We start from the raw sequence: 68307 nt of genomic DNA, 5'->3' as shown, positions 1-68307 counted from the left end.
GAGGAAAAGGGAGCACGGAATATAGGTAATTTGGTTTATTATTAATGAATATGCACGTCGAACGGCGAGAGCGCCTAAAAACATGCAACACAGCACAAAATGTGGCACACAGTGTGTCACAGTGTGTCACCGTGACACGCCCCCTCACCTGACCCCGCCACCGTCACGCCCCCGGCACGCCCCCATTCGACAATTCGTTGTTGAACATTCGCCATATGCAAATCTGAACAATATGCATAAATAATCGCCACGGCAAAGCATCTTTGCCAGCCATCAACATTTTGTTGCCCATTAATGCGCTTACAATGACAAAGAAATTCAGAGGGAAAAACATCATAACAACAGAGTGTTATAACATAATACGGAAAGCAATTAAAATCAAAGTTGTGTGTTGAATTAAGGATAGTAAGCGGATGGGCAGGCAGAGTCTTTCGATCTAAGCTCCTTTAGGAAGTTTTTCAACAAGCACCGACTGCCAACCAAATTATCCGCAATTATTGCCATAAATATGAGCAATGTGCGAGATAATCTGTCAGTTGCCTCAGACGCAATAATGATACGAATTTAATTTAATAGTCAACATATTAAAGTCGTATGAAATCGATCAACAGCTTATTATCAGGCGGTGATGGACAAGTTTTATGTTTACAATATAATATATTAATCAAATCAATGCCTTTTTATATTACATTTATTTAGTATTTAGTAAAGTAATTTACGTAATTTGAAAATAAAATGTTTAACTCTTTCTTGGGCTTCAAAGGTTTAATTTAATGGTCCTTTAATATTGATTGTTTGACTAATATAAAGCATTATGGAAGTCAAATGCTATAATTATTATAATATGCTTGTATGTATTGTAGCGCATTTAAAAAAATATTTTTTTTTAATATTTCATATCAATATAATCCAGATTTTTAACATTATCTTTGTGGGAATGCTCTCTAAATTAATTATATTTTTTTATGTAAAAAAAAATGATCTTTAGTCGATAATTATCGCTTAACTATAACATAAGTACGCTCTCCCATAGGAACACGGACAAAATTTGCCTCGCGTGTTTGCATCGCACTCCGATGGGCAAGTTGACATATCTCTCCTGAACCGAGAGTCCCATCGCACTGCAGTCTGGTAATTTATTTTAATTGATTTTCACATCATTTATCAGCAATGCGAGCCGGCAAAAGCAACAACAACAAACAACAAACATGGGGCAATATAAAAACAACAGGCGTCGAGCACAGCGCACTCATCCAATTTGAACATTTTTAATGCGAATCGTTCTTAATCAATTTGTACAATTTTAAATGCGCACTGATGTGCATAAATGCAACATTTAATTTATGCAAACAACAACAGCAACAACAACAGCAGCAACAACTTTTGGCGGAAATTTATGAAAAAAAAAAATAAAATTTATACAGCTGGCAGAGAAAAAGGTGAGACCGAAAAGTGACAAGAAAATGTTCATAAAATGAAATTACGGTCCCACCTGTCGTATGCGTAATATTAATGTGACGTCGGTGCGCAAAGTATATCTATATATGTACATACATACCTGAGCCTATGACCAACCAAAACCCAACGTAATTACGAGCCAGCATAACCAACATCCAAAACCAACACAAAGCCAAACCCAATTCAAATTCCCAAAACAATATATTTGAAATATTTTAAAAGCAATAGTAATTTAAACCCAATTCAAACCCAAATCCGATCCAACCGAAACTTAACAAATTTGACTCTTATTAGATGCAAGCGGACGGCAAATGTTGCTCTTGTGGGCAAAGAGAAATGAAAATTTCAAATTCGAAATGCAAAAATCGAAAATGTGTTAAGTTCACCTCGAAGGGTGTTTAATTATGGTCATTTGATATTCCTAGTGGACGTTTTGGACTGACTATTTGCACTGGGGACTAAGCGAGTGATGGAGTGGTGGTCATTGATTGTGCCGGGAATTCGTATGATTTTCGATGATGTCAGCGTATTTCTCCGATAATTGATGGCACCGATAAGCATTATCGATAAACAATATCGATAGAACAGTACAATATTAATGAGAGAAATTGATTGAATTACCCTTTTCATAAATTGTTAAGTTGCTTAAAAATGGTCAACTAATTTGCCTGAAAATTTGTTTTCTTTTTTGTTATTTTTTTCTTTTCTTGTAGAACGTTATAAATTAAGTAATTAAGGTTTTCGCCTGTTAGCTAGTATTTATGTCATTAATTAAATGCCTATTTGGTTAATGAAAATATTTTTTTGAAACATTTACAGTAAAAATAGTTTACATAAGTTTTTAGATGACTTATGGTACATAAAAACATAAATAACAGCTACAAATCAGTTAAACTTGTTCCCATTCCCGAAACAGTTTATTAACCTCCTGCTCCCAGCCCTGATTTTCATTAGCTGCGGAAATCCTCATGACAGCGTTTCCACTAATTTGTCCTGAACGCTCCGCGCTTCTCCATTGGTGGCCACTAACCAAGTTCCGTGTTTCCAAACTGAAACCCTTGTCCTTGCTCCATTTTACCCGGCGGTTTGCCGACTTTGGTCAAAAGCCACGCGGCTACCGAAAATGTTGTTTGCAGTTTTGGCTTGCCAGCGTGGAAATGGAAAAGCATTTGACCGCGTCAGAAAACGTAAAAGGAGCTAACACGGATAACCCACGGTAGGGGGTTGGGTTCAAGCGGCTAAGGTCCTGAGGGGCTGAGGGGGTTACCCTGTGACACACGGAAAGTTAGCTGCAGTTGCCCTGCATCCAAATGAAGAGTTTTATTTATGCGGCGGGCATTCTGTTCCTCTGCTTTTTCCTATTGCCCACCACAGCAATATTTCTGTGTGTGTCGGTGGTCGGAGTCATGTCGCGTCATATAATTTAAGTAAAAATTTATGTCCTCACAGACAGGACAGCCAGCACCGCTAGAACCGGTAGAAATGGCAGGACAGGCAGGCTTTAAGGACACACACGGAGTGACTTTATCAGGGTGTCCTCGTTTTTGGATTGTATAATAGTGATGCACTCGGTGCGCCGGCAGCAAAACCCCTTTGAATCCTATTGGCAGAAGGTGCCTGCATATGTCCCAGCTTCCTTTTTGGTTTCCCTTTTGAAGTTCTCGCTTGACGACCTATTTTGCAGCTTCATGAATTGCCAGGCGGCGGCTCACACATACGCACACACACACCCCGTTCAGCTCAACTCAACTCAACTCAGCAGGAGAAGGCCTTTCCAACCCACCTGTCCTGTCCCTCCAACTGTCGCTTCCTTTAAACATTTTCGGTCGCACATTGTAGCTGCCTAATGAACACATGAATAAAATATGCGATTTGCTTAACTTTTGCACGACTCCTGCCCAAAGAGGGGTTCAGCCCAATCCCATCGGCACCCAATACCAATCCCGATCCCGATCCCTATCCCTATCCCTACACAAAACCCAATCCTGAACCCGCATAAGCAGTCGAAAATATACTGTCTTACAAAACGGTTCCCCTAAAAATAAAATTATCAATTTCAAATTTTTTTGTTTTATCTACGTACATGCATCTGGAAAAGGCCTGCTTTCCTCCTGAAATCTCGAAATATATAAATAAACTCTGAAGCGAAAACATTTTTTAATTAAAGCTATTTAACTTTAAACTTATTTTCTTATAATTCCCGATTCTTTTTCCCTTAATTGATTGAAAAGGGCTATGCTTTTTACTAAATTTCCCTATGACAATATTCTTTTATAACCACAAAATCACAAAATAAAATAAAAACCTGTAAATGAAATGATTTTTACCAATCCCCACATTTTTTTGCAGTGCATCAGCAACAGTCTCATCAAGCAAAGTTTTTCGAGATTTCCGAGCTGGCGCAGGTGAGGGCTGAACTCCTGCAGAATTGCAGAAAGGGGAATCTCACACACACACACACACACACATCGCCTCCAGGGGCGTACCGGGGGGGTAGGTTATCGGAGGAGGGGGCTTTCGAAAGGGGACAGACACAGATGGCTTGCTGGTTTATCTTGGGCGAGCAGACGGCAGCTTCCGTCACTGCGATGCATCCAAAAATCGTTGAAAGTCACTCAACAGTTTAACAGGGATAGTGTGAAGAGGGGGTTAGGGGTTAGTTGGGTAAGGGGTTAAAGTGGGGGTGTTTTAAGTGGGTGGTGGCCGGAGAAAGTGTAGCATGCAGATGCCGTTGTTGTAAAGTGGGTGTGTGACGGATAGATGGGAAAATGGATAGACAGACGGATTGTTCGCTGCATAGATATAGATGGCAATTGGAATACGGGATATGGATATGCTAGTACATATATGTGTTGACTAGTCTCCATTTTCTCCGCTCTTTCTTCTGGCTTTTTTCCCACCCAACAGAGTGTTTGACGAATGGCAATCGACTGCTTATCGAATGCCAAACAGAAACTCAATTGACTGTGACACCGAAATGTCAATCGAATGTTTACGGAATCCCCATAGCCGTTTAATCCAACATTCATGGCCAATTGAATCGAGTTAATCGAATGGTCAGGTGTACTTTTTATTTAACTATAACTAATTTAAAACTCATAACAGCATATTACCAATTTCTAGCAAATCGATAGAAAAACATATCGAAATACAATTTTAAAAGGATTAATTTTGAAATATTTTTAAAAATGAGTGTTGCGTAATTCTATTTGCTGCTTTAGTAATTGTTAGGCAACACCTAAATTAATATTTAGTAAGACAAGATTAAAAACTATAGGCTATCAAGATCAGCAAATGAAGACAACATTGTAAACCACATTTGGATCGTAAATAAACTTAATTTGATCATAAGATCTCACAAACAAGTGTACATATACAAACAATTTCGTATTCCAAGCAAACGCCGGCAATTGGAGTCATGATTGGAAATCAAGCCAATTTCGTTTCCTGCTCCCATCGTTTTTACTGCTACTCAATACTAATTCACCGCCCCCAGTGTTGTTAAATGCCCAACTGTTTCTTTGGTAATGGCGGCCAACAAGTCGCGTCCAATTGAATTCGATGCGAGTGCGGGCAATGAAGCAAGTGCCTCACAAACAGTCAAAAAAAAAAAAACAATGAAAACGGAAGGAGCATTGGAGCAATGGAGCAATCGAGGATACGGAAGAGGATGCAGCATGAGAGGAGGAGCCACAGCAGTTGCAAAAAGTCTGGCGCCAAGCATTTGACGGCTGCTAGAAAGCGATTCAATGGGCACGTTTATGCTGAAAATGGATTTCTCATAGAATTAATATCACACCAAAAGAAAAGCGCGCCAAACGAAAAAAAAAACAAAGCGTTGAACGAGCTAAAGATGGAGGCTAGGAAAAAGGGAAAATCGTGGGAAAAGGAGGGCGGAAAAGAGAAGCCCAAGAAGTCTACTTTTTCATGCAATTGAATTGCCAAGTGAAAATCCGAGAACATGCAGAAGCTCCGAAAAGTGCGGAGGAAAATGCACTGTAAAATGTTGTTACTCAAAAAATTAGAAATAACTGAAAATTATATTCGGCATATAAAGTTATTATTCAAGCATTGGTTTTCTTCAAAAGTTAACTATTGCTGTAAAGAACCCAAACCCTTTTCTTTTAATTTCCGAATTTGTAAAGTTTTGAAGATCTTGCCTTGCTAGTGCGCTATAATTCCGAACTAGTTATAGCCAAATGGCGAGTCGCTCTCGCTTGGAAGACTTGTAACACAAGTTTGTTAACACAAACTACAATTCTTTTCCTCAGTGGAGTCAAAAGTTTGGGTGAAAATCTGCGAAATCGGTGGCGTGAGTGGGGGGATTTAAGTAGAAGGAAACGTCGACAGCGCGCGGATGACAAGAGGACAAGGCCGAGACAAGCCAAAAACCAAAGCCAAACCCGAGCCATGGCCTTAGCCAAGCGAAAAAAGGTTAAGTGGAAAGCTGAGCCAAGGCTAAGTCCCTCCCCCGGAAAAACCGGGTGACTTGGTAAGGTGGCGATCACAGTCAGCCAGAGATTGACGCAGAATATATTTTGGAATTTGCCACATGGCGCAAAGGACTCCTTCAATTACAACTATTTGAAATGGGATACTAAGCGGAGAGTCCTGGCGAATAAAAAGTGGAACACCACCACCTCCCCGTTTGGGACGCCATACTTTTTAACTGCCCCCTCCAGTTCGTATGAGTGATTTATTTTATGGGCTCTTTCGCTCGTTCCAATCTTTTTTTATACCCCTAAAGTGGGTATGATAATTTTTGAGGACTCTAAAGGAAATCAATTCTTTTTCTTTGGCCAATTTACATCCTCGATTGCTATTCAAGATGGTAACGCTTACATTTAAATTCGCTCTTATGTGCAGAAGCTTCTTAACGTTGTTATTCGTTTATCATTTTTATTGATCAATCTTGTTTGTCGAATTTTTGACGCTTTTATGATGTATATCTATGTAAGTTTGTCTTTTAATTTTGTTATTAATTATAATTTTTTCGGCTGTGGGCCCTTGTTCTGTTATTTGTTTTTTGTTTCATTTTCTAATTTTCTGTTTTTAGCCCATCCGGGGTATTTGGTCCTTCGAATCCCGATACTTTTCCGCCTTTATGGCCTGCTTTTTGTTTCTGTTTATGGACAGTCATCAAATTGCAGACCGGGCGTGACAACACGCAAACTCGTTGACGAACTCTTCGAAACTCGAGTTGCAGCAGCAGCTGCTGTGGAAATGACGAAATGGGGAAATGGTCTTGTGAAAGTGACCACCTATGCACTTGCTCTAATTGTGGCAACTGCCACGCCCTACCGCCAAAAATGGGCGGCCCGTTGGGAGCTTAATGCCCGCCATTAAGTCCGTAATAAGCATTGTATGCGGGCCAAATCAGGAGCGATTGGACGATGTGCCACGCCCCCAAGTCCTTGCAATCTTTGGCTTCAAATTGCAAAGGGATATAAACAAAAGGAAGGCTTAAAATAGGCAATCGCCTTAATTAAATGCCTCTGGCGTTAATTGGCAATAAAGTTAAAAGGGTAATGCAAAAAGTTTTATTTACTTATGTTATTTCTAGAAGAGTGAAACTCTTTGAATCTGGAATGGAATTGGAGTGCACTTCATATTTATTTTTCTTTCATGATGAAAAGCCTTTTTACATTTATTTTTTTTTCTGTGAAAATTAATTAATAAACTGAAGTGGTTTTTGCGAAAAAAATAAAATATAGATGAATAAAATTAGCATAATCGTCTTTGAGCTCTGATAAACGTATTAAAAAGCCAACGTATTAATTATTTTAATTATTAAATATACAATTATTCTCTCTTATATTGTTAAAATCGTTTAATTTCCACAATAAATTATTTTTAAACATTTTAACTTTACTTTTAATGAATTTTTATAATAAGTATGCAAAATATTTAACCATGCCATATTTATTAGCGCCAAGAAACCGTCAAGAAAATGTTCATTCCTTAGTAACTGGATTTTTGACTCTTAAATGGAGGTTGCCAAAATATATATACATTTTGCTGCACTTTTGTGATTTGATTTATGTTTTATTGTAATTTATTTTTAAATTATCATGAAATTATTACCACAGCAACCTCGAGTTTCCCCTTTTGATTACGTTTCAGGATGTTTTAATTGGGATCAGGACATTTCCGGTCTGATGACCCGATTCGGTCAGAGTTGACAACTTTCACTGCGTTTCGGAAAATGGAAAACTTTCGTTGTGTCATATCTCGAGAGGAAAGTGAAAAAACCTAGAGAACGATGCGGGGAAAAAAGCATTGAAAATTGTTTGCAAATAAAATGCAAGTGAAATCTAGCGCATTCATTTGCGACAAAGGCAAGGCAAACAAATGCTAAACTATCGCACTCCACTGCCATTTTCACTTGAGATGAGAAAAAAAAAAAAAAAAAAAAGAAAAACACCAGTGGATGAAGTGGAGGGGTGAAAGGAGCTTTCCTTGTCGCTGTCCTTTATGGAGCAGTAAGGATATCCTTGCAGCAGTGTCAGAGTGTCGGAAGGGGGACAAGCATCAAAATGGCTAGTGCAAGAAAAAAAAAAATAAAATAAATTGTTCAATTTAACAAACAAGCGAGCACACAGCAAATGGCAGGTGAGTGGCTAAGGTGGGCGGTGGGTTTATGAGGGGAAATGGATCCAGAACCTCTTTTTTTAGTGCCAGGCAAACGAATGACTTTCGATTGCATAACTCAGGCAATCCCCCCTGCATTTCCGCCTGTGAGTCACAGTCAATAATACACAGAACAAAATGCCTGTCATGCCACAATATTTTATATCATCACATATCACATATAAAACGACACAGATGCTCCATACACCAGACTATTAAGTTTTGCAATAGTTTGCTTTATTTAAAACATCAACAAGATGTGAGCAAATCAAAACGATCTTTTGTTTTTGTCGGTGTACTCCACCCCCAATTGACCATTTCCATTCAGTTTGGGTAATTGCTACGATGGGGGAGCCTCAAAGTTATTTCAATTTAGCAAAAGTTGCACTCGATTCAAGGCTCTTGATACCTGATGAATTGTGTTATAGATTGCTATCGAAACAAACTCAATCGCAGGTTTAGTACTGCACTTCTCAGCTTCGGTCTTTACAGAAACATTTGATGTCTAACTTACTAAAACAGATAGATTAAGAATGATTTAATTAAGTCAAGCCTTAAAATGATTTTAAATGAGCGTAATTATACATCGGATAGTTTGAGTTTCATGAACTTTGAGGATGTGCGCCTATCTGAGCTCAATGGATGGGTGGTTTGGGATTTAATGAACACACTAAACGCTAATGGCGCTAAGCAGATAATGGATTGTTGGCCATCCAGGGTGGGTGCCTGGGCAGCACACCACCACCACCACCACCCAGTGGAAGGCCCACCGAAAATGAACCACCCAAAACCGCACAAAATCTCGACATTCGCCAGATGACTTGAGGTTGCCACGCGGCGACAGCCCAGTGGAAACCGAGAGGTCTGGCATTAATATATGCACCAGGAACGTGTCATAAACTGGTCGCCTCCACCTCCAATCTCCTCCTGCTTTCCTGTTTTTTCCAATCCCCCGCTCCCCCCTATTCCCCCTCCCCATTTTCCACATTTTCCTGTTCTGACATCAATTTCACTTTTATGGTTTTTGCGCCCTGGCCAAGTAACTTTGTGTGCGGTTTGCCAGGGCTGCGTGCTAATTTTGAATACTTTGTGGTGAAAGTTGTGGTAGGGTTTTTTTAACGCGGCGGAGTGAGGTTGAAAATCTGAGGGATCCGAGGGATGCGGCATGTGAGCACTGCTGTCAAAAGTTCGGGAAACACGCGTCGACTCTAAACTGGGGAAAGAGGCCCTTAATGCGGTTATTGAGGCTTTGGATATACACTATACCTGAAGGATAACTGGCGTTCAGTTCGTTTGAATAAATATTAAATATCGAAGGGAAGAAATATATAAGCTAAACAATTACTTTTAAAAGGAAAATATATAAACTAGACATTAATAGCTTCAAAAGTCACTGAAGATATGCAATGGCCAACCATTGATATTTAACAATGCTAATTGTAAGCTAAATAGATATTTAACTGAACATTTATAACAAAAAATATACTGAATGTTTAGTTTTAATAAGTGTAGATTTAATAACTGTAGTCTAAGTCCTTATTTTTCAACCGCATATAGTATGTTTTACTTTGGTACTTTTGTGGTATTTATTTATTACTAATTTATTTGAAAAATTTTTAATATCCAATGGTTTAAATTCAAGTAACAATAGTTTAGTTTTTATGAATATTTTTATTGGTTTTACCTCTTTATATATAATTGCAAAGGTAAATTTTTTAAATATTAAAAAAAAAATCGTAGGGAAAATATTTATTTATATCCGAAAGTCAGAATATGATGAAAATTGTTTATCCAAAATATTAAATATATATATATTTTCTCTCAAAAGATATTGGCTAAGTGTAACCTTATAACGAGCCTACCCTCCGTGAGGGTATCTCTAAAAGTGGGAAATAGCACAGCAGGCGGAGATATGAGAAACAATGTTGGAGGTAGTGAATGCAATAGATAACGGCTTTTAGGTTTTAATATGGGCGGGAAGAGGGTGACAACGACTCATTAGCCAAGTCCTAAGCCGCTTATCAGCTTTCACTTTTCACTTTTGTCCATGCAAATCCGGCGGGAACTTAAACGGTCACGAAGTTGCCGCTTTTCCTGCTTTTCCTGCCTTTCCTGCCTATCTATCATCTCGGTACATCCGTCTCTCAGGTTCTTAAACTCATTTCCCTCAATTGCATTACAACCGTATTTTGTTGCACACTTTTGTGCGTCCTTCTGGCTGCCACCCGCATTGTCCTTTGATTTGATGTCCCCACTTTCTCCCCTCCCTCCACCGCTCTGCTCTGCATCCACAAAGACAAAGTCCTGGCCAGCAGATGGCTTGGTATGCATCTAAGGCAAACATTTGCACGACTATATACACACAGTCCAACCAACCGAAATTCCCTTGGCCAGTCAATCCAATCTTTAACTGCAATTGCTTAAATGATTTGAGCGTGGAGCAGAAGATGGCAGTGGAGATACAATTGTCCGAGCAAATCCGACCAGCTGCTGCCCATCTTGGTGAAATTCACTTCGTTTGCTAAGAAAGCATGCTGGTTTAGAGATGGGTTTTGTAATAGTATATGTTCAGTTGGAAAAACATACAGATTTCTAAACACTTAACCCAAGCTTGATATATATTTAAAAAAAAAGAATAAAAGCAATCTTAACTAAACAACCTGTCGATTAAAATAAAGTTCATTGCATTTTAGAATCTTTAAAATATCAACGAAAATTATGGTTATCGAACAAAATCATTACAATTTTCAAATTATCGAAAGGTGATTATCTTTTAGGTGACTTTTTTTCCAAAGAATTCATACCTACAATATATGAAAACCTTTTAGGTTCTTTGTTATGTTGCATTGTAAGTAGATTTACCAAATATATTGCTATTCCCTAAAATTACGATAGGTACTTATCGTTAAAGTTTCCCCACCTTAAGGGAATTCACACTTCACATTAATAAAAACCATCAAAGTTCTTCTCTACTATGTATTTTTTATGTAAATTTCATGCACAACTGTTTATTGCCTCCCCTCGTATTACACCATTCCCTGCCCATGGAAGCCCCAACCCCCCTTTTAGCCACACCCAAGCCCCTGTGAAAATGTGTTTGCGAGTGTATGATTTTGAACAATTTGCATGGACGCTTGACCGGTTCCGTTTCAGTTTATTCCACACACATTGCCTGCATAAATATATATGGAAGGCCCCTCTTTTAAATCCCTCCCTCGAAATACCGATTCGATATTACCATTACTCGATTGGAAATTCCATGCAACAGCTGTCAGCTGAACTTCTGCAGCTAATTGCAGCAAAATATTCAGTAGAACGGAAATTATATATCAGCCCCAAATAAACACAACTCAGCCAACAGAGAAATATGCAGATCAGAGCAAAAGGTTCATATAGAACTAAAACATTATTCAAGTCCCAACACTTACGAAATAAATCGGAAAAAAAAGTGTCGAAAAAGTGATTTGAATATTCTATAAAACTGAATATTTGTACACTTTTTCTTCCGTTAAGTTCTCTTATCTTTTATTGTTTTGTTAAATGTTTACGGCGGAAAGGGCTGCAATGAGAAATGAGAGTTTATGACGACACTAAAGCACCATTCTGCACGCTCTGTTTATGACTGTTCAGGAACATATATGCGCATATAGTAAACATCTGTTAAATTGTACGCTATGGTACGGAATTTTAATTTCGTTTCATTAACTAACTAACTAGTATCTTCCCCTTATAATTAACATAATTGAAATAAAAGCAGTTATTTTACCTTTTGGTCACATAACTCGGTCTATTCAAAGCCGATTTAAAAGTGGTTAACCTCTAAAAGTTGCCATAGCTTTTTTTAGATAACCCTGAAGCACCAATTATAATTTTATAATATTGTTTTGAACATCTTTCAAATTTTTTTACTAGCCTTATATTTATGAAAAGCACTGCTCATCTGACCATTATGAACTAGCAACAGATGCTGTCTTCAATAAAACTAGGAAAATCTTTTCCGAGTCAATGGCCGTTCAAAATAGCTAAACATTTTGAAAGTGCAAACGAAGATGATGGACTTGTAGAACAGAAGCCAGGGGAAGAAAGGGAAAGAACATGGCATTACGTTCAAGTGCCAATGAAGATTTCAAAACTGCAGAGGCACCAACAATAACAATAAAGATGTGCAGACTTCATAGGCACCAAAGGAAAAACACGCATACTATACATTCTCAGTCCTTATGTACTTGGAAGTGAGTGCATATAAATAGAATTTACAATCAATGAGTTTGATTCGGGAAGGGGGTGATACATAAGCTAAACAACACAAGAGATTTAGTATCAATCAGGAAGAACTAATCGTTCCACGATTCATTTAAGTCAAAAAACAATTTATGAATGCTATTAATGCCAGCTTAATATACGTATTTATTTTATAAATAGAAAATTAATTCTTAAGTTTCCTTTGAGGCATATACTTCTTTTTCTATCTACTTTTCAAAAAGAATAACCATAATTTTACTGGTAAAGAATTCGTAGTAAATCCAAATATTTTGTACTCAGTTTAAATATTTTGAATATGAACAAATTAAAACATTTTACCATTTAATATTTTAACATCTGAAAATGTAATTAACACTTCAAAAATATATAATTTAAATAAAATGCCAAAAAAGGAACTATTTTAAATCCAGTATATTAAAGAACAATTAAAATTTTGTAATATTAAATATTTCAATGAAATGCAACATATAAAAGTTTGAATTTAATAGTCATATGTATATTTATTTTTGTTATTCCATATTTTATCAGTGGATAACCATGCAATTCCTATAGACACAATATGTCTCATTTTGCTCAGTGCATTGCATTATTAGACCGTTTTTAGTTAATTATTTACTTTTTGGACATACATATACAACCTTAACATAGGTGTTAATATTGGTAAAGACTTAGTAAACAATAATTTGAGATACAATCGTTGCTCTTAAGCACATGGCACGAGCAGTGCAGCATCATCGATTTTAGTGCTGGTTGAGTTGGTCGACAAAAGTCGATGCCCAACAATAAACAAAACGTTTAAGCAGCCCCTCCTCGAGAAACCCCCGAATGCCCAAGTCTAAACAAGCAGTCCCAGTTTTGAAAACCCCATCCGCCCCATAAGACTTTGATGGATGGGGCGACCGAAAGTTGCATTATTTACATTTGCATTGGTGATGCGAGGGGGTATTCTCAGAGGCCAGATGAAATTTACACTTACACATCGCCTCGTCATATATCGCATAGATATTCCTCACTTATAGCACAGAAGCATGTGTGTGGATTATGCATTTGCCGATGTGTGGACGATAGACCAAGTCCTACGATAACATCCCACGCATTCCCATCGGAGGCCATAAATCTCTGGGTTTGTGTGCGGGCGGTGGGGCAAACCCGACACTCCTCGACACTTCCCAAACACTCCCCCAACTCGGATATTAATAGAGTCGAGTGGTGAGTGGTGGAGTCCAAGTCCAAGTCTCTGGCTGATCCAATGTTTGCGCTAATTTATGGCGGCGGATCATAAAGCAACTTAATGGCAAAGCACAACACTTGCTCCATTCATTCCCCCAAAAACGCAATCGAACAGAACCGATCACCCTCGGGGGAGTGAGAATCTGTCTATCGTAAATTTACTAGGTGACACTTTACGATTAGGTGACCTCCTTATATTTGAGTCTCATTTTTAGCGCTCCCAATTAGCAGCTTAATTTGTGTCACATTTCATTTTCTAAAATCAAAATAATCGCTTTTTATATTAGTGTTTAGAAATTCAAATCGATGGTGGTTAAATATGAAGGGGACTTGTAAACATTAAATGAAATCCAAGAGGCAAATTAAATTGCAACCATTTGTTGTATTATTTGCCTGGGGTTTTTCATTACAGTCTTAATTACTAGACATTTCTCCATTTGGTTATCCCAGCAATTGTATTCTTTGTTGCATCCTTTTAATATTCTTTAGCAAACTTCCAAGTCAAGTGGAAGTAAATAAAAATCACATTTAGACCAGCCAATTTCACCCTCTGTGATCCCCAAGTTGATCCTGAACCTGAAATCCAATTCCTCTCGAGTTAAGGGAGATTCCCATATTCCCATTTTCCCATGAAGAGGATGCAAGAGATGCGCACAGCACAACAATTCCCGAGGAAATTGGGAGTGGGAACAACAACATGCAATTAGAGGCAATTCAAATGGGCCACGCCCACCCATCCGCCCGCGCCATTGATGCAAGGACGAAAAGGAGTAGGGTCTTGCCAAGTTCCCAAGATGGGCAAACTGAATGGCAAGCAAATGCCTGAATGAGTGACAGTCTTAATTACAGAGAGATTAGCATTGGCCAGGAACTGAAAAGTGGAAGAAACCGGGTCTAGGCAGGAGTACTGTGGAGGAGCAACCAGGATGCAGACGTATTCAATGTCACGTTCCACTGGAGGACAACGACTTAGACGATAAAAGGGCCCAGCCCGGTGAGTGCCGAGTGGCAATGGCGAATGGCAGGTGCTCCAGCCAATGCACTGCGAACTCGAAAGCCCACTATCTAAATTGCACATTAAGTTTTCAAGAGGGGATTTTAATGGGTCATTACAAATTAATTTAAAATTTCTAAAACAACAAATTCCATACAAAATGTATTACAATGTTTACAAGATCTCAGCGTACGATCAAAAAACTGTTGTAATGGGTTATTACAATTCAATTTACAAATTTAAAACAAAAAACTGCATAAAAAAATGTTTAATGTTTACAAGATCTCAGCCTACAATCAAAAAAACTGTCTGAATAAGAATGTAAAGTTACAATTCAATATAAAAATATAAAAATAAAAATATAATATAAAATATATTTCAATGTTTGCAAGTATCCAGCCTACGATCAAAAAATAGGTAGAAACCTACGTTTTGGAAAAAATATAAAAAAATATATTTAATATTCGGGTTTGAGTCCGTGCTTTCAAGGCTTAAGAATTCGCGAACATAGTTTTGTGTTTTATTTTTTAGTGCCTACACAAAATATCTTGATTATATTCATATTTTCCCCCAGTGCATTTCTGCTCCTGATCTTCCTTTTTGCTTCCTGTTCCTGGCATTTCCTCCTGCCTCAACCTCTTTTTTTGTGCAACCTTTTTTCCGCTTCTTTGTTACATTTGATTGTCGCAAACGAAGTGGAAAAGCAAATGTTGCACATACACACGCGCAAAAGGGAGGGATTTTGGTGGGGGAGGGGGCCAAGGAAATGCACACTAATTACTCCTTGGCAGAGGGAGTGGAAAACCCTTTTTACTTTTCCACTCCTCTGCCCAGGCCATTTTCCCAGTATTTTCCTTGGCTCTGTCTTGCTTTTATTTGCCTGGCTTTCTTTCTTCGTTCAGTGTTCAGCTCAAGCCCCTTTTTCTGTACCCCCCTCCCCCATGATAATTGAAATGACGAGCGCCCCTGGAGTGTGGGGCGGCAAAAAAAGGGGGCGCCAAGTCAAACACAATAACACCGTTCCCCATGATGAACAAAAAAATAAAAATAATTAATAATAATAAAACAACAATATTAATAGCTTGCCACGCTGCGCAACCATAACACAAAGTGGCAATTGAAATTACGATTTCGATTTAATTTCGCAATTGACACTTGCATACTAAATGGACAATATGCAGACGAAGTTAAAATTTATGGATGTCAAATGTGCATAAGCTTTAAATACTTTAATAATTTAAAAGCAGGTTCAAAAACCTACATTTTCTCAGCTTTGTGGTGTTCCCTAAAAGTTGCAATAAGTTTTCAGATTTTGTACTCTCTAAGTTCAATGTCAGTTGGGCCAAAGACAAATCCCGGTGAAAATGAATAACTTTCACTTTGGATCATCGCTTGCCAACTTTATCCCCTTTGTTTTTTTTCTGTATCAATTTCTGGATTGTGGACATCGATCAATTCCAAAGTCTGACACGGACATTTAAGCCAACTGCACTCTCAAAGCGATTGTTCAATTCATTTCCCGCTCACGAAAATCAGCTCCTGTTTGCTCCTTTCAGTAAATGAAAAAAGTGAAAAGGGAGGTTCGTGGCACCTTTATCAGCTGTGTTAACGAAATGAGCTCGACTACAAAGAAGACGTCAACGCAAAAGACATTCTAGCAATTTTCGTGCCCTCTCCAAGGATAATATGACTTTGGCATTATATAGTTTTAGTTTAGATATATACATATGTATTTTAAACAAATGAATTGTTAAACGGAACATTTACAATTATCATCTATCATATAACCTTTTTTTGGGTATATTTTAAGAAATAAAATTGATTTTTTCTAAAAACAAAATAATACATGTTTTTTTCATATTAATAAGACTCTTTGGTAAATTCATATGAATCAGCAAGGGTATTTCTAGTTTCGTGTTTTCAAAGGAACCTTGAAGGGTTTTTTTTTTTGCCCCACCTGTTGCTAAATGAGTTTGCATTATTTGCTGGAAACTAACCTGCACAATTAATTACTAAAAGTCCATGGCTGTCCAAGCTGTTAAACCAATTAACAAAATACAAATAAATTGGACAAGCCAAGAGTAATTTAAATAAGATGCTAATTAAAACTAATTACTATGACTAGGATATTCTCACCAAATACAAAAAAGTGCATTATTTTTGGGAATAAAAATATGAGTAGCAAAAGTTTGAAAATTAAATATGTTTTGCTAATTTAAGGTACGAATGCATTTTACAATTTTTTATTTTTCGCGCTTCGAAACGGTTTTCTATGGCGAAACGGTTAACTATTTTATACATTGCATGTATAAATATATTTTACATGCAATTTTACACTCTACTTGAGGGAGACACATGCAAACGATTAATTCAAAACTCACTACCGATTGGTACAAAACAAAGGAAAACTGAAAAAGATACGGAAAATGTCATTCACTCCTCAAAAAATAATAATTCTATCAAAATACGTTGGCTTACAATCAAAGGCTATAATATATTAAATGCAACTATTATGTGATTTTAAAAAAGAAAAATGAGGAAGTATTCCACTTTTAATTTCCCTTCACTCTCATTTCAGAGCTTTGTATATTTTAACTTAATTCGTACTTACATACATTGTACATATGAACATACATACATACATATGTACATATATGTCTGGAAATAAGTGCAAAGTTTCTGCTGAAAGTTCCAGATATCCAAATTTCGCTTGAGCTGCTGTCCAATTTATGTTTATGAGATCATCCTTGGCAATGGTGTTTTTGTGGACCATTTTGTCTACACTATTTAAATTATTAATGTGATTATTATAAATTAAAAACTTTTTTGCAGGTGATTTAAATGTGACTACTGGAGAGCACGTCTTTCATCCAAATTATGAAATCGCGAGAGAGGCGACACAAAGCAAGATGCAAACAATTTAAGTTCCGTTATATACGCGGTCTATTGGAATAAACCGAACTTTTAAAGCTCAATACAAAATCCAGACACAAAATCAAATATATGTATATGTACTTTAAGGTTAGAAAAAAGCCGGGGATTGATAAACTATTTATATATTTTTATTAATTAAATCAAGTTTTGGGTTCTCTTAAATGACCTCGCATTGAGTTTCGTTCAAGCGAACATCCCAATTCAAGGAAATGAACAAGAAGTTGCGATTCGGGGAACCAGAGAAGCGCATTTTTCAGTAAACAGAAAACGGGGAAGCCCAGAGAATCGGCTGTTTGGGTAGTTCATATTTATTAAGGTGAAATCAAAGTGTTCTTATGCATATAGGCTACATTGAATTTAGCATTTTCGCATATATGTATATATTATATGAAATATATCAACGTGACATAAGAGTAAACCCGCGAATCACATCAAGCACGAAGGTCGCTTGCAGCAGATCAGATATAAGACTTCAAAATTAGGGTTTACCAAGGATATATAAACAAAAAAAAATATGTTAAATGAGTTGAGAGAGTAGCAACTAAATAAAGCTCCCACGCGGCACGACGGCTGCTTCTCCATTTGCAGCCGCCAGCTTATGTTTTACTTTAAATTCTGGTCCAGACGGCTGCGACTCCTCTACTTCTCCTCGCACCACTCGTTCTCCTTTCGCACCTGCTCCTCCTCGGCGGGCGTGAAGTCCTTCTTGATGTTGAAGGTCTTGCGGATCTCCTCCGGAGTCTTGCCCTTGATCATGTTGGCCACCGTCTTGCAGGTAAGCTCCAGCAGGCCCTTGATGTCCAGATAGTTGGCAGCCAGTATGAGCTCGAACAGAGTGCCCTGGTCGACCTTCAGGAAATCGGCATCCCACGAGATAATGTCATCCGTGCGCTTCTCCTTGCTCTCATCGTCCTCCGTGGGCTGCGGATCGTCCTTGTGGTAATGGGCCCAGGTCAAGACCTTGCGAAGGATGGTGGAATTTACATTGGGCAGCGGCACAATGGCATTCTCATCGTCCTCCATGCCGCAATCCTCCAACATGGTCTTGATGGTGCCGGAGCATTTGGCGATCTGGATGTCCGTATCGAAAATCTCCTCATCAGACGACTGCAACTTGATGCTGGGCATTTTATGGCTTGTTCGCTCGTGTTTCCTGCACAAGAAAAATGGAGGCAAGTATTTAAAAGTATTCTATTAAAAACCAGAGAGAAAGAATTCGTCTGACTTGAAAATGCAAGGATAGGTTTGAACAAGCTTTGTACACTGTGTTGCGTATTTATGTTAATTTAATACATTTTTAATAAAATAACAAACTTTTAATACCAGTAGAGATAAAAAGTGCTTGGATATTTATACCCCTTTTCGGCATTATTTCATAAATTATAGAAATATTTTGAAGCATAGAAAAAAAAACACCGCAACAGAAATATAGCAACGTAAAAAGAAAATATTAAAAAAAAAAAAAAAAAAAAGAAACACTTTCCAGAAATGCGCACACACACAGATTGAAGCACTGGCTCACACGCACACAGACGCAACCGATTGTCCGCTCTTGCATGTGTGTGTGAGTTTTTCCTCGTTTTTCCAAGTGCGCTTTTCTCAGCCTTTCGTTGTTTTTGTCCTGTTTAACTGCCACTCACCTTAAAGTATTCACTGCAACAATAATAGAACTTGAATTTGGGGACAAAATCAAACACCAATTTCGTCAATTTCGACAGATCGTTCGCAGTTAAAAAAAAACTGTGTTCCCTAGAGGTGGAGAAACATCGATGCCAACATCGATGTCATCGATGTTTTTAAAATATCGGTCTTATCGATGTTTAGCAGAGATATCGAGGTTTATTCGTAAATCTCTCTCTTTCTGTTAGTTCGACGTTTCGCTAACATTTCGCTGTTAGTTCGACGCTCCGCAAATATTTCACTACAAAACAGAAACCCATCACAAATTCACCGCTAGAGGTGGAGAAACATCAATGCCCACATCGATGTCATCGATGTTTTCAAAATATCGGTCTTTTCGATGTTTAGCAGAGATTTTCATGTTTATCCGTCTCTACGATTTTGCCGAGAGAACTCAGAAGATCTCTCTCTCTATCTTTCTGTTCCTATCATTTCTCTGTTAGGTAGAGGTAGAGGTCGAGAAACATCGATGCCAACATCGCTGTCATCTATGTTATCAAAATATTGGTCTAAACGATGTTTGGCAGGGCTTTACTTTACATTGAAAAATGGTCACACCGAAAAATATATCTCCTATTCTTTCTCACTTTTAATGTTTGCTTATTAAATGCCGTAATATAAAAATTGAAAATTAAATACATTTTACAAAAATGTTTATATTAGTTAAATGCCTGCAGAAAAGTAAAATATACCGTCTCAGTGTGACAAAAAAATTATTGTTGTACCATTTCCAAAAATACCAAAAGGCTATCCCAGTTTCCAACCGAAAATGTTTAATTTGTGCCAGCGGTGGAAGTCCCCGCTACCGGCGGAGCATGTCCCTGCTAAATACCGTAGTTACCAAACGCTCGGTCACACTGATGATATTTGTCAACGGCCTAGCCGCGGTCACACTGGCGGCAAAAAAAAAACGGAATCATATCGCGGAAAAAAAACGCGACCAGGCCGCATTTTGTAAATTAAGTCCGATTTAGCACCGATTTTACGCCGTTCAGAAAATTAGACAAGTTTGTGCAAAGGAGAACGTGAGAAAGGAATCGATAAGAACAGCAAAGAAAAAGGCATACATACATACGCACGTACACACGTCTCGCTGCTAAGGAATATATGTATCCGTCTGGGAGTGTGTGTGTTTGTGTGCGCTGCAGCAGCTTCTAGGCGAGAAGGAGAGAGCGATAGATTCCCGACTCGCGACTTTTGGAGCGTCCCGAGAGCAAGCGAGAGAGCGAGAGCCATGGACGGCGTTTGGATGTTTTTGGGGAACAAAGGCGTCAAGAGCTAAAATGATTTGCCACAGCCAACGTGATATATTTCGGATACGCAGCCAAAGCCAAGCCATCCAAAACCAATTCCAATTTAAGTCCAGTGTGTCGCCGTGTGTATGTGTATGTCTCGACAAAAAGCCGTGGAAAAAGACGCACGCACACAAGCACACAGCAGCAGACAAAGCATCGTTTTGGGAGTGCGAGCGAGAGGCAAGAGCGCCTTAGTGAATAATTCATTTAAGGTAAATGTTTACAACAATCGAAATAAGTGCAAAAAAAAAGCAATCAAGAAGTGTATAAACACATCAGAGTGTGTGTGAATGTGTTGCCGTGTGTGTGTGTGTAACAGGCGCCGCCATTTTTCGTTCCCATGTAACAAGCGCGTAGGGTTGACAAAGCGTTGGCAACTGAAAATAAAAATAAAAGGAAAATATAACCCTTAAATTCTGAAATCTTTAAAATATCCCGCAAATGCCAAGTAAGCCCTAAAGCTTTTTTGAAATCGCCCCCTACCCACTAATTAATTTAATTTGCAAACCTTTTTTCACTCGGCAACCCTTTTTCTGCCATTCTCACTGCGCATATGCTGCTCTCTCGCTCTGGCCTGCGTGCGTGTGTGTGTGCGTTTGTAAACAGCTGAGAGAGCAATTTGCAATCGAAATTTTATTTCCATTCAGAACAATTCGGCCAGCAACAAATATTAATTTCCAGTCATGTTTCCCAGCACCACCCACCGCCCATTTGTGTTTATGTTAGTTTTATGATTTGAATATTTTCGCCGACTGTTGTTAGTAAAAAAAAAAAAGAGTTATTATGGCCGCGCTGCCATAAAAAATATGCAAAATTGCAAATTAATGTTTGCTGCTCATGAAAATCGATAATCAATTATTGTTGTGTTTGTTTTTTGTTCACCAACATACGCGCACAAAACTATGTTTAATACCGTTCGCTACAAGTGTGAGTGCAAATACCTATACCTTTTCCAGGATTACCGTATTGTCTTTGTTTTTTTGTCGTCGATCGATACGGCTTTTTTTTTGTTTTTTACATGTGCTTGTCAAGTTAATTGATTTTTTTTTTCGCACGTGTGTGTGTGTGTGCTTGAAGGGCCTGGAACGAGTGTGAGCGAGAGGGCTGTCTGTCGACGACCTCACTAACACTACCCCTCTCTATCTCTCTCCCTTGCGAAGCCGTATGAGTAAAAATAAAATTACGGCCATAAATTTTAGCACAACAAGATAAGTTGAATAAATACAGCAAAAATTAGTGATAAAACAGCTGTTTCTGCAGATTAACAATATCTGTATAACTATCCTTTGTCGCGAAAGAGGGACAGAGAGGGAGTGTTTGTGTGTGCAAATACTATTGCACTTGTCCTAGTCCTGGAACACATATTGCCATCTTGCTCTGAACCATGTAACCCAAGAACGGAAGCGTTGCCAGATAGAATCTTAGTTTGCGGTTCTCTACGATTTAAATTCAAAAACAGCTGCTAATTCACCGGGATTTCGATTTTTGTTTAGTTATTTTGATTCTAAGGCAGTAAGAATTGAAAAATTGTGTATTTTAATACAAGATATTAAAAAAAAAAACATTGATGATATATGATTTTTCGTTAGCACTTTTCACTTATTTTCGTGCATTAATGGTCTTTCATCCTTGCAGACTGTCCTGCAGAATGGTCGTCGGCTCGAATCACACGCGGCGCGGTGAAACTGGCAGCAGATTTACAAATAGCAGCAGCTCCAGTGGCTCAAACGGTGGCTCCACCGCTTCGGCCAGCAGCACCACCAGCGCAACGTCTTCACTAGCCACCAATTCCACGACGACGACGACGACGGCGGCGGCGGCAGCTCTGTTGTCGTCCATGTCCCACAAGCACCATGGCCAGCCGCCATCCGCACCGCCGTCTGCGCACCACCAGGCGAATCAGCAGCAGCACCACCACCCACATGCCCACTTTCAGCAGGCGAGTCAGCAGAACATCCAGCACCACCATTCGCATCACTCCTCGAATGGCAGTGGCAATGGAGGAGGCGGAGGAGGAGGAACTGCAGGATCTGCAGGAACTGGATCGGTGGTCAGTGGACTCAATGGCTGCAACGGCAGTGCCGTTAGCCGCCTGTCCCAATCCACGGGCATGTCGCCGCGTGAACTCTCCGAGAACGATGACCTGGCCACATCGCTGATCCTTGATCCTCATCTAGGTTTCCAGACCCACAAGATGAACATACGCTTCCGCCCGCTGAAGGTGGACACGCAGCAGCTGAAGGCCATCGTGGATGACTTTATCCACACGCAGAACTATGATGTGGCCATTCAGCGCATCTATGATGGTCCCTGGATACCGCGTCATCTCAAGAACAAGAACAAGATCGCCACCAAGCGGCTTCACGATCATGTAAGTGATATCGTTGGTGCATAAATCCATGATTTTCTCATCATTTCGTATGTTAGGTTCCATATTTGGTTAGTGTGTTACCAGCATTACGTGTATACTAATATGAGCTTCTTTTCTCCCTTAACCTCTTGCAGATCGTGCGTTATCTGCGCGTTTTCGACAAGGACAGTGGCTTTGCGATCGAGGCCTGCTACAGATATTCACTGGAGGAGCAGCGCGGGGCCAAGATAAGTTCGACGAAACGGTGGTCAAAGAACGACAAGATCGAATGCCTGGTGGGCTGCATTGCTGAGCTGACAGAGGCCGAGGAGGCGGCCCTGTTACACTCGGGCAAAAATGACTTTTCGGTGATGTATAGCTGCCGCAAGAATTGCGCCCAATTGTGGCTGGGTCCGGCTGCCTACATAAATCACGATTGTCGGGCCAATTGCAAGTTTTTGGCCACCGGCAGGGACACCGCGTGTGTGAAGGTCCTGCGCGACATCGAAGTGGGTGAGGAGATAACCTGTTTCTATGGCGAGGACTTCTTTGGGGATTCCAATCGCTATTGCGAGTGCGAGACGTGCGAGCGACGCGGCACCGGCGCCTTTGCCGGCAAGGATGATGGCCTGATGCTGGGTCTCAGCATGGGACTCGGTTTGGCCACCAGCGGACCCGGCAACAATGGTGGCTATCGCCTGCGCGAGACGGACAATCGGATTAATCGCATCAAGAGCCGAGCCAACTCCACGAACAGCACGTCGAACAGTAATAGCAATACAAATGATTCCACTGGCACCAGCGAGAGCAGCAGCACGAATGGCGGATTAATGGTTTCCGGCGGAGCAGCAGCAATTGGAGGAGGAGGAGGAGGTGCAGCAGCAGCAGCAGGAGCAGCTGGAGCCACTGGAGTAGCAGTGCCTGTGGCAATGCAGCCATCAACTGGCGGCAAGGAGGCAACTGCAACTGCCGCTGTCTCCCTGCTCGAAAAGAAACTGCCCAACGTTGTGGTTTCCCCGCTGACCATGAAGGAGCTGCGCCAAAAGGGCATGACCAAGTACGATGCCGAGATGATAATGGCCAATGCCGCCTACCAGCAGCAGCACCATCATCAGCATCATTTCCATCACCATCATCATCATCATCACCATCACCACAATCATGGCCAGCACGCAAGCACTGGAGCCGAGGCCACGGCGGCTGTGCAGCAAATGGCAGCCATGCAGAAGCCAGGTGGCGGAGTCGGAGTCGCAGGCGTTGAAGGAGGAACAGGAACAGGACCTGGAGGAGGAGGAGGTGGTGGTGCTGGAGGCGCAACAGTGGGCGGCGGCGGCGGCGTGGCCGGCGGAGCGGGCTCCGAGGTCAATGGCGGTCGTTCCAGCAGTCTGCGCAAATCGATGCGTGTAAATAGCACCAGCAGTAGCATATCCACCGCCTCCACGGACGAGGTGGTGGCCCCGTCGGTGGTCGTGGCCAGCATTCCACTGTCCACCAAGGCGCCAGTGGTCCTTGTGCCTCGATGCAAGCCCGCCCAGTTGGCCATTGCCGCACTGCACCAGCGACAGCAACGCCAGCTGCGACGTAGCGAGCGCCAGAAGGAGAAGCACACGGACAGCGAGAGCAGCGACACCAGCAGCGAGCAGCAGAAGCGGGAGCAGAAGCACCAGCTGCAGCTACAGCAGCAGCAGCAGCAGCAGCAGGATCACCACCAGTTGCCGCCGAAAATGTTCATTCTAGCGGAGGAAGAACATCCGGAAAAGACGGAGGAGAAGCAACAAGAGCAGCAGCAGCAGCAGCAGGAGAAGCGTGTGACGCGTAATAGTGCGGGAAGAGGAGGATTGGTAGCCGGATTAGCCACTGCCCAAAACAATAACATTGCAACCACAACAAATAGCAGCAGCAGCAGCAACAAAGCAACAACGATTACAAATTGTAATAATCATAATAGTAATAATAACAGTAGAATTAATCATAATTCTAATCTTAGCGGTAGACTTAGTGTTAAATCGAAGAAGCCAGCACCAAGTGAGGCCTCGTCCACACCCTCATCCACATCCACATCCACATCCTCAGAAAATCATCAGCAGCAGCAACAGCAACAGCAGCAGCAGCAGGCAAAGCGTCGCAGTCGCAGCCCGAGTCCCGCCTACAAGAAGAACCTTTTGGCCAGCTTCGATCCCGTTCCTCCCTCCAAGGAGCAGCAGCCAAGGAACGAAGAAGGAGTTACCAATCATCCGCCGGTCAAAAAACGGAGTCGAAGGGCAGCTGCTTTGGCAGCGGCACAGAGTATACATTGCGAAGCACTGGGCGGCTTCTCATCGGGCTCCACTGGTGGCCAGCAGCGGAAGAGAACCCAGCCGCTGGAAGCTGCTGCCACCTCATCAACCTCCTCATCCTCCTCCGCCGCCGCTGCCCCCAGCAACATTGGCAATGTGGAACCCCTGCTAAAGACGCCAGAGCGCAGGCTGAAGCTAACGTTGCGCATGAAGCGTTCACCGATCCTGGACGAAGTTATTGAGCTGGGGACGAGCCTGAGCAACGGCGGAGCTGGCCGAAGTGCAGCGGCATCTTCGCATCGCGGCGGCCGAGGAGACGGATCGGATAGAGCTGCGCTAAATCTAACTGGCAGCAGCAGTTCCAATGGCATTGAGTATGAGATCCTGCGCATGGAGGGCATTTCCGAGCATGGCAACGATGACGACGACGACGACGGCGACGATGAGGAGGAGGAGCACGAGCAGCAGCAGCAGCAGCAAGTGAACGCAAAGGATGAAGACGAGGAGCCAGCGGCCGAGGAAGAGGACGAGCCGCCGCCAAAGGAGGAGCAGCAACTGCCCACCAAGAAGCAGAGGAAGAAACAGCGCAGTCGCAGCAGGAGCAGCCAACGCAGATCGCCAGCGCCGAGCAGTAGCAGTGTGTACGGCACTCCGCAGAAGAAGCGACTGCGTCTGATCTTTGGCAACGAATCGCACACCATAGACATTCCACCAGCAGCAGGAGAGGGAGGAGCGGGCAGCGGCACGGATGAGCTAAACAGCAGTGGCGGCGGCAACGGCGGCGGCGATGACTCCTTCAATGCCTCGTACGCCAGCAGCACTAGTTTGACGGTCAACACCTCATCCAGCAGCACCAGTTCATCGGGCGGAGTGGGCGAGGGAGAGGGAGGAGCCACCTCATCCTCGGCCGAGGCCGTGGACTCCTCCACCGTGGGCTGCCCACCCATTGCTGCCCAATCGCCGTCATCCACCACCAACAACAGCAGCAGCTCCTTTCAATCGGCCTGCACATCGACAACCAGCAGCAATAGCTATTTTCCCAATGGCAAGCAGCGTGCTGCTGGCGAGGATTCCTATGCGATGCACTACTATCAGCTGGGCAAATTCGCTGGCACCTCGAGTCCCGGCCAGGGACAGGCCATTGTCAGCAGCAGCAGTGGATCGGGAGCGGTAGCAGTAGGAGGAGGAGGAGGAGGAACTGGGACAGGGGCTGGATTCCTGAGCATGCCAAAGCACACTTTTGGCACCTGCGCCCTCCTGGCGCCCACCAGTTTTGCCAATCTGCAAAATGCGACGCAGATTGGCCAGCAAAAGTCCAGCGGTGGCGACGGTGGCGGAATGGTGGCCACATCCACATCGGCAGGCCCATCCATTGCCTTGCATCATCATCATAACAGCCATCATGGCCAGAAATAACCAACGACTGATCTCCAAGCAAATTGACTAAGCACAGCTGCCATTGCCAAGAGAAGAAGAGGAACAGGACGATGAAGTAGAAGGAGGAGTAGAAGAAGCCAGGACAAGGATTTGGAGAAGGAGGAGAAGGAGCACCAGGACCACCAGGACCAGGTGAAGGAAATGGAGGAGGAGGAGGGCAGGAAGGGATTGCTGCGCTGCTGGCGTCATTGCCTCTGCTGTTGCTGCTGAGCCTGTGAAACCGAAACTGAAACAGAAACCTCAATCTAAACCTAAACCCTGTAGAAACCTTAGTTTTAGATCTTAGTCCAAGTAGATCAGATCCTTGATATATCCTTGGTTTTTCATTCATATATATGTATATTCAGGAAGCAAAAAACAGGCTGACAAATTTGTTAAATCGAATCCGGATATATATACCTGATTATAACTTATATACATTATAACTTGTTTTTCTTTTTTTTTTTTGCTTTCTTTTCTATTTCTCTCTTTTTTCTCTTTGTGATTACTCCCCATTTCTCTGAATCCTTTGTGTCCAATTTTTTTTTTCTGTGCGTTGCATGTTGCGTGTGCGTGTGTGTGTGTGTGTGTGTGTGTTTGGTGTGCTTTTCTTTTTGCAGATGGAATTTTAAAGCTTAAAAGTAGGAAAAGGTCGGAGGAAAATGCAAATACAACGTGTTGCGAGTCCGTCAGCAACAAGAGGAGCAACTGCAACAGGAACAACAGCAGCAACATCTTCGGCAGTAGCAACAGTAGCAGCAGTAGCAGCAGCAACAGCAGCAACATCTTCGGCAGCAGCAGCAACAGTAGTCACACCAGCAGCAATTTGATAGTTAAAAAGCTAAGAGTAGAGTTAAATCGCATACAAATCATGTACAGTTGAGAAATAACCAAACAGGACGAGCACATCGCAGCCCGGGAGCCGTTTAAACATTGAGGATGGATTAAAAACAACAACAACAAACAAAAAAAAAAAACAATATTCTAAATGCAATGCACACAGACACAACAACGCAATTAGCAGCGGTTTTAGACGCCTTACAACCTAACGTTAACTTTATATAAAAACAAAAAAAATACAAAAACAAATACCTTATATTTACAAGAACGAAACCAACCAATAAATAAATATTTAAAGGATACTTTAGAAAATCCCTCAAAAGCCAACAAACAAAACAATAGTGCAGCAGCAGCAGCAACAAAAACCAGAACAGCAATATATAAACAACTCAATTAAGTAATTAAATATATATATATATATATATATATACAACAAATTTAATTATAATAACAAACTGAAAAAGAAGAAAAGGGAAAAAGGCGAAAAAAGCGAAACTTAGCAACAAAAATAAACTTGTATATATAAAACATAAAACGGAGAATAAAATTACAAATGCCAGCGAAAGCGAAAATGATAAAACCGAACATACAAATATAAGTCTGCTAAAAACAAAATCGATAAAACTGGTGATTCAAGTGATTCCAGCGAGCTGGATTTTAAGTACACTTGGTTTTTAAATATTTTATTTAAATCATATTAGATCAGATCACACACACACACACAGGCATACCACCCATCATTTTATAAACGCTCATGCTACATTTTATCCATATTTTTTGCATTGTTTATGTTGTTGTTCTCTTTAGAGTTTAGTTTTTAAAACCAGGCAGATGAAAAACTAAAATCTAAACCATCACAACCACACACTCACACATGAAATGTTTTTGGCCCACACACACACACCGATTCGATTATGTTTTTATTACCTATAGTAATAAATATGAATATGATTTTTTAACGATACGATTATTTTTTGTTTACCTATAAGTTTAGTTGCTAGCATATGTAATTAAATCTTAATCATATTCGATATATATTATATACTTTATTCATATGTGTAACTACTGTGTATTATTTTGTAAGCCACCAACAACAATTTACAGCAGCCGCGGCCGCAAAACATTCATAATAAACTAAAAAGAACATTTAGTTTTTACAAATGCATGGTTTTTTCTTCCTATCGACTATTGTTTTTTGTTTTTATTTTTTTTTTCATTTCCACGTAATAATTGCCATATGAGCACGTTGAACAAAGGATTTCTGTTTTTGTCTCTTTCACATAAATATATTTTAAACAAAGTCCTGGTGAAAAAACAAATTTTCTTTTGTCTTCTGCCTTATTTAAACTTCCTTTGAAATCATTTCTTTTGGGGAACAATTTGATTACCATTTTTGAATATTGTTAAAGCTGATTCTTTTGGAAATTTCCTAAAAAAGCCAAAGATTTCCCTTTGTTCTAAAAATACTCTTTTTTAGAAATGAAAAAACGGATATTCTCCGCATTTCCTTATTCCTTTTTTTAATGAAATTGGTTAGAAGCCAGTTGTCATTTACTGCAAGTTATGGTCGTTGTGTTGTTCTCCATCTTCTACAGCTTTTATTTTTAGCGTTACAAAAATTGTTGTTTGTCGGGGAAAGCCAGCGGTACTGATAACTCCAATGCTTGGAGGTTGCCAATCCTCACAGACCGCCCAACACATTCGCTTAAGATCTAAGAAGGTTTTACATAGCTTTAAATGTCCGCAGGGAGCAGGGGATGATGCTATTTCTATGATTCTGTGCGATCAGAGGGATTCTTAGTGCTGCTCCAGCTGGTTTTAGTGGCCGTACTTCTGGAAGTCCCACTCGCGGTTGTCCAGCGGACAGACCTGTCGGGTTTTCAGCCACCGCGAGATGCAGTGGAAGTGGAAGGCGTGGTTGCAGACGCCCCAGGCCACGGTGCACTCCTCGCTGGTTGCGGATGCCTGATTCGCCTGGCACTCGATGCACAGGTCCATGATGTGGTTGCGGCAAATGGCGCAATTGTCCACCACGATGTCTGCGGCAATTGGATGCGAATGGGAAAATGGTAAGTCCCCTATCCATAGTTGTCTATTCTATTGTATTACTTACCCCAAGCCCACAAAGCCACGGCATTCCACTGTTGTTTTATTTTTTTTTTTGTTTTTGTTAGTGAGGGGAAAAAATAGTAAATCATTTTACAATGGCAATGAGCAAACCTTTTTTTTGCTGACCACACTTACCTTTTTCACCTCGAAACGCTTCTTTTCGCCCTTGCTGCTGCTCGAAGGCACCTCGAATTCTTCCTCGTCCACCTCCATCGCGTCTGGATTTATGTGATTTGGTCCTGGCGAAAATTAAACTATGCTATCTGCAAGTTATTGCAATTAATTCGCGTTTTTTTTTTGCTGGAAAACCTATCGACTCGGCAATGGTGTCGGTGTGGCCGTAGGCAGTCGGTGCCTCTTATTCTATCGATATATTTATCGATACTTAGTAGTACGTAGTACAACAAAATATAAAAAAACACTTTAATTCATTGTAAAAATGTTATGATTGGAATTCGAAAAAAAATATACTAAATATTATCAGAATTTGAAAGAACTTGAAAGAAATTTCAAAATGTCTTCAATGTTTTACCAAAACTCAACGAATTGATAATATCGATGATGAAATCGATATTTTCGCAGCTCTAGCATTGCTTATTGTCCACCTCTAGAAAAGATTAAAAAGGCGCTAAAATTTGCTTGCCAATTTGCCAAGAAAAACACAAAGTACGTACAATTTGTAATCTAAATAATGGTAAAATAATAAATAGTAGTAACTAAATTACAGATGACAGAGGAAACGGACCATGTGGAACGTCGTTTTTGCGGTATATCGATAAACCACAAACTGCGCAGCCCACACACAAAAATTACCAATCCGTATTTGTTCAAATTCGCCAAAAAAATCAACCCCGGGATTCTGGAAGATGCTCCATTATGCCTCAGTTGCTATAAAAATCTGGTGAACTTGTATAATACGAAGAACAATAATGCCAAAAAGCACCAAGAGCGAAGGATGGCGGAGAGTGTTACGGATGCGAGTGGCAGTCAAAGTTCCCAGGGGACCACGACCTTCTTCTCCAGGGTACTAACTACAAATAATAATAATAAAAGTTCCGCCGATGGATCACTGAATGCAATAAGAAGTGCACCACTGCCCACCGAAAACAGGAACTCCTCTGTTCGAAATGCAGCAGTTCCGCAGTCCACATCACAATACATAAACGACGACGACGATCCCAATTCCAATTTAAGTATGAACGCAATAAACGGCACACGATTGCCCCACATTCAGCCCATTCCGAGAAGACGACCCACGACGATCCTCAATAAGGAATCTATGGACATTTATCTACAAGGCACCACTGGAGGGTAGCTGGATAGTAATAGTAGTTATCATTTAAGTTTCTGACTAATTAAATACCTCATTTTTTTTATTTTTTGAATGCGATTTTGTTTAACTTTAAATTTATATATTAATATTTATTAGATTTTAACTTTAAAAGCCTTCACAAGGATGCCATTTTGACTATCTTTAAATAAATTAAATATACTTAAGGAAAAGGAAACACCGGAGAATAGCTGAATACGTATACTAGTAATATCTCTTAAATTAAAAGTTTTAATCAATTGAATATTTGACATATTTGTATGACAATATTAAAAATGTTGAATCGTTGTAATAAAGGAAAGCATTTGTTCTAACATACTTTTTAAAGCTTTTACTAGGAAAACATTTGGAAAATGTATTTATTTATTTTTGCTTTTGACCACCCCTTATGTAAAGATTCCACTTTTCCAATTATAAATCTGTTTTTGTTTAAAAAAATGCCTTTTATTTTTATGCACATACAGTTTTCAAATTTTATTAATACGTATCTAATAAATGCAAAAGTTTTTCCTTAATCTATAATATCCATAGTAATTGGCCAATTAGAATGTTCACTTTTGGATAGACGACGACAAAATTGCCTATTTAATAGGAGCAAATATGTTACATTACAAATTTTATGGATGTTTTTTTATAGAACTAAGATTCCTTATAGAATGGTCATCAAACCGAGCTGATTTGCGAGTATTAAAATCGTGGAGTGAGTGCCTTAATACGATACAAATATTAAAATGAAACATTTATTTTCTTCAGACACATTTTTATATTTTTTCCACTCAATAAATTAGATTATTCAAGTTCAGGACTCTGGTTTTGGCCTTTTTCTTCTGGTTGCTCTTGGGCTTTGGCCGCCTTTCCTGCTAGGAGGGCCCACCCGTTTTGTGTCCGCTCCCCTTTTCCCGCTTCACCACCGGCAGTCGCGTCCAGATATATCCGCCCGATCTCTGCGCGGTATACTCGTCCACATCCGGCAGGGGAAATGGTGTGCTCCGATCGAAGTAGTAATTGCTGGGCGCGTGCATCACGAACTCCAGATAGGAGAGCTTTCTGGATAGCTCCTCATCGGGTCCTGCGGAATAAGAATACGGATTAATAAGCTTAGGATAACTAAGGTTACAAATGAAGAGTGTATATCAAACTGTGTTTTAAAATAAAGTATAAATATTAGACTTGTAGGGCAAAACCAATTGCTAAAGGCATTTTCCTTTAGTGGAACACTATATACAAACCAATTAGGTAGGTGGCCGGATCGAATCCCTCCTGGGGATCCGGGCTATCCTGCGTTGGAATCAGCCAGGTGAGGAAGGCGGACTTCTCGCAATAGGCGTCCACGAGCAGTCCGCGTATTTGGGCATAGAACAGATTCTGATCCTCATCCACAATGCTGACGATGTCCCCGATTTGCATGTAGCTGCCTTTGTAGAACAAACTCTCCACATATTTGGTGCTGGCCTGCACCTTTGGCGTCTTCTGCGCTGGCCTCTTGAACAGCGAGCGACGATTCCGGGCTCCGGTGATTCCGCCCGGACCAGCTGGCCCGGATTTGCCATGTTTGTTGGTGTTGCTGGGATGGGCGCCGGCACTGGCGAGATGTGTGGAGCTACCGGTGGAACCATTCGGCCCGTTGTTGTGGCCATTCGACTGGCTATTGCTGCCCCCGGGATTTCCCTTGCCCGTTTGCTTGGCCTTGAAGCGTGTGCTCTTCCGCAGACGCTTCATAATGGTTGGCGTTCGGTTGGTGGTGGTCACCTGGCTGCCCCCCTGACTGCCATTCAGGCTGCTGCGAGTAATCTTGCCCGCCGGACGCTGCTGGATGGGATTTGGCGGTGCCTCCGGCGAACTGGGTGCGATTTCCTCTTGGATTTGTGTTGATGGTAGCTTTAATGGCTTGTCCTCCTCTTCGATTTTAATGGTCGCCGACACCGGTGGACTGGGCGGTTGGATGGGCAATGGTTCTACTGGCTTCTGCTCCTGATCCGCCTCCTGTTCCGGCTCCTGCTCATTTTTCACCTCTGGTGGCTTCGGTTTTGGCTGCTTCGGCTGCTCCAGTTCGTCCACCGTGGGCATCCGCTCGTCGGTGGTCAGATCATTGTCTATGTCCATGTCCGTGTCCGTGGACTCCTTTGGCTTTTCGCGGGAGCAGGGGGAAGCGAAAGGATTTGGGGGATGGGCCACAGGATCAACTGGGTGGCCCTCGTCAGCGGAAGACTCCTTGTTCGCGGACTCCTGGGCATCGGAATCGGCGCACTGGCTACTCTCGCCAGCCATTTGGTCGGGATCGGTGGACATGGCAAATCCTTATCCGTCAGCCGATCGGGAAGCCTTTATTCAGATTTTAAGCGTTTTTTAAATAATATGAAATTTTAGCTAGAGATGGCCCGTTCGTTGGCGATGGTACGTTGATTAGAGATGGACCTTTATTTTTGTATACAGTATTAATTGTTTGTACCATTACCCTATTGTAATTTCCTTGTATTATATACAGTATCAATTGTTTGTACTATTACCCTATTGTAATTTCTTTTTTTTTTTTTTGTTTGACTGCAACTCATTTAGTGGAAGGAAAATTGACAAAATTAGTATATTAATGTTTTGAGTCTATATTTATATTGATATCGCAACTATACACTTTTCCGAATTTATTGATACATAAGGAAATATTATAGCCCCACTTCACAGAGATCCATTCACCTTCCAAAAATGTCCCAGTTAGTCCGTCGTTAATATTTGTCGGACTTTGACGGACTAATTTATGCGATAGTTAGCCGATTTTTGAAGAAAGTTAAACTCCTATATCCACCATCCGATTTCAGCTGATCTGAACAGCTGTGGCTCATGAAAACATAAACAAAGGTGGTTGACCTGTTGACTATGTTTACGTTCTGTTTCTTATTTATTTTTTCTATCTATTATTTATTCTATTTATGTTTTTTTGACAGTTTTAAAATTGAAAATCTAAAAATGTTGTAATAAAATAGGCTGAGATAAATTTGACATTGTTCGAGACCAAGTGACATATCGGCCAGCGCGTGTCAATGAAGTCAGTCACGCGCACATCTCTATAATTTATATCATTTTGTATTAGAATCGGGTTCGGATCGTGTAAAATGGATTTCGGGGCGCTGCTGCACTACGCGAAGAAGAAGAACGATGCGGCCACCAAGGACGAGGTGGGTATCCTGGTGAACAGGTGTCCCGCAAGTGGGCGAACGCATGGAACCGCCAGCATATGCGTTTGCATGCGCTTTCGTTCACTGACCCCAAAAAACCAGATTGAATTTCTCCACAAGATCAGCAGAAGATTCCAACTACATCTTGTTTGCCCTTTTAGCGCCCCGGACAGGGCAAATACTACAGCACCAAGTATGCGCCACCCAAAAAGGAGTCCAAGGAGTCCAAGCAGCTGTCCAACAACATCCAAAAGTTCCTACGCAAAAAGGAGGCAGAGGAGGCAGAACGGAAGCGTGAGGAGCGCCAGAAACTCAACGAGCTGATGGCCAAACGTGATGAGAAGTCCAAGAATAAGATCCGCAAAATGCTCAAGGTGACCAAGTCGGCGAACAAGTCCGTGCTGGAAGATGCCAAGCAATGCGAAGGAGCAGCCAATGGCCACGAGGCGGACGAGGGTCAGGGCGATGACTACGGCTATGTGTCCAACGAGGCGAACGCCTTCTACGAGAAGTACATTGAGAAGGTGCGCGATGTGCAGGAGGACAAGGGATTTGCTCCGAGCAGGCCGCAATCCCTGCGCGATCTTTCCGGCACCAAGGAGCGCGTCAAGGCGGCCATTACCCGGGAAAGGGAGGAGGCCAAGAGTCACACCCGCCAGAGGAGCAGCACCACCAGTAGCAGCAGTACGCCCTCCTCCTCGTCCAGCGCCTCCAAGTCGAGGGAAGCCCATGTGGCCCGTTCCTATAGCACGTCCAGAAGCCTCTACGATCCGGAGGCCGAGAAGCGCGAGGAGGAGCGCAAGAAGCGGCAGGAGGAGGAGCAGCGCCGGGCCAAAATGAAGCGACCTGCCCAGCCGCCACCCATGGACTTCCAGGCACTCCTCCGCTTGGCCGAGAAGAAGCAGCACGAACCGGTGGTCTTTGAGCCCGAGAAGAAGAAAGAACCGGAGCGCCTGCTCTCCGCCCGGGAGAAACGCGAAATGGAGGAGCGCCAGCGGCAGAAGGAGCAGCGCGCCCATCGCGACAAGATGCGGGAAAGCGACGGCAAGGAGGCTTCAGCATCCAAAGCATCCACCACCAATCGCATGGAGCCCAATGGACGCATACCCAAGCTCAACCAATCCAGGCCAGCGAATCCATCAAGTGAAAGCTTCAAAAAGCCAGCTACACCGCCAGCAAAGACCATCTCAAGCTCCTCCGGCTCCTCTGGCACCTCTGGCTCCTCCTCCAGTTCCAATGCCCATTCCTCAACTAGCCGTAGTCATGCCTCAAGTATAAAGCCCGCCAGTAAGACAGCTCCCACGGTGGCCAAGCCAGGATCAACTACAGCGGCGGGGAAACCCAGCTCCAGTTCTGGTAGGGATGCCCCCTCCAAGAATCCCTATGCGGCGGCCATCAAAAACGGAGCCGTGCGGGAGTTCCCGCCCCGGGATCGGCCTGCAATCCCCCCGTCCAGGGATCGTTCCGCTCCTGCGGCTAGAGATCGCCCACCTCCTTCGCCGGCCATGGGCAAAACGCGACAGTTTCCGCCAGCGGATGTCCAGAGATCATCATCATCGGGCGGCAGGCAATTCCCGCCGGCCGATGTCAAGAGGCGGAAACCCCAAGAACAGCCAGGCAATAAAAGTAAGTAAAGGGGTAACACTTCGAAATTGTAACTTAGATCTTAAATTGCAAACCCTTGTAGGACGCATTTACGACGACGACGACGAGGATGAGTACGATTCCGAGTTGGATGACTTCATTGACGATGGCGACTGCGAGGAGGACATATCCTCGCACATCCGCGACATCTTTGGCTATGATAAGCGGCGGTATCGAGGCATGGACGACGATGATCGGGGGATGGAGTCCAGTTTTGCGCAGATGCAGCGGGAGGAGTTCATCAGCAAGAAGCTGGGTGAGTTTTGTGACCCTAGAAGTAGAAGCCCGCATCCCGAAAACCAAGCTAATTCCTGGATTCCACGCAGGTCTGCAAGAGGATCTGGAGGACATGCGCATGGAGGCTGCGCACAAGAAACAGAAAATGGCCAAAAAACGAAGCAAACGCATCGACGATGACGACGATGACTAATCTCAAATATCCGTAATGCAAGCTTGAACGGGGGCATTCAATCCCATTGTGTTGTTGTATATGGAGGATGTTTTCCGGAGTTCAAGTTCAAGCGATGCTGAATCCAGGAGCTGTGCCTATTAAGTTAATCAATCGGCCAGTTATTGTTTAACTAATTAGTTTAGTAAATGCATACCCAACAGACACAAAAAAAAAACACACACACATAGTAGGTAGGTGCGCATATATATATATATATATATATATATATACATATATATATATATAGATAATCGTCTATTTTTGAAATCAAAAACACGCAACTTTAAAACTAACTTCGGCTTGCCGATAGCTATTTAACAATAATACCCTCGAAAATGCAATACATATATTTCACTTTCGGTTTTCCGTCTGAAGATTTCAGAATTCAAATCGATTTTAAACCAGAAGTTTTCATTTGAAATAAGAAAAGAAATCGAATTCCTATTCCCAATACCTGAAGTTTTCGCTTTAAATAAGAATGTAAATCGAATTCCATGATTTGTTGAGTGCTTTAATGACCCTTTGGCTTTAAAACCTTCCAAAATTAAAGTGTGTTGTTGCCTTGTAGGGGGTATTTTTCCGCGAAATTTGTATTTCTTAAATTTATAAACCTTTTTGCATACACTGGTCTGGTGTTTTCTTCTATTTTTGGCTTTACACCAATGCAAAGTACTTTAGATAGGCCCAAATAAATATTTATAGTACCAATCCAAGACCTGTCTGATGTTTATAATTTGGAATTACTAAACCGGAAACTGAGTCATCCATGGCGATATCGTTTGATTGGTTGCTTAATTAACCTATTTTAATTGAATTTAAATACATTTTTACACCTGATTTTGTTTATTTTTTTTTAATGATACAGATCTCTTCTCAGGGACTGTATGGATTGATATTGTATTATGTTAATGAAAATTGTGTTAATGTAATTTGTTATATAAACTTAAGTTTATAAACCATAAAACAAATATTATTCTCATTTAATTTTGTTATTTTTCGTTTCTCTGAAATTTCTTAAAACAAAAATCATTTTCTCAAATGAATTAATAAAAGACAAAACAAATTTCAATGTACCATATTGCATTATGTTAATGAGAATTGTGTTAAATAAATTGGTTAATTTAGTTGAATTTTTTTGAATGCATAAACCGTATGTTTCTCTTTGCAATTAATTCGTTCCATCATTTGATTCCTCCGAAATTTCTTTAAATAATACATTTTAATGATTTAAAACACAAACGATTTACTAATGAATTCATATAGTATAGAACGAACTTCAGTGGCTTATAATCGAACAAAAGGCTCCACAAAAAAGTTTCCCAAGTCGTGGGTTTCCAGGGCTTGGATGAGATGAGCACCCCGGCGCCGTATCTAATCCAATCGATCTGGCTCCACGACCACAGCGCTTCCCACTCTTCTCCGATCGCAGACGGGATGCGGTTCGCTGCCCATCATCCCGATGGCCGTCTGGGCGGAGTAGGCCTTGTCGTCCTCCAGGAAATTGATGCTGTGACCGATGGCATGCAGATAGGCAACCGTATGCCGTGGCACATCCGGTTCCATGTCGATTTGCATGGGCGCCAGTTGGTGATGCAACCGGCCGGAATTCACCGCCTTCTCAATGGGCTCGTGGAGCATAAAGTACCGTAGAATGGTCTGCGCCACCGAGGTGGTGATCTTGGAGCCCCCAGCTCCACCCACAATCAGCTTGACATTATCATGGGCATCCAAAACGATGCTGGGACAAGTGGATGACATGGGCCGTTTGCCCGGCTTGATGAAGTTCGCCGGACTGGCGGGAATGCCATAGGTATTTATCTTACCGGGCGTACTGAAGTCATCCATCTCGTCGTTCAGGATGAAACCTGTCTGGCGGGATCGCACCTTGGCCCCCAAATGACTGTTGATTGTGCTCGTCACCGAAATGGCATCCCCGTTCGGCGCCAGAACGGAAATGTGCGCTGTTCCGTGATCCTCTTCGTTGGCAAAGTTGGCCCCATAGTAGGCATAATCCTGGAACGTCCGGTCGTCCAGGATCAGCTCACGGATCTCCGCCGCGAAGGCCGGATCGATGAGGTTCTCGTAGACCTCCTGCACATTCGCCTCGAAGTGAATGTCGCCCAAATTGGTGCGATGGCCGTAGGCGTGCTTGAAGGTTTCGATCAGTCGCTGCCAGTACTTGTCCGTATTGCTCGTGTACAGCGGCTCCATCACGTTCAGGATGAAGGTTAGCACGGCTCCACTGGTGGGCAGTGGCGAGGTGAACAGCTTGTAACCACCATTGAAGCGGGCGACCAGCGGCAGCTCCCAGCGAACACTGCAAATGTAGAGTTTTAAAATGAATGTCGATCGACAGATAGGTTTCATTCTGAAATCTAACAAATAATTGGAAAGGTCTTCCTTATATAATATAATGTAAAAATTTTCAAAAGAACATGAACTTTAAATTATTATTTATTATGCTATATTTTGTATAACAAAAACAATGTGTAATTTAAGATTTCTTAGCGAACACTGCGAATGTATGGTTTAAAAATGAGTCACGCTGATATCTTATAACAATTGTTAGTGTTATGGAAAGGTCTACCCTTTAAGTTTTGGATAAAACATATAATTTCATGTAAACGAAGAGTTTTGAAATAACCATGGACTTTAAAATGTAATCTTTTGAGTGTGGTAATCGAATATTAATTGATTTTAAAGACCTTTAGTGACCTAAGCTTTAATAGGATAAATTGTAATTAAAGGTTTTTGAGCAAACACTGAAGTAGTCCTTCAAAATCGTATCTTTTATGTAAGAAAGTAGTTTACTCATAGTTTGGCAGATCTGGCTTGAAGGACCATATGTACAATTCATAGGGCTTAGGCCCGCTATACTCACTCGTATTTCTGCAGATCCTCCTCGGTAATGATGCCGCCCATTGCCTGGATGTCCTCGACCAGTTTCCTGCCCACCCTGCCGCCGCCATAGATGACCTGAGCACCCTCATCGGCGATGATTTCCAGGGTTTCGGCCAAAGTGTGCCGGTACATGATTTCGCCCTGCTTGTAGACCGCATCCGTTTTCGGATTTATGAAGATCTCGGCCATAGAGGGCTCGCTCCTGATGCGCTGCTCCTCGCGCTGGAGGACTCCCGCCAGATATCTGGAGACCAGGATGCCGTGGCGGCAGAGATCGATGGTAGGCTGGAAGAGGGTCTTCCAGGGCAGCCGGCCGTACTTGTGGTGCAGCTTGGAGTAGCCATAAATTTCGCTGGGCACGGCGACGGACAAGGCGCCCGTGATGTCCTTGTCCACGAACATGTCCTGTGTGGCGGCGGCCGGAGCGGTTTCCCGGGCAATCAGGGTCTCCACAAAGGCCGTCTCCTTGGAGTAAATGGTGGCCACAAAACCACCGCCCACGCCCAAGCTGTGTGGCAGCATGACGCCCTCGCAGAGCATAGTGGCTATTGCGGCATCCGCCGCAGATCCGCCGATGTCTAGCATGGTGCCACCCACCTCGGCACAGCCCACCCCGTTGGAGGCCACGGCGCCCATGCGACGCGGCTCCTCCGCCTTGCCCCGCAGTCCGAAGACCAGGCCCAAGGTCACGCCCACGGCGGCCACCACCAGGATGATCCAGCAGACGGCATACTTCTTGCAGCACCTGGGGGAAAAAAAGAGTTACGGAGGGTATTAGTATCCCGTCTAGACTGACACATCCTTTTTTATCCTTTTTGGTAAGTGCGATCTTAGGGGGCGGGACACTTTCCATCTAATGGGTCACCGTACCCGATAAAAAGGTCACAGAAGGCGTCGAACAGCTCCCCATAAAACATGGTATATCGGTCTCTGCCGAATTCCAGACTCAGCTACCAAAGGGTGCTGCGATCGACTTTGGAATTTGTATGGTAATTGTATATATGTCAGGAACAGGTATTATAAAACATTTAAAAAAAAATACTATTTAATATATGATAAAGTAATGATTATTTTTTCATTTACAATATTTATGATCAAAAAAATACAAATCAAAAATAATGATTGAGTTTTATACTGCTACACATTTTTGTTACTTTAAAATAAAAATCATTCGTATTTGTCACTTTTTTTTTAAAGTGGTTAATAATTTTTTAACCAAGTACTTACGACATTTTGTGTGTGTATCCTTAAGACTACGAACTTAAATTAAATTGGAGCAAGTAAAAAATAATGTAGGCAAATACGCCGTCGGCGGAATTAATTAAATGGCCATTGGACGGCAACGGACGCCTTATATATCCATACAGTTATCTGCGTTTTAACTGACGATAAGACAAGAACCCATTTTGAAATCCATATCCAAATCCGTGCTACGTCAGAAATAGAAAGTTTGGGCTGACTAAGAGGCCGGCAAAAACCAAAGAACCGAAATCAGAACTAGCGCCTTAATTATATATATCGTATTAAGTAATCTGGCAGGTGGCGATAAGCCGATTTAAGGTCAATCTGGAATGTTATTTTTGAGCTAAAAATAGAGGGCCATACAGAAGAATTAATTAATATCAATAAGTAATAACAGGGCCAGATAAGAAAACAAGTCTGCTGGACTTTAACCTTGTACTTGACCAATAAATATGGCTTTAATATAAAAGCATTTTTCAATCAACTTTGTTTGGTTTACTTTTTAAATTGGCATTTAAAACAAAATAAATAACCGCCAACCGCCTTAGCGGAGACATATTTATCGATAATTAATTAGCCAAGGCATACTCCGCAATTAGAGATGGAAGAACAGCGATAATGCCCTGCCAAACATTCATGGCGAAAGCATCGATCTGTCCCCACCTCTAATCGTTTCGTTTTTTTTGTCAAATCGGCTGGGATCGGATCGGATATATGTGTATATATGTTATGTTTAATTTAATAAAAGTGAATCGTGGAAATAGGCATCGCTCAATGGAAATCGGGGCGGAAAATGAAACGTGAGTGGGCAAAGTAACACGTATTAAAAACCGAAAAACCAAAGCCGAGTTTTCACACACACCAGTGCAACGCGCTAACGCTGCACATATGCAAATGTGTTCGTGTGTTTGCCAAAGAGTGTATATATTTGTATGTGAACAAAAATATATGTAGATTTTTTCTAAGCGAAATCTAATTGGAATGGCAAACGGTACAAGATAGCATAAGGATAACTGTGCAAGTGTGTGTTGTTGTTTTAGAAAAAACATTTTTTTTGAGTGGAGTGTCTTTTATATTTAATTTTTTGAAGCTGCAACGCCCACTGATTTTGAGTCTCTAAAAAAAGAGAAGAAAATGAGGACAAACAAGTGGAAGGAGGAGAAGTGGGAGAGAAAAAGCACAAAAACTGACAACAACAATTTTTAAAGGAATCTCTTTCTTTTTCTCTCTCTGTGTGTGTGTCGCCCTTTGTGTGCGTTGGCAATGCTTTTGTTGTTTTGATAAAACCGAAAAACGAGAAAATATCAAAGAAAATTCATTGCGTCTGCGCCTCCAAAAACTAAAAAAAAAAAAAAAAATCGTGCAAAAACGAGAGACCAAAAAAAACAATTTTGGCCTTGACTAAAAGGCAAAAACTAAAAGAAAACAACAAAGTTGCAAGGCATCATCAAAACACACGCACACTCATGCAAACAAAATTTAAAAGGGCAACAGCACAACAACAAGAGCATCTGCAACTGGAAAAACAACAACAAAAAACGACAACAACCACAAATACAAGTGCATGTGCAACCGGTTATTTAACCGCTTGTTTTGAATTCAAAAACCAATTTGGAACAATTCCTATACCGCATCTTTTGAGTTGGAAGCCGAGTTGGAACATTGTATTTTGCTGCTTTCGTCGAATCTAATTGGAAAGGGCAATCTAAAGTTAATTTTTGACTTGCAACTTTGTCAGTTTATTTTAATTTATGTAGTTAATGCCTCTATTGTTCCTTACAAACTTTCTCCAGCTTCCTTGACTTTTCTTATTAACAAAACCAACATTTAATTTAACTTAATGTACTTATGTCCTTCCGAGGGTTAAAAAGTATTGCAATCGCAAAGAGATAAACATTACAAGATTTATTATGTAAACATTTCAACTGATAACGCTTTATAGCTACATATGTACGTAATGAGCAGGGGTTTTACAATAAAAAAAAGGTACTACTTAGGCAATTAAAAAATAATGACATACTGAATCATGCAATCTATTTATAAAATTAAAAAATAGTTTATATCTAACTCTCATCCGAATCTGTCAAATTGGAAATAAAACCAAAAATATTTCGTTGGCAATTTTTTAGCTTTATTAAAATTGTATTAAAAATGTACTTTTCTATCAGATGCTGGGGATATTCTTTTTGTTTTTTAAAAATTTGTTTAGTTGTTTATTAGCTATTGTTTCATGAAAACTGAGAACCAAGCCTTCGTGCTCAACTTTTTTTTATTTATTTTAATTTTTAAGCCTAGACGATATACCTATAATATATAGGTTCTAAACCTCTAGTTAGTGGTTACCAGCATCCCTGGAAGACAAAGGCCACTCGAAACGCACTCCTCAACGAGGTGCTCTTGTTGTTGTTGTTGTTTTTGGCTGTGTGGCTGCCCACACGCAAGGATGTTCAAGATTTCAAGTCTTCAACTGTGACGCACACGAGACAAAAACGAAAAAAAAAGAAGACATATACAGATACAGATACGAAGCTCACACACGTTCTTGCAGGCGGTGAAGGCGACAACGCACAACTGGTGCTCGTTGTTACATAAAAGGCAACCTCGCCCTCTCTTCGTCATCATCCCGAAGAATCATCATTAATATAACATCATCAACTGCATCTTTGCATCGTTGGAGTGAGGAATAAAAGTGTGAAAAGGCAAGAAATTCGATAGAGGAGCGCCTGAAGGAGGTGGACCACCTGAAGGAGGAGGAGGAGGAGGAGCACCCAAAGGAGGAGCTGCTGTCCACCATGAGCGTCTTCGACGATTTCCAGCGCCTGTGGATGCAGCGATTCCCGCAGAGCTCTCTATCCGACGCCTGGGAACAGGATGTGCGGGCCAGTCTCGAGCGGCACAAGCTGCGCATCCTGGAGCTGAGCAAGGAGCTCGAGCAGGAGACCCTGTACGTGGAGTATCTGGAGCGACTGCTGTCCGATGTGGATAAGTATCGCGCTTCTGGCGGGGATCCCACGGCACTTTTTGAGGCGGCCAGCGGAAGCAGTGGCTCCACCAACAACGGAAGCAGCAACACCAATGGAGCTCCACCAGGAGGAAGCACACCAAACGTGGATAAAGAGTTTGTGAGTATTTGTTGTTGTTTGTCTGGTCAAGTTAAGACATACATACCTTAAATTAAGACTACTTAATTGCATCATCAAAGGGAAATTTATATATTTAATCTCGTGTTCTTCTTTTTTAAATTAATAATAAAGAAGTTAACTATGGAACAAAATCTTTAATAAATTTACTATGCTTATCCTTCATAATTGCTCCATTTTATGGGTATTCTATTCAAATTAAAACTTCTTATTTTGATTATCATCTAAGTATTTTTGCATATTGTTTTATAAACATTCAGACATATTTATAAATATTTATATTCATAAGATTTTAATAATTTTGTTTTCTATATATATATATATATGATACAAATTTAAAATTCCTGGATGATGAAATTTCCATTACGTTGTTGGTTTATCTATATAGAAACTCCTTTTCGATCGGGAAGGGCTGGAGCATTACTACCAGGCGCTCAGCTTTATGAAGTGGGTTTCTTTCTTCTGCGTCGATTTCTTTTGCAAATGTCATTGCCTGCTTATCAGTATCAAGTGGAAAGAAGAGAAAATCGGAGGGCAGCGTAGCCAATGTACAAATTTATAGAGGGGAGCATGGAAACTTATCGATAGTGTAAAGTTATGGAACTAGTTCACATTCTTAACGAATTTTTTAGAAAATAAATACATTAAAATAGAGATGTGTTAAAAAAATAATAAAGATAAATATAAAAACATTTAGCTAAACATATGCATAAATTTGCACTTTTTAAAATAATTGCAAATATATTTGTTTTTATTAATACTTTTAAGAACTTAAATGTTAAAACACCTTCCAAGTTTAACGAAGATAATTTTACGTTAAAAATGGTTCAAATAGATTTTGACTTGAATTCAAAAATATTCCTAAGTTTTTAAAGTTTTGAAGCAATTCTAGTTCTACCTTTTAAGCTTGATATCGGAGTTATAAAGTGAAAGCTGGATCATATGCAACAGTTGCTATGCTGCGTCCCTACAGTACAGTCAAACTTCCGCAAGAGCAAACTCTTCCAGCAATAGTAAAAATGTACCTATTTTTTTCTTTTTTTAAATATTGCCTTGGAAGAAACGTTTGCTTATAATATATAAAGGAAGAGCATAAAGAGGATACGAATCCGGCCGTTTTTATTCGAAAAGCATTTTACAACTTATTAATATTCTTCCTGGCTTTTGGAGAAGTTCGGGCTATGGAAGTTGGACTGTTGGTGTGTGCATATGTCCATGGGCTATACCACTTATACCACTCGTTTTGATATCTCGCATCGCGTACCCTTATCTACCCACACCACCGGGTTTTTGTATTTTTTATACTGAACGCGAGTTTGTCAGCATGTGTGGGTATTATTTTCTTTAGGTTTTTCGCGCTGCTGCTGGCGTCGCTGCATATATTGTCATATATTGAGTCGCCAGTATAGTTTTGGGTGAATAACAGTGACGGGACAAACGGACGGAAACGGGTCGCCAATATAAATTTAACTCTAGAATAAAAGTATAAATTTTGATATATTCCCTCCCAATTGTGAGTTGTTTACAACAGAGAGCAGAAACGAGAAAACTGCCAGAACAAAAGCCCAATTAAACACCTGCAATACAAAAAAAAAAAGAAAAATAAAAAAAACCCGTAGGGCAAACAATAACAAAAACTTACGTAAAAATATTATTAATTTTTTTTTTCGCATTCGTAGAGCTCCGTCTTCCGTTTTCGCGCGAGTGTGTGTCTGTTAACGTGTTTTCGGTTGACTCAAGTTTCGTGGTCGCCTAGTCATCGTCACTAAATCGTCGTTTCTCCCTTTATTTTCTACCCCCGAGATTACATATAGGAGGGTACACTCCCTTGGAAATATTCTTTATTTTTTAAGCAAAAACAAAGAGAAAATAAGGAAAATAACACAACAAAGTGGCGCTGGTTAGGGAGCATGGCTTCCTTTAAAGAGAAATTCAAATTATGGTCCAGAGGGGTGCGTAATCGGTTAAGAACCTAAAACTCCAAACTTAAAACTCAACCCCCAAATACCATACATACAAAATATAAATAAATTCGTAATGGGAAAAAAAAACAACGAACATCCGAGAGGCGCAACAATTGTTGCTGTATTATCACAAGTCGAAATCAATAAAAACTTATCGCAAAATGTCATATAACAAAGCGCACACACATAGACACCATGTCTATATCTTGGGCCACCTATATCTATATACATTTATATATTTGTATATATATTCGTGTAGCCAAGAAATTAAGCAATAGCGGCTAAAAAAAATAGCGTTAAGGCAAAGCACTTGGGAAAAATACATACAAGCATACATAAGACAACAGTTAAGGTTAAAATAATAGCAGTGTCACTTTACAGAAAAACAAAAACAATGCCTTATGAATGAAATTATAATCCAGTATGATTAGTAATCCAAAGATAAGTGATAAGTGCTTAGATCTTATACAATAAATTAAAGGTTTATTGAGGTTTTACACAAATACAGTTTGGGAAAAAATAATATCATTAAATCTTGTTAATTAGCTGTTAAAAGATTAAAAGTCCAATGCGCTAAGTTTATTTTTTATCTTTTATCTTTATCATCTACTATATTGATATAAATTGTTCCTCCTTGATATTTGCTATTGTTTTGATCTTTGCTGTAAAAAGGCAGAAGAAAAAGAGCGTGGGGCGGTTAAAAAGGCGTAAGCGACGCACAATGTGTCTACTGATAAGCTGCAATCCATATCAATAAGGCGCACGGGCAGAGAAATGGGGGGCGAGAAAAGAAACGGGTACTTGTACTTACATGCGGGCGACTTTTGGCCAGAAGATTGCGATTAAAAAAAAAACCCGTACGACTTTCCAATTTTGCAGTTGGCTAGCAAACATAAAAAGGGAAAACAGCTGTTCTGAATTTCAAAATTGTATCAATAGTCATCTGATGACCGAGTGGCAAATAAAGTCTTTATCATCACTAAAGTAATAAAAACAAAGGCTCGAAGAATCCAAAGATCACAATAAATAGTCTCACAAATTTTAGATAAAATTACAAATCTAAAAATTAATATATCTAAAGATCATAATTGCTCGCAGCAAATTGTCTCCGAAATTCCACCTAATACTTTGAATCATAAATTTCTACTTGGAAATAACGATTGTGTCATAAATACGAGCGCTGCTTCAATTAACACTCATTTGCATGCACTTACTTTCTATCTGCTAGTAAAACTATTAATTGTTCGAGCCAAATATGGTGACAATGTATTTTTTATTTTATTTTAATATTTATAAAAGCTATAATTTACTAAATAAACGGTTTAAGATGTATATAACTGAAATTTTTTAAATATTTTGATTTACATTTACGTTTATACATATATAAATTTAAACTTAATATAAGTTAAAGTGAGCAGTAAAAAAATATTGATTAATTGATTTGTCCACACATATTTCTTGAGGTTTTTTTAATTTTGCACATGACGTTAAAGCATGTCTGTCCCATTTCGAGGACAAGTGTCTGCAAGGGGTTAACCTGTCATCACTCAACATGAGAAAATGCGGCTCTGATAAGCTGCCTATGACCCCAAGTGCCTGTTAATTGAACAATATGCTAAGTAATTCTATCAATGCAGAAAATATGAGAAAAGACAAAAAACGAGAACACTCAGAAAAAAATTTTATTAAATATTAAATTGGGTTTCTGTAATCTCAGCTATTTTAGTATTGCTTTTGATTATCTTATGCACTTATATAAGCGTTTAAAAGATTTTTTTAGTTTTTGCAGGATTGGTTTTAATATTGGGCATTGATCTGCGTTATTTTTATTTTATTTGTTAATTGTTATTTAAAAAAATAATTATATATGAATGATAAAAACATGATTGGATTTCTAAAACACTCAAGCATATTTAAACCAGGCCAAGATGAATTCTAAATATGATTTTAACTGGTTCTCCCTGTGCAGAAGCTATAGCCAAGTAGCCATCGACCTTCGGGGCTTTAAGTCGCACTTGGGCACGCTTTCTTCATCGCTCCGCTTGGTCACATCCACATCCACATCTACATCAACATCCACATCCACATCCACATCCACATCCACATCCAAAGAGCCTATCCATCCATTTTAGACACCACCCAATTGGATATCCCGCTACCCAGACAATTTTCGGTTGGCAATTTTCCACTTTTTGGTAATAAGCGCGTCGTCTGGCCGCTGCTCACTTTATTTATTTATTTTTTTTTTTATTATTTCATTTTTTTGTTTGTTTCTACTTACCCGGTGTAGTTTTCACTTTTTTCAAAGCCTCAAAAATTGTGTGGAAAGAAAAGAGAGACATGAAAAGAAAAGAAGAAACGCACGCACGCGTTTTGAGTTCGAGCCAAGTTTGTCGGTTTTTGGCCATTTAAAGTAGAGAAACGGCTCGAATCGGAATGAAATTAAACGAAATGAAATGCGCTACGTGCTTGGAATCTCGACGAAAAAAAAAATAAAATCAAATAAAAGCCAAGTGTATATAAAAATAGTTTGCAGAGGCGTTGGCGCCCTTTTGTGGGTATTTACTTTTGGGATTAGAGCTCGGTTAATTAACACTTGTGCGGGGAATTCGGCCAGAGTCTCTCGTTTACTCCCGTTTTGTTCTGCAATCAAAGAATTGTTACCGATTTCTCCGCTCTGTTTTGCATATGTTAATAAAGCTTACTTATAGCGTAGATTTTGCATAATTTAACTCTCTCTCTCTGGGCAAACCCTTGAAATTTTACCACTGAAAGAGATATTATTTATTTATAATAAGTTAGTATTTTACTTACCCAAGCAATCACTTCATTCATTATTAATAACCTTTTGTCTTGTTTATATTTAATCAGTTGCTGACAACATTGGCTGACCCTAGAATATATATTTCTAAATGTGGTGAAGTCATATTTATTTATATATTCCTATAATGAGCAAATTTAGGATTTACAAAATTTCCAATTCCTATATTTTAAGAAAAACTTAATATTTAATAAATTAAACATTAATAAATGAAAAGATGGTCGTTAAAATATATTGATAACTCACTCTATACATTTTTATAAAACTTATATATTTTTCATAGTGAACTATTTTGATTGAATGATTTAACATTTTATAATGAAACAATTAACTTAAATTAATTTATTAAACTAAAAATATGTATTAGGTGTTTTATATATTATGTTTAAGGCGTCTGAGAAACATGCAAAAACTCTATGAAGTTATTGTTGGCAAAAATTGTAAGTTTTTGTTTTCAGTAAGACAGCAAATACGTATTCTTTAGATTTAATTTCATTGAAAAGCACTTGCCTTAATTGAGTTACATTTGAACAGCTCTACAGATTGCTTTGAATTGATTTACTGACCCGACCACACCATTTCTTGTATATTATTCACAGAAATCCAGTTTAAATCTGCGCGAGTCCTCCACTTCGACGTCCGTCGGCAAGGACAAGGATCGCCTGTCGCTCAACACGGACAACAAGTACACAACGACACACACAAATGCCCCAGGCAGTGGGAGTGGCAGCGGTACTGGGGCGGGGGCGGGGACGGGTCCGCTTCACTCTGCCCCAATCACGGGGGCGGGCAAGCGGATAGCGGAGCTGAATTTCGAGCGGGAGGATCGAGACAAGGACAGCGGCAACGAGAAGGATGCCAACGGAGCCCTGCAGCAGTGCATCACGGAGCTGGCGGCCTCCATAAAGGCAAATCCAGACAATGGAGCAGTGGCACAATCAGCAGGTGGCGGAGGCGGCAGCGGCGATGCCGACAAAGAGTCCGCTTCCTCCAAGCAGCCGCTGCGCAAGTCCACGTCGCAGTACGTCACCGTCATCCAGGTCAAGGAGGCCAAAGACAAAGAGGACGACGATGGAGCCACCACCTCGTCATCAGGGGCCAATGACCCACAGCAGCAGCAACAGCAGCCCACGCCGCCCTCCACATTCGCTCGTTATGCGGAACCCACTGCTCCGCCGCTGTCGCCGTCGCTCACCTCGTACGCTGCCCACGTGGAGGCCAAGAAGAAAATGCCACCCAGGTGAGTGAACCATGTGGGTTAATCCTGTAGAGGAAGCTTGGGCCAGGCCTCAAGAGACATTAGGTTTCGATTTAATAGCTGGTAGCTAGTTGGGTGTGGAAATTAAGTTCCGAATTCATAGTTTTACCAATTTTTATATTGTTATTATACAAGAAATTTATAGAAAATTAAATACTTTATTAGCTGCAGCATTTTTGGTAGGAAAACAGTTTTCCTACTCATATTTTACCAATATTCTTTACTAATTTTCTTATGTTTACACACGTTTATTGTGGAAAATGTATTCTTTGTTCACAATGCATCTCAGAAGGTTCTATTCTTTTGTCAATATAAAATTGCTTACATGTTCTTCTCATTTTAGGTACTATCCCTTCTTTATTGTGTAAAAATATCAACCTCAAAATGTTATATTCTTTAATAATATTTCTAATGTTACACACACATTTCTAGTGAGGAAATAATGATTTATTCACTGTACATTTAAAAATGTTTGATTCTCTAATGATTTTTCTAATCGCATACATGTTCTTCCCATTTGCAGACCTCCGCCAAAGAACATTCGGCGCGTGGAGCCGCCCACCATTCCCGGCCAGCAGCAGCTGTCGTCCTCGCCGAAACGAGAGACTCCATTCGTGGGCAGCACAATGCCACTGCCAAGCAGCTCCGGCGGCAGCCTCTCCTCCGACAGTCCGGGCAACTCGCTGGAGCGGAACATCAAGCCCTCGGACATACTGCGCCAGAAGTCCTCCGAGAATCTGGACTCCAAGTATGCGGCGAATCGCAAAACCACACCGGAGCTGGGCAAATTTGTCAATGTGAACAATCCGGAACTGATGGAGGAGCTGGGCCGCAAGATGGTGGGCAAGACGGACAGCCTGGAGCAGGCGAAGAGGAACGACTCCTCGCCCTCCGGCGGTGGCAGCCTGGGACGCACTGCCTCCACTCCCGGACGATCGCTGACGCCGGGACGAACTGGCGTGGGTGCCTCGCCCACTGGTAGCCTGAACAAAACCGTCAAACTGGCAGCAGCGGACAGCAGTTCCACCAGCAGTCTGGAGAAGAAGTCGCGCAACTGCCTGCAGGCCAGCGATGCTGAGACCGGATCGGGATCGGGAGGATCGGGGGCGAACCAGCGAAGTGCGGGCTCCAAGGAGTCGCTGGCATCACAAGGCATATCGGAGGTGGTACGTTGAGTTTCCCCACAAAATCCCTTTTTAAACTAGTCAATGGTCAGTGTCCCAGAAACTTATGACTGAAAGTAAACGATTAGAAAAACCAAATCAAAAAGAAGGCTTTCCCAAGTTTTTTCATAAAACTAAAATTACTACTAAGGAGTAGATTTAGAAACTCCCTTAATCTTAATATTCCAAATAAACAGAAAGCTTACATTATTTAAAAATTACATGTGGACAACAAATTTTACCCCATTACCCTAGTTTTCTTCCTGGCTTAAATTCATTGGTTTTTAATTTATATTAAATATTTAGACACAAACTAAATTGTTTATTAATTTATATCTTTATCATTGATTTTAATGAGTGATCGTGTCCCAAATACTGTTTTAACTTTGAGTATACAATTGAAAATCAAATCAAAGAGAAGGCTTTAAAAAATAATAGCAAAGTTTGATTAAAGAGATTATGACATTCCATTTTAGATCAAAAGCTACGAGAGCGTATCCTCGCTGAGTTCGGATAGCGCCAAGGCGGCGGCGGCATCGTCCCAGCTATCGGCGACAGCCGCTGGAAATTCAGTGGACAACGAGCCGTACTACGACAGCGTGCCGCTGGACAACGGCGACGGGGAGTACGTGTTCATTAAGCCCGGACGCACCGGCTCCTCATCCAGTCGCGACGACTTGTCGACGCCCGGCAGCAGCACTTTGCCCCTGGCCAATGTGGCGGATCCCGAATCTCCAGGCAGGACCTCCAACTACGTCAACATCGACTACTTCCTACAGTGAGTTTGGAGTTTACTAATAACCACATCTATATGATAACTCTATTTAATATGTTCCATTGCATTACAGGCAAAGCAATGAGACGCGCTCCAGTTCGCTGGACAGCGACGGGGAGTACGAGGGTCCGCCCATATTGCGTACCATTTCGCACGACGAACAGACCACCACGTCACAAACCACGCCGGGAGCACTTCGCAAGGTTCGTTGTCAAAGTTTTCAGATGAAATAAACGAGTGCCCATTTTCTGGTTATCTCAGTCAGTCAGCCAACATTGCCCATTCCCAGACTACACAAAGTAGTCCGTTGTGTTTAACCAGTACAATAACAATAACAATAACGACGTTAACAAATACGTAGTTCCGTAGCTAAGCTTAAAGCTAATTGATAGACTGATAGACTGGGGTTGATGCAATCCCAACCCAAACCGTCCCATCCCATTCCTGATGATTAAGATGACTAAGCGCACGCCACAGCACTTAACATATTTTTGTTATCGCTAATTGATTCCAAATTGCATGCGCTTAAGGGAGTAAATGGCGAATCTTAATATTTCAGAGAACAGAAAGATTATATTTTTTAGTCTTACTTATATATGAAAAATATTAAAAGATATCAGAAGTCTTTTCCAATTCTTACCAATTTTCTATTTATAACACATTAATTTATTCATTTATTCTTAATCACTGATTTTAATGAATGATTAAGACATCAAATGACATAAACGTACTGCAAATATGTAGTCACGAAGTGTCGGCCAGCTGAATCATAAGTTCAAAAACTACTGAACTACATATGATTTTATTACAAATCACTAAAATAAAGTTTGCTAAAAAACGTAACCTGCCAAACTTATTAAAATTCACAACCATCTACACTTTAAGATTTCAATTTTATTTACTAATACCGTACTAACCAAGATTTTTTGTTTCTGTTTTCTTTTTCCAACAGAACTTAGTTTCAGCGATACTTGTGAGTACCGGATCAGGATTATATTGCTGCCATAGCTTTTCTTAACGTAGTATTCAACTTTCTCACAGTGGGTGCTTGATAAGATGGGATTGGTTAAAGTGATCTTTCCATTGCGAGCACCCACTGCATTGCTCATTCATTTCTGTATATATATATATATAAATATTTGTGTAACATAATCTGTATAGCTATTGCTTTTGAATGCGCTTGTTTTCATGTTTCCTATTTGAGTTCTGTCTTCGTTTGTGCTTCAGTTTACGCCCACGATTACACCCATTTAATTGTTTTGTACGATTGTATATATGCACACGATCCCAAGATCAATTTCCTCATATGGTTTTGTCCTTTTTACTTCCATTAATCGTGCAGTGACAGCGTATTGCTGTCCCTGTCTCATCTATTTCATGCCAGGTTTGGTTTAGTTTTAGTGTTTACATAGTCTTGCGAAATTCTGTGAAGTCTTAATCGGTTTGCAAGGTTATTAAATGTATTTTGTTTTGGATATGGTTTGAAGCAGTTATAGACACTTGTTACCCCCATCCACCATTCTTTGCGTGTACATTCGTTGTGTATCCCAAAACCCCCATTTCATTCAAGTTGTTCGTTTTCCCGTTTATTAGGTTTCTGGAAATGCGCGCGGTGCCAAAATACGATCCATACTCAGCACCATTATCCAGAGCGAGACGATTTACGTGGAGTGTCTTAATAAAATGATGCAGGTGAGTAATCCGGCGCGAAGGACCAAGTTTGCATTGTAATGGGGTCTGCCCAAATTAAAAATATTTCTTATTGCTTAATTAGTCCAAACAGTTTCACTTAGAATTATAATATAAGTTACGTAGTTTTTGAACACAAAAGTAAAACAAAAAATGAGCCGTGATTTTCAGATATACTATACAAATTTATAAAGTGGCTAATGAATATTCTTACGAAATGCAGTACAAAAAGGCCATCCACGCAACCCTGAACACATCGCAGCCTGTGATTAAGGAGGAGGAGGAGAACACGATCTTCTTCAAAATAGACGAACTGCACGATCTGCACACCGCCTTCCTGTCCGATCTGAAGACGATCGTGTCCCACGAGGGAGGCGATGTGCTGATCGGTGAGCCCTTTCGCCGTCTGGCGGAGATGTTCGACCTGTACAGCGCCTTTTTGCACAACTACAAGAACGCCATCGAGACGGTGAAGAAGTGCAGTGCGAATAATCCGCAATTCAAGAAGATCGTCTCGACAATAGTGGTTAATCTGCAGACGGAGCAATCGCTAACGCTCGAGGATCTACTCCATAAGCCGGTGGCACGGGTGCAGATCAATGCGTTGGTCTTCAACGATCTGCTTCGCGAAACACCAAATGCCCATCCGGATCATCAGCCGTTGCGGCAGGCGCAGAAGATCATCCAGATGTTCCTCAACCAGTTCAATGTGGTCAACCAGCGGCTGCCCAGCGAATCGAATCGGAATCTAAGGCGCATGGTGCGCAATTCGTTCATCGTGGAACTGGTCGATGGCCATCGGAAGCTGCGGCATCTCTTCCTTTTCAACGATGTGATTGCGAGTGCCAAGTACAAGGCACTGGGCCGCGATCGCATCGACTATGAGCTCAAGTGGTTCATTCCGCTGAAGGACATATCCATTTTCGAGGAGACGGATCCGGCGGCGGAGCTCAAGGAATCTAGTCCCGCGAACATTTCGCAAGTGAAGCGCAATCTGCGCTCCGTTCGAGATCAATTGGCAATGGAGGTGGCCAATAGCGGGGGCGGCGGTGTCCGTTCCGGTGACAAGTATCGTCGCAAGCTGGAGGATCTGGAGTCGCAGCTGGTGTTGGCCACGCCCAATCTGGTGCTGCGGCTGGGCAACAAGGCCAACAACAAGACCATGACCTTCTTCCTCAGCTCGGACTTTGAGCGGACGCAGTGGATCGACTCGATCACATCCCTTAAGGTTAGTTTTCCATGATGAAAAGGGTGTTTTCGTACTTAGAAGAGTGATATAGCGCCCAAATGCGTTGCATTCTCCCGCGAAAAATACACGCATATTTATAACATTAACTTCATTTACACTTAGTCTAATAAGTCCTTTTCCCTAAACCATACACATTAGCAAAAGTGCAACCTGCCTGGAGCCAATACCATCAATTCGCTGGAGGTCACCGCCTTCATTGTGGCCATGCAGAAGGGCATGAAGACTGAAATGGGTTCGTATTTGATGCGCAACTTCAACGACGAGAGCCTGCTGGTTGGCGACCTGCACATGGCTGTCCAGGGATTGGGTGGTCTGGAGCAGGCGGCCGATCTGTACATCTGCATCGAGGTGGACTCGTATGGCCACTACTTCCGCAAGGCCACCACCAAGATGGTGTGTCGCAGCCAGACGCCGTTGTGGAACGAGAGCTTTATGCTGGAACTGGAGGGCAGCCAAAATGTCCGGATCCTGTTGTACGAGGCCAAGGAGCGACCGCTCCTCAGGGCCAAGCACATACTCAAGGTGGGTCTTTATACGCTGCCCTCATTTGTTAGCATTTGATATATATATATATATATATACATATATTCATAATTGATCCCACAGTTGAGCCTCAGTTGGCTGACGGAAACCACACAGCCGCGAACAATAAAGCTAAGTGAGACTTTGGAGCTGGGCTGCAGTTTCCGGTTTGTGCCCGGCGAGCTGTGCCGTGCCACCACCAAACCAGGAGCGCTCTTTGGTGCCAAAATGAGTCAAGTATTAAAGTGGGTATATACGTCTTTTTGTTCCCACTTTCCTCTTACTAATTCTTTGGGAGTTTTAACCCCATTTAGACGCGAGAAACGCGACATTCCGTTCATCATCAGTGCCTGCATTCGGGAGGTGGAGCGAAGGGGCATGCTGGAGGTGGGCTGCTATCGCGTCAGCGGTTCCGCCTCGGATTTGGCCAAGCTCAAGAAGGCCTTCGAGTCGGGTGAGTGTAGATCTGCCTTTGCGAAGTAAAACAATCTTAATTATATAACCCATTGATTTTTAATCAGATGCCTATGAGGCGGAGCAGCTACTACGCGAAGTGGACATCCATTCGGTAACTGGCATTTTGAAGACCTTCCTGAGGGAGCTGCCCGAGGCCCTGTTCACGGACCAGCTATATCCCCGATTCTTCGACACATTCAGCGCCTTTAGCAACAACAACGAAGCCACGCGAATCAACGAGCTGCTTAAAGTTTTTGAGGAGCTGCCGCAGGCCAACAAGGCCTCCATCACCTCGATTCTGGATCATCTTATTAGGTGCGTCTTTCGATTGCCATATCAAACTGAACGATTATGTAATCACTTATCTTTATCCCTTATAGAGTCCACGAAAAGGAGGCGGACAACAAGATGTCGCTGCACAATCTGGCCATGGTGTTTGGGCCCACCTTGCTGAGGCCGGGACAGACGCAGGTGAAGCAGAAGGATCCGCTGGCGGCCAGCACTGTTGATGTGATGGCCCAGGCCGGAATCCTCTACTGTTTCCTGCAGGCGCGCATCAAGAAGGATTAGAAAGGATTTTGAGAGCATTGCAGCCTGCACAGATATACATATGGAATATATATATATATATATTTATATATTTTTTTTACATAGCAATAGCGGTAATACGAACGAAATTTCGATGGAAAGCCTAATGCATGCACCACGCCCCCACCTGTCTGCCACGCCCCCTTGCACAAATGACACTTAAATCGCCTGAAAAGAAAATCACCTTAAAAACGCCTAAAATCACCTTTTAAAGCCTACAAAAAGAAAAAGAAACACCCAAAAAAACACTTCAAAACACCTGCGCTGCCAATTGTAAATACCAGAAAACCGAAACTGCAACTAAAAACTGAAGATCAGAATCGATCTGGCGAGGAATTCGAAAGCCCTGGGATTTCAAGAAGGAGCCCCGGGAATGTGAAGAAATCTGCTCAATGGCGGGCTCACACACACGCACAACACACATCAACAACAACAAAAACAACAACCACAACAACACACACCTGGGATGATCAAGTGTCTAACACTAAATAGCTGCGCTCCTCCGCTTACTAAATATTATTCCCATGTATTACAGATATATCCGTAGATCTGTAGACTGTATGCTTTACCTTTAAATGCGAACCTTTAGCTTACTGCAACTATTGCAACAAAAAAAAAACAGAAAAAAGAAAAAAAGGGAAAGCAGAAAATTGCAAATATTTTCAATATTACACGTATATATCTAGAGACATATACATTTACATATATGTATATATATATATATATATATATATATATATACCTACCTATATATAATTAATTACTATTACTAGTACTATATAATTTACTAAAGTGAGGTAGCGAGTTTTTTCCGGCTGATTGATCAATGATTGATATACAATGTACGATGTATGTGTTTTGCTTATAAAATTCTGTTTTTTTTTTCGTCTTGTTTTATATTAATTATTTAGGTTTTATATAAACAGAAGCGTAAAATAAAATATATTCTATTTAGAAATTGCTATAAATGTTTTCTTTCGCGATTTCAGAAAGGCAGTGGGTTTTTGATTTTATAAAATTATAATTTATATTTATTATAACTTGTACTTTATATACATTCAAATCAATCATGAACTGAGTCCGTGGTTTACTGCTCTTCGTCGTCCTCGTCTTGATTGGGCTGCACATTGCCATCCACATCGAAGAAGGATTTCCTGCTGCGTTTGGCCTCCGCTGACGCCTGGCTGTCGCCGAACTTGGCCGCCGTCCGCTTCCGCAGCTCCTCCACATCCTGGTTGTCGTCGTTGGCGCTCCACTCGAGGACCAAACGACGACCGTACAAATGGGTACTGGCACTCAAAGCGTCGAAGGCGCGTTTCGCCTCCGCCTTGGACATGTAGTCAACGAAACCGAAGCCACGATGCGCATCCTCGCCGGTGGTTGCCTTTTTGGGTATCCTCAAGGAGCGCAGCTCGCCAAAAGCCCTGGAAACAACGAAAAAGATTAGGATCATAATTTACGCAACTGGTATGACCAATGACTCACTTGAATATGTCGCGAACTTCGCGATATTGCGCCTGGAAGGGAATATTCCGCACCAGGATCTTGGTGCCCGTTTGTTTCTTCTGCGAGGCCAGTCGACGTTGCGCTCCCTCATTGTCGTGTGTCCTGGAAAAGATCAGAGGGTTAATCGGCTGAAGATTGCGAAGATCAGCTGACTTACTTGAGCACCCGATCGCTGCGCTTGAGCTCCACGGGATTGCCATCGATGTGGGTGAGCTGCAGGTTCTTGAGCGCATGCTCCGCCACCGAGGACTTCTTGAACTGGATAAAGCCGTAGCCCAGGGAATTGAAGTTCCGTGGATTCTCGGGATCCTTCCGTTTCGCTATCTCCACGGTGTGAATGCTGCCCAAGTGGCGGAAGTGCTTCTCCACGGTTTCCTGCACGGTCTTGAAGTTCAGGTTGCGCAGGAAGAGCGTTGTATTTGGTTCGGGTTCATCATCGGCATCCTCGGCCCGGGGATTCTTCTCCACCTCCTCCTTCTTAACCTCCTCTAGCTTCTCCTTTTGCTTGGGTTCCTCCTTGGGTTCCGGTTTCGGTTCCGTTTTGGGAATCACTGGCTCTCCACTGAGGGTCGTGGTGAAGACCTGCTCGGGAGCCCACTCCAAGTAGAGTGGGGCATTCTTGAACTTGCTGTAGGCCAGCTTCTTGAATGCCTGCCGCGCCTCCGAGGGATCACAGTACTCGATGAGCGCCGTAACGCCACTGGGGGGCAGCACAATCCGGCCGATCGGGCCAAACCGACTGAAGATGGGCGTCAGCTCCGACGTTTCGGTGGCCGCCGGCAGATTCTTGGCCAGTATCACAGTGTTGGATCGTTTCTTGGCGGGCTCATCGAAGGCATTCAGTCGGACGCCCTCCTCCTCGAGGAAACGCTTCATCTCGATGACGATCTGGGTTTCGCCCAAGGCCAAACGCACCGCGGCCGAACTTCCACCATCGCTGGTGTCCAAGATGCGCTCCTTGGAGGTCTTGAATTGCTTGGCCAGGATCTCCGCCACAGCGTTTGCGCCCAGGAACAGTGTGTTCCAACCAATCGGTTTCTGTGCATTCTTCTTCAGCTTCAAGGCCTTCTTCTCTTTGAATGAGAGACTGGCATCGTTTTCATCCAGATCGTCTTGTGGATTCTTCTCGATATCCTTGCCGGGCAGCAGGTGCAACAGACGGCCATGGAAATCCGTGCCATCCAAAGCGTTGAAAGCCTTCAAAGCGTGCTCGGGCATCATGTAGGTAACGGTGCCAAAGCCCTTGATCTTACGGGTGAGCTTGTCCACCGGCAGGTTCACCTCTACGACGGGACCGAACTGCTCGAACAGCTTACGCAGATCCTCCTCGGTGGTGGTGTAGGCCAGATTGCGGAAGAATATCCTACCGGACTCCGAAATGTCGTCTTCCTTGGATATGCTGTCTTGCTGGTGCTTCCACTTGGCATTGCCCGCATCCGCGGCGGCGGCGGCGGCGCCGGCAGGAGCCACTGTTTGGCCACTCTTGTTCGCCTTGGTCACCTTGTTCTTCTCGGTGAAGTCGGAGAAGAACACCTGCTTGCCCTTGATGAAGCTCTTGTCCTTGAGCATCCCCTTGGCCATGTCCTTCTCCGTTTTGAAGCCCACGTAGCAAAAGCCGTGCACTTTGCTCGGCAGTCGCACGGAGTAGGGTTTCAGCGGCTTGAAGAACTTGAGCACCTCCTGACGCTTGGTGTTGTAGGGCACATTGTGGATTTTGATGGTGAACAGCTCCAGGTCGGACTTGTCCGCCTTCGGTTTGGTCTTCTTTGGGGCGGTATCAGCAGGTTTCGCCATCAGCGATTTCATATACTCCAGATCGCTAATTGGCTTCTCGGCCAGTTTTCCGGTGTCTTCTTCTTCTTCTGCTTCATCCTCTGCAGCATCTTCATCGCCTGCATCAGCATCCACTCCACTGTCATCCCTGCCAGCTGGTGGATCTTCCCGCTCCTCCTCGTTATCCTCCTCTTCCTGATTGTTGTTGTTGTTTACCCCCAAATCGTTGCCCCACAGAGTGCGTGACTTGTCATGGGCCTGCAGGAACTCCTGGAAGTCGGGATCATCCTTGTGCCTGCCCAGAATCTGATCCACCTTGTTCTTGCTCTTTTTCTTGGACTCCTTGGCCTTGGCCGCCGCCGCCTCCTCCTCTTCCTTGGCCTTCAGTTTGTCCAGGTTCTTCTTGCTGTCCTTGGCGTACTTGCTCCAGGATTGGGGCTTCTCCTCGCTGCCCAAAGCTGCACAGGATTCAACGCGCACCCGGCTGGTTTGGATGCATGTGTTGTTGAAGTGCTTGATGGCCGACTGGGCCTCCTCCTCGGAGCTGTATCCCACGAAGCAGAATTGCCGGAACTTGCCATCGGGCGTGTATTTCAGCTGCAGATCCGTAATCGTTCCCTGGGCACCGAAAATCTGTCGCAGTTTATCCTCGGTGATCTGATAAGCGGATTTTTTTTACTTTACAGCCTTTCAAAGGATTAAACCCAATTTACTTACATGCTTCGGCAGCTGCTTTACTATAATTCGCGACATTTTTTTTTTAATTTAACTGGCTGCGGCTTTAAAATTAATTTAAATGCATTTTTGTTTACAAAAATCGCGCACGTGTATTAAAGGTGGCAGTCAATTAGATATGGTAACGAATATTCATCGATGTTTCCATGACTTATCGATATATTTGAGAATTTATACCTATATTTCAAAATCTGCAAATAGAAAGAATTATTAATAAATATATATATTTACAATTACAAATTACAATTTACATTTACATTACTAGCACAAACCCTCACAAAGCGATAGTTTATTGCTAATCTATTCCAGATCGCTTTTAGTGGCCAAAATTATTCCACTCAGTTTGTCCAGCTCACCACTTCCTGAACAATGTTGGCCATGTTAAATTCTTCCAACTACAAAAGTCAATAACATTTCCTGGTTATTTTGAGTTCATTTTATTTCTGATTTGGAACACGATTATAAGTTAAAAGTTCAGCTAAATGCTTAAGTAGTGCTTAAACATCTGTTTAAGCTAGATTTCAAATATTTATAGCCAAATTGTCCAATTAAGCAGAAACTAGCTTTTTTTAGCTATATTTTATTAGGGCGCTGGCCACACTACTGACAAGTTGCTAACAATCGATTGGCGATAACTTGGCGCGGCGTCCTTGCACCGTTTAGAAAGCTAAAGATAAAGCCCGATTCAGGCTGAACCCGATAATTCTGATATTGGGGAACAGGACAGGGCACCTTGCAGTCTGCTGCATGTGTCATAAATTGGCCTAAGGAAACCGGCAAATCCAAAGCACTGCGGCAAGGAGTTCAGCTTTTTGCCATCGGGCTCCACGTGAAATCCGCCATTTTGTTTTGCCGTCTTTTTTGCGAACAAGTTGAAAGTGTCTTTTTTAACCTGCAGGAAAAGGAGAAAGGTGGCCAACAAATTAAAGCAAATGGACATGGCTTTACTGACTAAGCGGTGATGTTCTTAATATACCAAAAATCATCCGGTTAAACTTTGGATTCTACGGATCGCGGGAATTGCAACTTAGTGGAGAATATATTAATTATGGTTGAAAATCCGTCCAAAATGAGCGCCCACGAATTAAACTCACCAACTGATAAGTATTTTTCCTTTACAACATAAGAAATAGTTAGTTAGTTAAATATTAAAAATAATTATCTCTGTTAGGATTTATTTCCAAATTCATATATGTATGTATGTATGTTCAGTTATCAATGATGAGACGCCCCATTGTAAGAATTGAAATCCACATAATCACTTTATGTTTTAGTTATATTTTATTTCAAACACTCCACTCGCACTGACGAAACCCTCTTAATATATACAAATACATAACATAAGTAGGTCTAGAGATATTTATAAACATTAGCTGACATTTTTATGTGCATTATTTCGTTGCAGACACGCAAAAAAAAAAAAAAAAAACAGTGGGCGAAGAAACAAACTAGACTTCATATGTTCAGATGGGTAAGCGCAACCAACAATTAACGAAATTGGCTACCCAACGGCTAGATAATCAACGGAAATTCCATTACAGATATTCATGACATGATCACTTTTTGAAGCAGATCTTGAGTATTCGGATGACGGGCGCCTCGAAGAATGCGGATATGACAAAGGCCGAGCAGAAGGACACGACGGCATTGCCCAGGAACAGGGTCAGGATGAGGGGATTGCTCAGATGGACGGTGCCGCTCATGTGCGAGGAGCAGATGAACATGATGATGGGATGGATCAAGTAGGCGCAGTAGGTGAGCCGCGAAAGTGGCCACATGACGCGATACGACAGGATCGCGTTGACGGTGGGCGCCAATCCCCAGCAACAGGACAATACGATCCACACCAGTCCACATCCGAAGGCGGTGTGGGCCACGCCCACGTAGAAGGCGGTATTGACGGTGCTCAGCTGTCCCTCCCAAACGCCAAAGACCACGATCAAAAGGACAAACAGGCTGGCCGCCCAAAGCGAAAGGTTTAAGCGCCGGGAAATCAGCGGTGGAGTCTTCACCTTATACAAAACATAACCGGCGCACATGCCTGCAAGTGAATGGATGGTGAAATAGGGTGAGTCAATAATTGTTTTTTCTTAATAGAATACAAATAATACATATTCCGAAATATTCACAAAATTTGTGGGATAAAACGTTATTATCGACCAACAAAATTATTAGCATTTTCTGTATTGTTTTTTATTCAATATTTATATTTATATCGAAATTTTAAATGGAATGTCTATATTTGGTTACAGTTGAGTTTTTAAAAAATCTAAGTTTTTCTAAGTTTTATATGAGCTTACAGTTGATATCTTCCAATAAACCCACCAATCTAAAACTTAATTCATTTATAATATTTTAGTACTATGTCTTGGTAAATTTGAACCATTGTAATATAGGCTTATGTTCCTCTTTTCAACTGGGTAATTTCCGCGTGGTTTGATTACACATACTTGAGAGAGCTTACTTACCCACTATATAAGAGCCCACTCGTTGCCAGGGTTTGTCATACAAGAAGTCGAAAGACTCGAAAGGCAGCGCCACTTTGTGGGTGTACTGATGCTGCAGGGAAATTATACCCGAAATGCTCCACGAGCTGAGCAGAAAGACAATCAGCGTGACGGCCACAGCTTTGAAGTATCTAAGGGAAAAGGATTTTGGAACTTCGTTTCAAAACCGGAGGAGCTTTAACCTACTTTCTGGCCAGGGCTAGGAGCAATGCAGCCATCACATAGAACTGCATTTCATTGGCCATGTACCAACTCCACATCATGCACATCTCAGTCTGCGGAAAATAGTTGTTTATATACAAAATATTGCGCCACCAATAGACGCGGCAAGTGTTGTGCTCGATTTTGGCCGGCTGGAAAACCGAAGAGTCCAGACCTTGTCTGCAAAACATAATCCAGATTATAACCAAAAAATTGATAATGTAAATAGAACCCTCACCGTACGGCAAAGTCATTAAAGATGACCACAAAGAGATATACTGGAGTGAGTCGCAGATAGCGATAGAGCAGCATCATGAATGTTTCCGAACAGCTGCGCTTAATGAAGAGGCACGTCTCTGCAGGATGTTTGCGATCCTGCTTGAGGTAGAGAAGAGTGACCAGCAGGCCGCTGATGAAGAAGAACGAGTCCACCGAGAACGTGGCATTGCCAATCACCTGATACCAAACCGATCGCTCTGTGATGACCCTCTCGAACTGAATTTTATGCACTTGGTTAATACTCATGTTCACACCGCTTAAAGTCTAAGTTTTATATTTACTTTATTCTCGCCAATGGCAAACATCTGCAGATAGGTGTGCACCATCATGGTCCATAGAACGGAGAAGACCCTCAGACCGTGCAGACAGGAGGTGTGGGTCTATTAAGGGAATCCAGCAGTAGCAGATAAATTGGTCTTTATGGATACATTACCTCTAAACTTACCTCCTTGGTCTTGTCGATATTTAGAATGGCCTTGGCATTCGTTTGCAAGGCAAAGCACAACAGTATTTGTTGGTGCAAAGCTGAAAAGGGGCGTTAATCACTTCTTAGCATGTGGTAAACTCTGAAACCTAACTTACCAACAGGTTGCTCTGCCTCATAAGTTCCGGTGGCTCCGGCACAGCTTCCAGTTTCCACCTGGTAATCGGTCATTTCCGATTTGCCCGCCAGTCCCGATGTCGAGGTGTTGGGATCACAAGCTACACCTGGACTGCCACCATCTGCCATATCGGTTGAATCCCCCGGTCTTTGTCGATTCCCATTGACATCCATTTCGACAGCGGGCCCATCGGTTGAGGCAATTGTGCTGCCCAGTGGACGCATCTGGAAAAGCTCGAAGGGTTTGCTATAGAAGCCACCATTTTTGGCCGAAGTTCCATTGCATTTGCCACTGATGGCCGCAATGGGGGCCACCACCAAGCGACGTTCATCGATCTTGAGCTGGTAATAGGATGCCACCAGAATCACCAGAAATAGGGTGAGCATAAAGCTACTGCAAAGGGGGAATTACAGCTTGGATTAAGTGAAAAAGGCTTTGCTAAAGTAGAAAACCTACATGAACACCTGGAACTTCAGCTGCCGCCAGTGACTATAGAGTCCCGGCACAGTGCGAACGTGCAGAACCTGGAGCGGAGGTTGCTGCACCGAGGTATTGTGTGCCCCCAAGACAGTCAGCATTCGAGCATAGGGATCCAGGGACAAAATGGACTGCACATCGTGGGCGGAACAGGATTTGGGCAAGCACTCGCCCAGACTCAACAGCATCTAAAGACAGAAATTAGTGGTTGCTTTACAAACTGAGATCATGGGATTACCCACCGATCGGTTTAGACGGGGCAAGTGTAGGGCCACATCTGCCACATAGAACTCCATATCGAAGTGCTTGCGCTCCTCACTCGAACTCTGGCGATTGAGTTCGTAGCAAAACGATAGTTGACCCAGCCATTTGTCGTTGCCAAAGAGCAGCTGGCCACGATACCGTCCAGATGAGTCATAGGCTGGAATGGTTTTTAAATGAAAATTATTTTAGAGGTTAGCAGCAAAAAAAAGGACAAGCTAATTCCGAAATAAATAATGGTACAAGGTACACCATTTATACTTTAAAAAGGAAAGGAAAAAGGTGAAAAAATGTTATAAAACATACATTTTTTTATAGTTAAATTATACTATTTTTTGAACGCAATGGAAATTATGTCTGATTATGGACACATTTAAAAAGAAACAAATATACAAAATATTTATATTTTTAATTTTTATAATTTAATTTAATTTTTATTTTTTTTTATACTCATATAAACGAAAATAATAATGAGTAATTTAAAAGCTTTTGTTGTTTTGTACGAATATATTTCAGTACCTTAACAGCTTTTGACGAAGGTATTTTAAAATCAATACCTAGATAAGGTTAAAAGTAGTCACATATTTGTTTTCTTAGGTAAACTAAATAGTACCACATTTGTTATTATGTACGTGCCAATGTAAAGACTCACCCTTTTGGGCCCACTCGTAGCTGGAATGCAGGGCTGTCAGATAGGCCTGCATCTCGAGGCCGCAAGCCGTGCGAACACTCGTCCGAATCTCGGATATCTGCCAGTAGAAGTGGTCATAGAGATTGGCCACCAGCTGGAAATAGTTGGCCTGGCCATAAAGACTCTCGGCCATGCTGCCGTTTCCCGTGCCATTCGCATTGGCTCCCAAGTACCGATTAATGCTATTGATGGTGCTGCCCAAGGTCTTCAGCTGCATGTCATCGTCACCGCTTTGCTTGAGCAGATCGCGACCCAGTTTGGGCACCATTTGTGGCTTGCTGCGCAGGATTTTCAGAATGTGCGTGCTGGCGGTGGTGGATGTTGTGGCCGGAGCACTCGTCGTCGTAGTCGTCGTAGTTGTTGTCTTGGACGACGACGTCGTTGTTGTGCCCGGAGAACTAGCCGTTGTGGGCTCTGTGGATAGCTCTGATATGTCCACATCCACAGTATCGTTCTCATCGGGATTGGAGGGACTGTAGCTGGTGTCCGAGGCCAAGACATGCTGCTCCTGACTGCTCAGATCTCCCTTCTTGATCACTTCGTGCTCCAGGTCCTCCAGATCGCCCAAATTGAAGTCAAAGGTGACCGGATGCAGTTCATACTCCTTGAGTGGATGCGGCGGTTTCACATACTCAATGCTCGGCAGGATCTTCTCCAGCGGCAGGTAGGGTTTCTTTTTGAGCGGCTTGTGCGGCAGGACTTCGTGTGTGTTTAAAATCAGTGGTGACGACTCGTCAGAGTCCGCTTCCTGCACTTCATGCAGTATGGTTATGTTGCCCCTCGTAAATCGATGTCCCGTGAGGGCCTCTGCCTCCGCTTTTTGTGTCTCATTCGAGCATTTGGCGGAGCTGCATGAGATGAGCAGTAGAGCAGCCACCAAGGCAATCCCTGGGTATTGCATATTTGCCACTGGGCAGTGGGCTTCCTTTTCCCTCTTTAGTCTGCGATCTAGATTCTGGACTTGTGTCTGTTCTGGATCTCTGGTGCAATGTTCGGCTAATCTCTGCCCTGCATTGTCTTTTAGGTATTCTGCTGGTTTTCCCGCGGGACGCAAATGTGCGCACAGTTCTCGAATCCCTTGTGCTCCTCCGCTGTCATTGTCGCAATCTCAGATTCTGGTGCGGTCAGTCATGGATGTGGTGGTTGCTATTTGCTGCTTTGTGGTCAACTGAAAGGAAGGCGAAGGCGAAGACTTCATCATGATAAGAGCCTTAAGGACTTGGGGTTTTTAGCAGGCAATAGGCTTTGGACTTGGCTGTGTGCTCTTGGATAATCTTGGAATTTGAACGTAATTTTCACTTGTTTATGAATCGATTTCGCGTTTTGATTTGTTTCTAGGCAGGCCAGCGAGCTCTGCGAAAAGCGGCAAGGGGAAAATTGCAAAATTTCCTGAAATCCGAATGGGAAAAACTTGTTAAACGTGTTGTCGACCACCACCAGTAGCCAGTAGTCGTGGTCGTGGCCAAGCTGGAAAAGCGTCGACGCGTCGGGAGGTTATTGGTATCATTCGTTATATAACTTCCGCGTATCAATTCGCCAAGATGGTGTGACGATGATCATCGCCACTGCCCACTTGCATTTGCACCATATTATGCAATTTCGTTTTGATTGATCAAAGAAAATCTATCTCAATATTATACGCACATCAAGGCAAAAACAAAAAAAGACTTTCTTTTGGGAAAATGTGTATATATTTGTTTTAATTTTAAGCAAAAAAACGTAGGAATTGATGGAAGAAACATATCATGAACATTTGCAAGAAACTTCGGAAAACAAATCATCATTGTACAGCTGTGGGTTTCGAACCTGGACCTTTTCAACCGGAGAGTGAAACTTTTCCATTCAAGGAAACTTTTTTTTGACTTGAGAGGGAGCCGCTGATGATGTCGAGCTGCTGGTAATTGGTTTTGGTGTATTTTATCTCGATTAGCTCGCTATTAGAATGTCCAAGTGGGGCAAAAAGTGAAAGGTGAGGGTCGGTTTTGCCCCCTCTAAACATAAACACTTTTTAGTGGGTGGCTTTGCAATACAATTGTTAGTCCACCCCAACCGAACAAACAAAAAAAATAACACAATCCAAGTGGCAATTGGATGGACAAACATATGTGCAAGTCGAGCCAAGCTAAGCCAAGCCAAGCCAAGCCAATCCAAGCAAAACCAACCCAATGTAAAGAAAAGCAAACCAAAATGTGTGTGTTTTTCTGGACAGGTCTTGTCTGATGTTGTTTTTTTTTTTTAAATATTTTTGGGGGGCTAGACCACGACGACAACCGAACCGATGAAAGTAAAAACCGCAACTGATCAAGCGCCGCCAACGTTGGCATCCAAGAGCTGGGAGCTCTGGGAGCTCGGATTCGGATTCGGACTCGGATTCGTGGCTACATGGCAGTTTTGGAGCTGAGCTGAGCTCAAGAGCTGGGAGCCAAGAGCTGGGAGTTGGGAGCCGAAGTGTGTGGAAAAGCGCTATAAAGCAAACAAGCAGAAGGCATATTATATGCACTCGCAAAAACCTGACAACTGCAAATGCAAACTGCAAACTGCAAACGGCAAACGGCAAAAGCAACTGCCTAAATGAAACCAAACGAATGCTTTTTATGATCAATTTTCGCCAGCAATGTCTGGGAGTGTGTGTGTGTGTCTGTTGTGCCCACAAAAGAGAGGTGATCTCGGCTTGGATTCGACTATTGGACGAGTATTAGAGTAGAGTGGAGTTGAGTGGAGTGGAGTGACCTGATCGGATAACTCGCAGAACTCGCTCCCATATGCATGGCCCAAACAATTACCACAAATAATAGCAGCGGCACGACGACAGGCACCTGGCATAAAAAATGTCGCAATGATCCAAAATCCAAAATCCATTTACTCGCAGACAAAACAATGTCCAATGTCCAAGTGGAAAGACTGCGATACACGCCCCTTGGAACACTTTCGATTGCAAAAAGTTGTCGGCTGTGTGCAGCGAGGCTTTAAAATTGGAGAATGGTTATGCAGAATCCGAATTTTGAGTCACATAAATTCTCCTTAAAAATTATATCCAATAATCAAGTTCTCTGAAATACAGAATATCAAAAAGAAGAGGTAAAATGATTTAAATAATATAATAATATTCTAAGTGAGTTAGTGGAAATATGATGGATAAATGTAGCATATATATAAAAATATATTATGAGATCTTCAATTCAACAGTTTATGATGAAAAAAAACAAACGCACTTAGAAAATAAAATAACATTTTATGACCAAAATTTGTATGGACAACAAAAAAATTTGTATTCAGTTTATATGCATATAAAATCACTTTATTTATTTATTTATATTTATTCGCCAAAATAATGTTTACTGGCTACATATATTAATATACTATTATAATAGTGATTAACGCATAAATAACGGATTCCAAATCCCATGGAATCCTCAGAAAACCGCTGCCGATCTCAA

General features: G+C 41.9%; 10 protein-coding genes and 1 long non-coding RNA gene across 16 annotated transcripts; 5 read left to right on the top strand and 6 right to left on the bottom strand.

Moving 5' to 3' along the window:
• Positions 1–17794: 17794 nt before the first annotated feature.
• Positions 17795–19284, bottom strand: LOC108137211 (S-phase kinase-associated protein 1). The gene is made up of 2 exons (XM_017258801.2): positions 19150–19284; positions 17795–18662 (listed from the first exon to the last, which is right to left on the bottom strand). Exon 2 carries the CDS (start codon positions 18635–18637, stop codon positions 18149–18151), a length of 489 nt encoding a protein of 162 aa, XP_017114290.1. The 5' UTR covers positions 18638–18662; positions 19150–19284; the 3' UTR covers positions 17795–18148.
• A 763-nt stretch (positions 19285–20047) lies between these two features.
• On the top strand, positions 20048–27763 carry LOC108137140 (histone-lysine N-methyltransferase Suv4-20). Of its 3 annotated transcripts, XM_017258702.2 has the most exons (4): positions 20048–20696; positions 22120–22855; positions 22990–24766; positions 27147–27763. In XM_017258702.2, the coding sequence occupies exons 2-4, from the start codon at positions 22133–22135 to the stop codon at positions 27407–27409; spliced, it is 2763 nt and encodes a 920-aa protein (XP_017114191.1). In that variant the 5' UTR covers positions 20048–20696; positions 22120–22132; the 3' UTR covers positions 27410–27763. The 3 variants fall into 3 exon arrangements, with proteins under 3 accessions (XP_017114191.1, XP_017114189.1, XP_017114190.1); XM_017258700.2 differs by lacking the exon at positions 27147–27763 and having other exon boundaries at positions 20049–20696; positions 22990–26960; XM_017258701.2 differs by lacking the exons at positions 20048–20696; positions 27147–27763 and adding an exon at positions 21131–21411 and having other exon boundaries at positions 22990–26960.
• Positions 27764–28936: 1173 nt separating this feature from the next.
• On the bottom strand, positions 28937–29814 carry LOC108137071 (RING-box protein 1A). Its single transcript, XM_017258577.2, has 3 exons — positions 29611–29814; positions 29480–29507; positions 28937–29405 (listed from the first exon to the last, which is right to left on the bottom strand). The coding sequence occupies exons 1-3, from the start codon at positions 29686–29688 to the stop codon at positions 29185–29187; spliced, it is 327 nt and encodes a 108-aa protein (XP_017114066.1). The 5' UTR covers positions 29689–29814; the 3' UTR covers positions 28937–29184.
• A 256-nt stretch (positions 29815–30070) lies between these two features.
• On the top strand, positions 30071–31125 carry LOC108137096. The gene is made up of 2 exons (XM_017258620.1): positions 30071–30141; positions 30203–31125. Exon 2 carries the CDS (start codon positions 30203–30205, stop codon positions 30788–30790), a length of 588 nt encoding a protein of 195 aa, XP_017114109.1. The 5' UTR covers positions 30071–30141; the 3' UTR covers positions 30791–31125.
• Positions 31126–31529: 404 nt separating this feature from the next.
• On the bottom strand, positions 31530–33204 carry LOC108137207 (pinin). Its single transcript, XM_017258798.2, has 2 exons — positions 32035–33204; positions 31530–31874 (listed from the first exon to the last, which is right to left on the bottom strand). The coding sequence occupies exons 1-2, from the start codon at positions 33092–33094 to the stop codon at positions 31666–31668; spliced, it is 1269 nt and encodes a 422-aa protein (XP_017114287.1). The 5' UTR covers positions 33095–33204; the 3' UTR covers positions 31530–31665.
• Positions 33205–33851: 647 nt separating this feature from the next.
• LOC108137167 (protein SPT2 homolog) lies at positions 33852–36907 on the top strand. The gene is made up of 4 exons (XM_017258738.2): positions 33852–33975; positions 34137–35601; positions 35663–35875; positions 35946–36907. Exons 1-4 carry the CDS (start codon positions 33913–33915, stop codon positions 36047–36049), a joined length of 1845 nt encoding a protein of 614 aa, XP_017114227.1. The 5' UTR covers positions 33852–33912; the 3' UTR covers positions 36050–36907.
• Positions 36908–37270: 363 nt separating this feature from the next.
• Positions 37271–40228, bottom strand: LOC108137168 (scoloptoxin SSD14). 2 transcript variants are annotated; one of them, XM_041710616.1, is made up of 3 exons: positions 40199–40228; positions 38952–39716; positions 37271–38387 (listed from the first exon to the last, which is right to left on the bottom strand). In XM_041710616.1, the coding sequence occupies exons 1-3, from the start codon at positions 40201–40203 to the stop codon at positions 37442–37444; spliced, it is 1716 nt and encodes a 571-aa protein (XP_041566550.1). In that variant the 5' UTR covers positions 40204–40228; the 3' UTR covers positions 37271–37441. The 2 variants fall into 2 exon arrangements, with proteins under 2 accessions (XP_041566550.1, XP_017114228.1); XM_017258739.1 differs by lacking the exon at positions 40199–40228 and adding an exon at positions 39842–39908.
• Positions 40229–40882: 654 nt separating this feature from the next.
• On the top strand, positions 40883–56547 carry LOC108137132 (active breakpoint cluster region-related protein). Of its 3 annotated transcripts, XM_017258679.2 has the most exons (14): positions 40883–41013; positions 42762–43335; positions 48738–49378; positions 49920–50562; positions 51036–51337; positions 51408–51537; positions 52287–52307; positions 52928–53026; positions 53247–54251; positions 54411–54794; positions 54879–55039; positions 55109–55248; positions 55316–55565; positions 55631–56546. In XM_017258679.2, exons 2-14 carry the CDS (start codon positions 43006–43008, stop codon positions 55818–55820), a joined length of 4296 nt encoding a protein of 1431 aa, XP_017114168.1. In that variant the 5' UTR covers positions 40883–41013; positions 42762–43005; the 3' UTR covers positions 55821–56546. The 3 variants fall into 3 exon arrangements, with proteins under 3 accessions (XP_017114168.1, XP_017114169.1, XP_017114170.1); XM_017258680.2 differs by lacking the exon at positions 52287–52307 and having other exon boundaries at positions 55631–56547; XM_017258681.2 differs by lacking the exons at positions 40883–41013; positions 42762–43335 and adding an exon at positions 44950–45305 and having other exon boundaries at positions 55631–56545.
• A 292-nt stretch (positions 56548–56839) lies between these two features.
• LOC108137196 (probable RNA-binding protein 19) lies at positions 56840–59958 on the bottom strand. Its single transcript, XM_017258782.2, has 4 exons — positions 59835–59958; positions 57502–59774; positions 57324–57446; positions 56840–57262 (listed from the first exon to the last, which is right to left on the bottom strand). The coding sequence occupies exons 1-4, from the start codon at positions 59868–59870 to the stop codon at positions 56926–56928; spliced, it is 2769 nt and encodes a 922-aa protein (XP_017114271.1). The 5' UTR covers positions 59871–59958; the 3' UTR covers positions 56840–56925.
• Positions 59959–60494: 536 nt separating this feature from the next.
• LOC121467582 lies at positions 60495–61502 on the top strand. Its single transcript, XR_005977641.1, has 3 exons — positions 60495–60681; positions 60751–61323; positions 61394–61502. It is a non-coding gene; the product is annotated as an uncharacterized LOC121467582 (long non-coding RNA).
• LOC108137215 lies at positions 61409–67153 on the bottom strand. The gene is made up of 11 exons (XM_017258806.2): positions 67054–67153; positions 64832–66038; positions 64161–64339; positions 63898–64106; positions 63422–63834; positions 63285–63364; positions 63121–63219; positions 62799–63055; positions 62546–62740; positions 62321–62490; positions 61409–61893 (listed from the first exon to the last, which is right to left on the bottom strand). Exons 2-11 carry the CDS (start codon positions 65769–65771, stop codon positions 61409–61411), a joined length of 3027 nt encoding a protein of 1008 aa, XP_017114295.1. The 5' UTR covers positions 65772–66038; positions 67054–67153.
• Positions 67154–68307: the final 1154 nt, after the last annotated feature.

This window comes from Drosophila elegans, unplaced genomic scaffold, assembly GCF_018152505.1.
Source record: "Drosophila elegans isolate 14027-0461.03 unplaced genomic scaffold, ASM1815250v1 contig_149, whole genome shotgun sequence".
Classification (NCBI taxonomy): domain Eukaryota; kingdom Metazoa; phylum Arthropoda; class Insecta; order Diptera; family Drosophilidae; genus Drosophila; species Drosophila elegans.
Note: the sequence above shows the minus strand (reverse complement) of the source record. Positions and strands in the feature narration are given on the sequence as shown.

Coding starts and splice junctions, on each gene's coding strand:
- LOC108137211 (XM_017258801.2), bottom strand. CDS start 18,637: ATGCCCAGCATCAAGTTGCAGTCGTCTGATGAGGAGATTTTCGATACG.
- LOC108137140 (XM_017258700.2), top strand. CDS start 22,133: ATGGTCGTCGGCTCGAATCACACGCGGCGCGGTGAAACTGGCAGCAGA. Junction 22,856..22,989: donor CCAAGCGGCTTCACGATCAT/GTAAGTGATATC, acceptor AACCTCTTGCAG/ATCGTGCGTTATCTGCGCGT.
- LOC108137071 (XM_017258577.2), bottom strand. CDS start 29,688: ATGGAGGTGGACGAGGAAGAATTCGAGGTGCCTTCGAGCAGCAGCAAG. Junction 29,508..29,610: donor AGCGTTTCGAGGTGAAAAAG/GTAAGTGTGGTC, acceptor ATAAAACAACAG/TGGAATGCCGTGGCTTTGTG. Junction 29,406..29,479: donor CGTGGCTTTGTGGGCTTGGG/GTAAGTAATACA, acceptor CAATTGCCGCAG/ACATCGTGGTGGACAATTGC.
- LOC108137096 (XM_017258620.1), top strand. CDS start 30,203: ATGACAGAGGAAACGGACCATGTGGAACGTCGTTTTTGCGGTATATCG.
- LOC108137207 (XM_017258798.2), bottom strand. CDS start 33,094: ATGTCCACCGATCCCGACCAAATGGCTGGCGAGAGTAGCCAGTGCGCC. Junction 31,875..32,034: donor TCCGGCCACCTACCTAATTG/GTTTGTATATAG, acceptor CTTATTCCGCAG/GACCCGATGAGGAGCTATCC.
- LOC108137167 (XM_017258738.2), top strand. CDS start 33,913: ATGGATTTCGGGGCGCTGCTGCACTACGCGAAGAAGAAGAACGATGCG. Junction 33,976..34,136: donor ATGCGGCCACCAAGGACGAG/GTGGGTATCCTG, acceptor TTGCCCTTTTAG/CGCCCCGGACAGGGCAAATA. Junction 35,602..35,662: donor AGAACAGCCAGGCAATAAAA/GTAAGTAAAGGG, acceptor AAACCCTTGTAG/GACGCATTTACGACGACGAC.
- LOC108137168 (XM_017258739.1), bottom strand. CDS start 39,888: ATGTTTTATGGGGAGCTGTTCGACGCCTTCTGTGACCTTTTTATCGG. Junction 39,717..39,841: donor TTCTGTGACCTTTTTATCGG/GTACGGTGACCC, acceptor TTTTTCCCCCAG/GTGCTGCAAGAAGTATGCCG. Junction 38,388..38,951: donor GAGGATCTGCAGAAATACGA/GTGAGTATAGCG, acceptor CTACATTTGCAG/TGTTCGCTGGGAGCTGCCGC.
- LOC108137132 (XM_017258679.2), top strand. CDS start 43,006: ATGAGCGTCTTCGACGATTTCCAGCGCCTGTGGATGCAGCGATTCCCG. Junction 53,027..53,246: donor GTCTTAATAAAATGATGCAG/GTGAGTAATCCG, acceptor TACGAAATGCAG/TACAAAAAGGCCATCCACGC. Junction 55,566..55,630: donor ATTCTGGATCATCTTATTAG/GTGCGTCTTTCG, acceptor TATCCCTTATAG/AGTCCACGAAAAGGAGGCGG.
- LOC108137196 (XM_017258782.2), bottom strand. CDS start 59,870: ATGTCGCGAATTATAGTAAAGCAGCTGCCGAAGCAT. Junction 59,775..59,834: donor TAAAGCAGCTGCCGAAGCAT/GTAAGTAAATTG, acceptor TCCGCTTATCAG/ATCACCGAGGATAAACTGCG. Junction 57,263..57,323: donor GAAGTTCGCGACATATTCAA/GTGAGTCATTGG, acceptor CGTTGTTTCCAG/GGCTTTTGGCGAGCTGCGCT.
- LOC108137215 (XM_017258806.2), bottom strand. CDS start 65,771: ATGCAATACCCAGGGATTGCCTTGGTGGCTGCTCTACTGCTCATCTCA. Junction 64,107..64,160: donor TGCCCCGTCTAAACCGATCG/GTGGGTAATCCC, acceptor TTCTGTCTTTAG/ATGCTGTTGAGTCTGGGCGA. Junction 62,491..62,545: donor CTCCTAGCCCTGGCCAGAAA/GTAGGTTAAAGC, acceptor CTTTTCCCTTAG/ATACTTCAAAGCTGTGGCCG.